This window comes from Athene noctua, chromosome 6, assembly GCF_965140245.1.
Source record: "Athene noctua chromosome 6, bAthNoc1.hap1.1, whole genome shotgun sequence".
Lineage (NCBI taxonomy): Eukaryota > Metazoa > Chordata > Aves > Strigiformes > Strigidae > Athene > Athene noctua.
In genome coordinates, this window is record NC_134042.1 from 28,004,011 (window position 1) to 28,075,000 (window position 70,990).

A 70,990-nucleotide genomic window follows, 5' to 3' on the forward strand; every position below is an offset into this window, starting at 1 on the left:
CAAGATGATGGGCTGTTTGCTTCCTTTCCCAACCCTGAAACTCCACACCCAAGCCCTCTCCAAGTTCCTTTCATCAAGAAGAGTTATAAGGACAAATTAGAAACTCCAAATAAAACAGTCCAGTTGTAAAGTTTCAATCACCATCTATAGTCCTCTCTTTGTTCCAGCAAGTCCCAACCTTTCAGCCTTCTTGAGTCCCAGTGTGTGAATCTCCACGTGTTGGATGATGAATGGCTGGTGTATCAACCATGTGACAGCCGGGACAGAGCATGCCATGCCACAATGTGCTGGGTTATGTGACAACTCCACAGGACAATGATAAAGGAAGATAAGTGCAAAAGTTTCACAAATATTTGCTGACATTTGATAACTTGATTGGATCTAAGTCTCTGCTCTACTAGATCTGACCTACGCAGGAAAAGTAATCAGTATGACTGTATCTAAACAGGAAAATGTGTGGAATCACTACATCAGTCTCTGATGAAGCAATTCTTAGCTGCCCACAGAATAGGGCTCTTCTGGCACTGCTATGCCCGTCAATCTCCCAGACAGACTAAAGGTTACCTCAGCTTTCCAATCAAATAACAGAAGCTTTGCTGTTATCTTCAGAGATAGTCCTGATTAGAACCAAGGCAAGAGCAGAATTAGGGGCAAAGGTAGAATTCCTGCTCTGGGCAAAGGTCTCCTGAAGCATATGCATACTGCTTAGTAGTATACTGATCTCATCAGGGTCTCCTGCACAGCAGAGAATTTCATCGCACATGAAGACATTTGTATGAACAGGCTAAAGGCAGTACCATTGTCAGCTGGAAAAGCTAAGCACAGATAAAGGAAACACCACAGAAACAAAAAACACCACTTAATACCTGAGTTTCAGCCCTCTAACTGAAAGCAACACCAAACACTCAAAAGAAGTAGTTTACATAATGTGTAAAAAAGATATTAGGAAGAAAACTTCCATTAAGCCAGTCTGCTCTGATGTTCCACCCTGATATATACCATTTCTCTCACTTAGGTGCAGTAACTGGAAGCCAAGAGGCTGTATGAGCAAGGATCATTAATGGAAGCGAGTTGAGCTTACTTCACCAAGAAAGCTTTTCAAATCATCAAAAGCTCTCCCCACCTTCAGTGGTCAATACTTTGGGCCACTGATTTTCAAGCACAGAAGAAACGGCTTTAGGGGATTTTAACATTCCCCCTCCTCCTAAAAGCAAGATCAACTCTAACTAAATCAGAGAATCATAAAATCAGTTAGGTTAGAAAAGACCCTTAAGATTATTGGGTTCAACTGTAATAATTCATGACTGATGGCTGATGAACACTGCTTGAAACTTTTCAATGATACCAACTCAGTATTTTGCTGAGGCCATTTCTTCCAGTCTTTCACTGTACTTACGGAAAAGTTTTTTTTAATGTATAACCTGCGTCTTTCTCATTACATTTTAAATGTATTACTTCTTGTCCTATATACCCTAGAAGTGTAAGACATGCCTTTATTCAGGTATTTTTAAAGACTGTACCTTCTCAGTCTTCTCTTCTCCTGGAGTTAACAAATTCAGCTTCCCCACTTATTTCACACAAAACCAAGGTTCATGGAAATATGTTCATCCAACATATGTAATGATTTTGCATAGAGAATTTGCAACTAAAAGCTATACAGGTTTCCTCCCCAATCCTTCACTGAACACAGCAGCTCTGCTAACCCATCAGGTCAAGGCCATCCTGGACTCCACCATGACATCCCTCCCAGCCCATTCCTCTCTGCAATGGGATTTGGCTACACACAGCAGGCCCCAAGCACAGTCAGGCTACTGCAAACTTTGCTTCCTGTCCTCAGCTCCTCAACTCCTCTCATAACTCCCACCAGTAAAGTCTGGATGAAAATCTGCGAATCTGCAGGAAGTTTCCTACAGATTTCCTACAGGTGCAAAGGAACGCTGTGATACACCAGAAAACAGCTCTCAGAAGAAGAGCCCGCACAAAGTATGTTGCAAGCTATCCAATGTGATACAGAGGCACTGGATGACTCAATTGCAAAGTTCTGAAATTTAGTTTAGACAAACTACAGCTGCCTTTTAAAGAAGCACTCCAAACACACAGAGAATTAAATTGAATTAATATGTAAAAAAACACTGAACGAAATTCAGTGGGTTTTGATAACAGCTTTGGAGCTAAATAAACTCTGGGAAACAGATTCAGAAAGATGCTTATTTGTCACATGAGGTTGACTAGCTCTTTCAGGAATACAGAAAAGGGAAGCCACTCCAAAACAGTTACAAAAAAAGGAAGTTAGTGGCACAGAGAAGCTTAGATCACAAAGAGTTAGGCCAAGATGGATAAAGACAGCACAACCCCTGCTCATGCTCTAGGCAACATTTAGTGTTATCTAGAACCATAGACTCATTCAGGTTGGAAAAGATGTTTAAGATCATTGAGTTCTTAAATGAAGGGTTCCAGTTCACACTACGAAAATGTATGTTAATGAAACTATGGAAAAAGTGGCCTAAAATTGCTGTCAAGAACTATAAATCTCTGGTAAGTGTTTTAATTGCTCCTATGCAAGTTCACAAAGACACTGCTTAAAGAACAGACTGGTGCTTTTGTAGATGTTTTTTAAACCAAAATGACAGCATAATAACAAATGACTGGCAGAAATTAAAAAATGAAATACTAATCAAAATGTACAAGACATTACAAAACAGAAAGTCAACACTATCACTCATTATCCATGTTTACAGAAACAAATTCTGGATCCCCTCCAACAGAAACAAAACTCCCAGCTCACCCAGAAGAGCAGGGGAGAGAATTTATTTTTCAAGTGCTTTCTACACCACTTGCTTAATGTGATCAGATATTTTACATCTTATGAAATAACTTCTCTATTCAAAGAAGTTCTGACTTGATTTCAGTCCTTTATCAAAGTTATTCATTCTTCCACCAACAGCAAATCTCAACTCTGTTTTAACAAACCTTCACCCGTTTAAGCCATTCTCAGGTGTGATTCACACGGTGTCTGCAAAGTCTTCCTCTACAAAGCATAGGTAAATGAAAGATTTATATTGCTATTAAAAAAAAAAAAAAAAAAAAAAAAGGTCTTCTGGTCCCTTGTCATCCTAGACACAATAATCTGCTGCCAGAAATCAGAGGCAGTGTTTAACATCCATTACACAGCCTGTGCAACACTTGCAGACAAGGAAACACTAGCTGTGCGGAAGAGGCAGAGAAGTCTCGGTCCTCTGCTGTCACCTCAGTTATGTTCAGTCCCCACCGCAGGGACTGGCTCACTCGGCACAGCCATGTTCTGTTCTTTCCCAGCTAAGCAAAGTGTAGTGCTATGCTATTGCCTTAAAATACTGATTCCTTGCTGCTGCATTGTGGCATTTCTCTCTGAAATCCTCTGCCAGACTCTGTAAAGGTTATACCCAGTTCTCAGGACCCATCAAATCCCATGGCAACCAGCCCCAGGATGGATAGCCCTTTGGAGTGCTTGGAGTGTTAAATGCCAGCATTTGAGATGCCCTTCAGAAGGTTCCTCAACAGCTGACCTGGTACTTTGTACATGTTTCTTTTACTCGGTGCTTAAGTTACAGAACGCTTTTACCTTAGACTAGTGCTTTCAAAATGGATTAATGTTACAGTGTGGCAAGAAAACAGTCAGCCGTCCTGCCCGTGCCAAAACACAGCCTGCTCTTATGGATGAGGATGCAACCATCGTGCCAGGAAGCCAGTGGAGAAGAGGCTTCCACACCTCCTGCACCGTGGGGAGAACCTCACACAGCAGCTGCGCGCTTTGCAGCACTACAGCAGGGCTGAAAGAGAGAACCAGACCACGAAGCCAGAGCAACACACCCGGTCTGCCACCTGTAGTGCGTCTCCAGACCTTACAACAAAGGTGGATTTTGTCTCTTTCCAGGCAGAAGAGTCCTGCTGGGCCCCTCACACCCCGAGATCAGCAATGCCGTTCCCTCCTGGGGAGAGCCCATCCTTCACGATCCCCTCGTGCCACTTGGTAAGTCAGGAGCACCCCGAGTGCCTCCTCCGTCGCTCACTGCTTTCTACCTGGCAATTTCATCCCAGCTCTTCTGTTCCTCAAAGCAACCTCCCCACGGAAACCTGCCCCCACTTCCAGCGGGGCCACCTCCCCGGGCCCCTCCTCCCTCACTCGCCAGCGCAGACCGCCAGCTGCCCCTCGCGGCCACCGTTAAACGGCCGCTTCGTGGCGCGGCGGCCCCGGCCCGCGGCTGCCCCCCGCCCCGCCCCCCTTATCGCCCGGCCGCAGCCGCCTCCCGCTCCTATCGCCCGCGGGCAGCCGCACGCCCCGGCCCCCGCCACCGGCCGGCCAGCTCCGGGCACGGGGGTGGGTGCCCGCCGCCACCCACGGCCTGCGGGACCCGGCGCGGAGGGGCGCGGCGCCCGGCCCGGCCCGGCCCAGCCCAGCGCCGCCCCGCCCCGCCCCGCCCCGCGCGGGGGCTTTGTTACCCCGCATGCAGCATCGGCCGGGGAGGCGGCTGTCCCCGCCCGCCCCGCGGAGCGCTCGGGAGGCGGCGCGGCGGGGGCGCCCCGGCGGCAGGCCCGCCCCGCCCCGCGCGGTGCCCGCCGTCACTGCCGCGGGCGGTTGGGCCGCCGGCGCCGCCTTCCCCCCCCCCCCCCGCCGCGGCGGCCTGATGCGGCACCCGGCGCCGCCCCGCCCGGCTTGCTCCCCGCTTTCCCCCCAGCGCCCTCCGCCTTGATCTCCCCGGGGGGCGAGGCGGGGGCGGGGACGCCCCGTGCCCGGTGCGCCGGCCATGCGGGGCGCGGCCCCCGGCGGCCCGGCGGCGGGCGGCGGGCGCTGAGCGCGGGCGGTGGCGATGCCGATGCCGGGGGGCGGCGGGGCCGCGGCCGCCGCCAGGCACCCCCCGTCCGGAGAGGCGGCGGCGGCGCCGCGGGACGAGGAGCAGCAGGAGGAGGAGGGCGAGGAGGATCTCCGCGACGGCGGCGTCCCCTTCTTCGTCAACCGCGGCGGGCTGCCCGTGGACGAGCCCACCTGGGAGCGGATGTGGCGGCATGTGGGCAGGATCCACCCCGAGGGGGAGCGGGTGGCGCAGAGGATCCGGGGCGCCGCCGACCTGCCCAAGGTGAGGACTTACCCCCCCGGCCCCGGGGCCGGTGTGGCGCGGCGGGAGGGGCCGGGCCGACCCCCACGGGGCGCACGAAGGGAAGGGAAGGTGGGAATGGTGGCGACCTGCTGGGAGCGTCCGCTCGCCCCAGCTCGGGAGCCAGCCCCCGGGGAAAGGGCCCCGGACCGCTCCTGCGGGAGGCAGAGCCACGCTCTGGCTCCGAGTGCGGGAGGGTTCGGCGGGGCTCTGCCCGGCCCTGGGGCGCCGGCAGCACCCTCTTCTTCTGAGGCCTTGCTGGAAAACAGGCTTCGGGTGGTTAATGTGCAAGCCCCCCGGGAGGGAGAGGGATTGTCCTAAAGAGGAAGACTGGATAAATGATCAAAAGATGAGGAGAGTCGGATTTAGAAGAGTCCAAATACTTGAGGTGGGAGCGCAAGTGAGACAGGCAGGGGTGAGGCTCTGAACCAGGAGAAATTAGATTTGGGTACAGTCTCCCCAGCAAAAGGCATTCTTGTACAGAACCGTGTCTGTCAGAAAAGAGACTCTTAATGCCAAGGAACTGTAAGAGGAGTTAGCGAATGCTTACAGAGCTGGTTGCTGGTGTAGTGTCAGATGTGATTTCCAAGCCCATTCCTGGCCTTGATGCAGAGAGCTCTATGAAAAGAGGAACCCATGATCATTTCACTTAAGCTTGTGCCCCTGTGCCATACTGAAATATTTCCATGTGAATTCTTGTGATTGTTGCTCTCTGTGCTGCACCTCAGCCAGAGAAAAATCTCCCCCCGTTCATTGGCATCCTGTGAACAAAAGACATAGCAAACATTTGGTGTGTCACCCCACTGGCGGGTTATGAGAGTATTCCCATCATGCCAACAGAATAAATTCAAATACAAAAAGATGAAGTTTTTTCTTCTCAGACTTTTTTAGCAAGAATTTACCTCATTGGGAAGGTAATTTGAAGTATGCGAGAACCTGCTATTGTACAGTGCACAGGCAATCCATACTGCTTTCCACGAGGAACTCTGGAGAAGCATGTGATGTAACATCCTTTGTGCAGTTAAGAGTTACAGGCATCTGTGGCAGCAACCAGAACAAATCTTGAATCCTGATTACAGTCCCTATTCTAACTCCGTTAGACTTTTCCTTCCTTTAAAGATTTCCTTCCTCTCTTCTGACTTTGTCCCGAGCCTGGGTGAAGGCTGAAAACATGTTTCAGATCAATCAGAACATGCACTACTTAAGTTCCTGAATAAAAGGGCCTGATTTGGCCAGGAGAGGTGAGGGAAATGGAAGGAAGAAGTTAAACAAGAGTCCATTGCACAAAGGGAGGGAAATACTGTATTCAATCTCTGGGTTTGGTCTTAGTGTGAAGTACTTCCACTGTTCTCACTTTATAGTCTTGGTGTCAGAGGGTTACAATTAGGGGGCACAAGTCGTATGAGCTCTTGCAATAACAGGTGAAATTGGGCTATCCACTCTCTTTTTTTTTTTTTTCTTTCTGGTGTCTGCTAGCACCCCTGGGAACCAGATCTATAAACTCTATTCAGTCGTCTGCAATCTGAGAACCCATTCCCAAGTTCACTAGGCATACAGCTGAGAGGATGCTGGAGTGCAGGAAGGAGCACGGATGGATGGGCTCTGTTTCCCTAGCTCCTTTTCCCCTTTAGGAATGTGTTTTTATCTCTGAGGGCTGCTTATATCACCACCCGCCTCCATGCCATCATGTTTCTTCAAATGGCTGATGCAACAGATGAGAATTAGGGCAATGAGTGTACTCTGCCGGGCTAGCTCCTTTGAAAGGCCAGGTACTCTCCATGTGCTGGAGGATGAACAGGCCTTTTTAGGTGTTGGGAATTGGACACTGGCTTGCCTACTCTGAAATTCTTGGCCAGTGTTGGGAGAAAAAACTCTTAAAAGAGTTGTCCATAAACTAAACTTAATACTGTAAAATGACTGCAGGAAGGCAGTGAATAAGACTTTATAAATATGTTCACAGATCAGCTGCAGGGACTGTGTCTTTCACTGGGGTGTGAGAGCTCAGAGATCTTCTCTGGCCTCTGTTTTCTTCCAGGAGATTTGGGGTGAGTGGGCACTGAGTGAGCTGTGCCAGGGTGGCAGGACATAGCTGAGTGGCCATACATGCTAGGCTTGAGAGTGCCACCCTTCTGTAAGTTGTTTCCCGTCTAGCAACAGGGTGGAGCATTGCTTTGAAGCTGCTGGGACCATCAGATGGGTGCACACTGGAAATACAAAGTGATGTGTGCTTGCTTCATTAAGAAATGATGGATTTTAAATGAGGTGGTTACGAGGGCAAAGACAGGAAGAGTTGCATCTAATGGGCTCTTATAAAGAGAGAGGTGGAAAAAATACGGTTTCTTCAGTCAGGCTAACAACTGGGATGGGTATTGCTCCCATGTTACTTGCAAAAGAAAGATTAGGCAGGTGCTTGGATACATATAAGCACCATAAAACAAACTGTTGCTAAACTAGGCTGGCCAGAAAACCTCTGTGATACGGGTAACAGTGGAGCTTTGTCTGTGCCTCACTCCCATCTGCCCTGTCTCATGCACAGCATGGCCCACTTAGTACCTGAAAATCTCTGTTGTTCTCAGGATCCCCCTTCTAAAAGCAGAATCCCAATCCCATGCATATAGCCAGCCTGCTGGGGTGCATGAATCTAGGAGTGGGGTGATGCAACCCCTCCACACAAGTGATGAGGGACCAAGGACATGTTCAGTCAGTCTGTTAAGCCTGGCAGAGGTATGTGCTCTGGGAAATCTGGGCTCTCTTCCTAGCTCTCTCTCCAGCTTTCAGAATAACTAAAGGGAAAGCAGAATAGATCTGATTTCCTATCTTTTCTGTCACAAATAAATTCTTCTCTGCTTTCCGGAGGATTGTGAAGACTGCCTAGTATTTATAGCCTTTCTGAGATGTGCAGTGGATGATGCTGGGTAAGAACAAAGTGTGAGGGTCTCCTATCCTGTCAGTGTGAGATTGAGGGATGGAGACCTTTTTCCTCTCCTCCTGCTTCTATTGCCCCATTAAAATGCTGTAGACCTGATGCAAAAGAAACTGTAGCCCAGTCTGGGCTGCAGGCCCAGATCTGAGAGAGAGAGAGAGCATGCTGTACTTTCATCAGTTTAATCACTTGAGGTGCAGAAGGCTCTTTGCATTAACTAGTCCCTTGCTGAACTGGGTGCCATTACACTGTCTCAGTGTTTCACAGTCCTTTGAGGAAAAGGGGATCTGGGGGTCTGTACTAGTGAAGGGAGGAGTAACTACCCAGAATCATTAACCTGTGCTGTCAACATGCACTTAATCATCTGTCTCCACTCAAAAAGCATGCAAGTCTCTATGCTGAAGAAATGAAACAAAGTTAAATAGTCAGCCTGTCCTGGTTGTTACCTCTTTCATTGTTTCTGCCTAAAAATGATTTCCTGTGACTCAGTGTGTCAGCTCACAGCATCCAAACTGACTCAGCTTGTGTGGTTCCAGAGACGGCTCCATCCCTGTGCCACTCTCTGGAGCCTTCCCTGTTCCTGCTGTGCTGAACAAACCCAGTTTCACATCTGCTCCTGCCATTCCTGTGCCATCTCCTGCAAGTGAGCCAGCCAGTGTCTTTGCTTGCTCCATGCAGGGTATAGAAATGAGGCACTGGACATGGCAACTGGCACCTCCAAGAGGTGGTAGAAAAATGGGTACCAGTGGCCAAATGGTGCTACATAGTTTTCAAAAAGAAAAGAAAGATCAAAACACGGGAGAAAAAATGGATAGAGACTTGAGTTTAGCTCAGTGTTTACTTGCTGATAGTGTTTCGAGCTAGACTGAGAAACACTTACAGATTATGGTTTCCCGAGGTAATAACAGCCCATCTCTCAAGGTTAAGCAGTCTTTGGCCCCTGTGCTGTGTGGGCACAAGCAGAGTGCAACCATGTGGCAAACCAGGACAGGGAACTGATCTGACTGAAAACTACCCATGCTTGCTGTCTCAGCTTTCCGCTGGTTCAGGTGCCTGACTTGGTTCACCAGTCACTTGCGCCAACCCAGGGCAAAAGGAGGAGGTATGGAAATGAGTGGCCACAGAAATACACGTGGAGGGTGATGAGTGGCTAAGCAGCACTGCTGGCTACAAAACCATGGGCAGCAGAGGCAGTTGTGCACAGTGGAGTGGAAGGCCCAAGGGAAGATCTGGTTCTGACTCACTCTTTCTTAACTGGGGATAGCCCAGCTCTGGGGCAAGTCTGAGGAGGAACTGAAATGCTAAAAACCAAACTTCTGTAAAAAACTGCAGTCTGGTACCAGAGGGGTGTGTGCAAGGCATGAGATATTCTTCAGAGGGAGAATGCTGGGCTGTTTCTCCAAGCCTGTCAGTCACACCAATTTGTGTTTTCTCCATTATATTTGTCCTGTGGACAGGACCCTTCTCTTTTCTTAGACATGTTTTCTCAGCTGCTGACAAGGCTGCAGTTATCCCCTGTGGAACAAATGGTGAGGAAAATCTGAGTGGATCTGTAAGGCCAAGGCCTCAGAATGGGACAGCAGTCCCAACAGTGAACTTTTAGAAGTCACTCTGTGACCGCATAATTCAGAACAATCGGCACTGCAGGGGGGGCAGTCATGATGCTGTCAAGTCTATATCCTAGTCAGTGCCAGCTCACCTGAGATGCCAGGAGGCAGTGAGAGACCTTCATACAGGACTGTTCCATGCTTCAGTGGCTTTGGGGAAACTCATTCTCCATTTCTGCCTCTCTCTTTCCTTCTCTTATTTTTGTTTTGTGCCTTCCAGGTTGCATACTCAAATGAGGCCAAGCTCCCTCGGGTGATAGCTTTCCTGTCTTGCATCTTGCCTTGTCAGTTAATTTTATCTAATTCTTCCAATGTAATAATGCCTAAATGCGGGACCTTTTCACACGGTTTCTCTTGCAGCTCTGTGGTAGTGCTTCCTTCTGAATCCCTTCCCAGTTGTCAGTGTGGAAACAGAGGAATATTCCTGGTGTGGTCACTTTGGGAAGCAAAAAGGGGCTTGTTTCAGAGGAACATGCTCCCTGTAGCTATGTGCTACTGAATTCAGAAAGAGGCTGGAGAGGTTTGCAAGCAGTGCTTTATGTTCTGCTCTTCATTTCAGATTCCCATACCAAGTGTGCCTGCGTTCCAGCCGTCCACCCCCATCCCTGAGCGCCTGGAAGCTGTACAGCGCTACATCAGGGAGCTTCAGTATCCTTTACTGTGACTTCAGTCCCTGGTTTGATAACCCAGGAAGAGGGAGCAAGGGGATGTTCTTTCCCTGTGAAGAACAGAAAAGCTCATTCTGTTGTAGCTGGAAGGGAACAGAAACTTGCTCCCTGAAAACAGGAAGCTGGACTTGGGATGATGGTTTGTTATGCTGCTCTGTTTCTTTTATTTTCTGCCCAAGTTACCTTCTGATCTTGTTCAATCCATGTAGCAAAATGGCATGTTGTCAAGGGCCTTTCCCCACTACCCACCTTTCTAGATCAGTGGCTTTACAGTGCCATTTCATTAAAAACATGCCTATCTGAGATCCTGACAGCTGGGTCTCAGACTACAAACTGTGCCACCTCACTGTTAAGGCATGGGTGAGCTGTGGTGGTGAGAAAACTGCCTCTCAGGTTATCCTACTTGAACACTCTTCTCTGTAGCTGCCTAAGGGACAGTCAGCCACCCTGCCTATTGATATAAAGAGCTGCCTATGTGACATGCCTTTTGTGCTGGACAGCAGATATGTGCCATGCAGGCAGGCTAATCTCACTGAGGAGACACAGAACTAACTCTGGCTTCAGCCCTAAAACAAGGTAAGAATGCAGACCTGGCACCTCTCACCCTTCTAAGGTGGTTGTGCTCTGGATTGAGTCCCGGTCAGTCTTAGAATAAGGCACCATGAATGTTTCAGTGCTCTGTGCATTCTGTGCAGACCAGAGCAGACACAGATCTGTCAAACTTCGGTTTGCCCTGGTAACTGGAAAGCTGAGCAGAGCATGTGCTGTCAGCATGGACCTTTGTAAAAATGGAGTGGAAACCTGTGTGTGGGGAGGAGAAAAATTAACAAGAAGGAAATACAGTGTAGGTAAGATGGGATTATAAACAGAAGAAAAGCAGGAGAGGGAGGTGGGGGTTTTCTTGTGTTGCTGTGATCATAACTTTTGCTGTGAGAATTGTAAGTATCATGAAAGTTCTTTAGACAGGCTTTCTTCAAACTATCATACTTTCGAAGCTGCCAAGCCCTTAACTTCTTGCCTCCAGGTACAATCACACTGGGACACAATTCTTTGAGATTAAGAAGAGCAGACCTCTGACTGGGTAAGTGCTGGCAGCTCCTACAGCATTGAATCCCTGCTTTAAGATGTTGGGGCCTTGCTATACCCACTGCTTTTTCTTCCATTCCCTGGCCAAGGTCTGTGTGGCACTCAAGTCTTTCAGTACTGCAGCTCCATCTTACTTTAGGTGAATTCATTGTCTGTTGCCTGGGCACAGCTGGGCAGAGCTGTGTCTGGTCTTTCTCAAGGACAAGAGTAGGTTTTGTTGTCACAAATCAGTAAATCCAGTAAAATAATGTATTTCAAAGATGTGCAGATTCTGCCTGCTTCCAGTTGGAATATGAACTCCTGGTGGATTCTGGAATTAGGTCCTGCCCTAAACAAGCTTTGTAAAAGCCAAGTATCTTTACAGGTCTAACTTCATAGTTGCTGTGAATACCTTTGCAAAATATAGGCTCACTAAGCTTTTGGTGTCTCATACTTCGAAGGAGAAGGGGGACTCTTCTGACTGCAGATTTTGGGAAGAGTTGTGCCCCATAAGTTCCTGGAGAAAAGCACCTGATGTTCATTGACTCTCTTGCCAGCATATTGAGTCTCCCAAGACTGGGACTGGTTTAGTTATATTATTATTGGTCTAGTCCATAGACTTACATGACTCCAAATGTCCTGTGTTGTAATCAGTGCAATGTTTCCTCCACAGTGTTTAATGAACAGAGAGTAGGCTTGATGCCACAGAAGAGGGCTTCACTGTCCTTGAACCTTGTGAGGCAAACACTGCTGACTCCTGGTCCTTTGAGGCTTCTGCTTTTGGTCACACTGGTGTCCATCCAGAACCCCCTGAGCCAAGTGCTGTGGTCTCCCTAAGAACAGAGATTGGCCTAGTAGGCAGCTTTGCAGTAACTCACTGAAGGGATTTCCTTGTAAGCAGTGATAGCATATGGTAGAGTCCTGGTTTGGATTTAATATCTTCCTAAAGAAGATATTTTCTTCTGTGTCCTCAGTGATCACCTTCTCTCCTGAAACCTACCTTACCTATATAGTGCAGAGGGGCTGAACTGGCTGTCTTGCATAGCACAAGCCCTCTAACAGTCCTTGTCTTTCCCTTGTCCCACTCTGCAGGCTGATGGACCTGGCCAAAGAAATGACCAAAGAGGCCCTGCCAATAAAATGCCTGGAAGCTGTGATCCTGGGAATGTATCCTTTCCTCTTGGAATTGTGCATGTCTGCCCATCCTTGTGTTTTCTCCTCTGCTCTCTTACGATGCTTTGAGGCTACTGATAGTATTGTCACCAAGCCCCATATCTCTCTGTCTTCCCTCCCCAGTTCTCAAAAAAAAAAAAAACAAAAACCCACCAATAAAATCTAAATCCAAGCAATTCTCTGAAATACTAGAACTAGTTCTTCAGAGTTGCTCCTCCTTCTTAAGTAGGGTGTTGCTGCTCTACAAGTGAGTAAAAGATAAAGAAAGGCTCTAAGTAACATCTAAAGAGAGGCAAAATATAGCTAGAGTTGGGGCAGGAAGTCCTTTGTGGGTAACACTGTTCCCTTACTGCAATGTTGGCTGCATGTGTTCTACATTAAAGTAAGTTAGGGATCCTCCCCAACTTCTAATCATGGTGTGTGTCAGTTTACTATTATGACTAACACTGCCTGCCAGCTTAGGCAATACCTTTAAATTCTAGACATGTGTTGTCTTTAAGTACATCTCTTTCCTAGCTATCTTCCAGGCTTAGACTATGTCACACAGGCAATAAATTCTTGATGCACACTGGCAAAGACAGCTGGAGGAGCACAGATGGCAAGTTCAGAAGGGCAGTCTGATGTGTATTTTGTCCTGAAGGTTCCTCAGTTAGTGTGTGAAATAGTAGCTAATAAAACAAATTGAAACCAAGTGAGGAACAATGCTACAGTGTTAACAGTTTGGGCACTATGGAATACAGCACGCTTGACGTGTTAGCATTACAACTTCTGCATCACAAAACTGCTTCGAAATTAACTTACCTTTGTTGACTGTCTTATTGAAGAGGCCAAGTCTGGTTTTCCCATGACCCAGAATAAAGTAGGGCAGCTTGCAATGAGCTGGAATCTTGACCTGGAGAAAAATCTTGCCTATGTGGTGCTGAATCAGTGGTGAATCTCCTGAGCAGGCTGGGAGGGTTTGGAGCAGGAAGGATCTTGTCAAGAAAATGGTATCACTGGTTGTTTCCTGAATAGTGTCTGCTGTCAGTTACCTCACCAACAACATGACCACGCTGGACCGTTTCCCCATCAGCTTCAAAACCCACTTCTCAGGGAACTACTTCCGACACATTGTGCTGGGGGTGAACTTTGGAGGCCGCTATGGGGCACTGGGCATCAGCCGACGTGAGGAGCTCATGTACAAAGCACCTGTCTTCCGCACACTGAGCGAACTCATCTTTGACTTCGAGGAGGCATATCGCCGCTGCTGGCACACTCTCAAAAAGGTGAAGCTGGGCCACTGTGTGTCCCATGACCCACACAGTGTGGAGCAGATTGAGTGGAAGCACTCCATCCTGGATCTAGACAAGTTAACCCGGGAAGACTTCCGCAAAGAGCTTGAGAGACATGCCCGTGATATGAGGCTGAAGGTAATTAGCAAGGATGGAGTAGTTGTTCACTGCTGCATCTGCCATCTTACTTGGCTGATGGTGTGCTGGGGGAATGAAGTGACAGGAGCCTGTCCTAGGTGGTGGTGGACTAGAAGGTGAATTGGAGGCTGGGGGCTCTTCTACTTTGTATACAGGCTGGTCCCTTAATGGATGCTCATGCAGTACTGCTGTTGTGATGAGCTTGGACTGTATGCAGTCCTTGGAACCATAGCTATCACTGTAGCTTGTTTTTCTGACTTTTGCATTTTTGATGCACTTGCCTTACCTTTTTGTCTTTTATTCCCATATAATTAATCATGGTTAGGCTTTGTGTTTTCTGGTTACTACTCATAATTCTTTTCTGATCATGTTGCTCTTACTTTTAATTTTTCTGGCAGATTGGCAAAGGAACTGGGCCGCCATCTCCCACCAAGGACAGAAAGAAAGATGTCTCCTCCCCACAAAGAGGTCAGGCCAGCCCCCATCGGCGCAATAGCCGTGGGGACCGACGGTGAGTAGGGTTGCTGAGCAAGGAGACCTATCTAGACCATCTCTGGTTTACTCACAGACTCCCATCTTGCTGTCTGATTTTGGATCCTTCTGATGTCTTACTGGAGTTCTTTATAACAGGGGATACTTCTCTCACCTGCAGAAGTATTCTTCCCTAGTCTGTGCCTTTGTGAGTTTATCATTGCTGGGGGAATGGGGGGACAGCTGGGGTTTATCTTGTTTTGGCAGGGAGGAGGAAGGCAGCTCAGTGATCCTGGTAGCTGGTATTTAACCTTACACAGGGGTCTGAGCGCTGGTGTCTCCTAGACCTGTGCCCCAAACAGAATCCAAAAATTACACTGCTGTCAGTGATACTGTTTTCCTGAAACTGAACTGGGGTACCAGCATGGACTTCTTACTCCTCTTAACCTGCCATCACTTCTGTGGAGATCAGTGGGAGAGCTGCTGGAGGCTGCAGAATAATCCTGCCCTCGATAGTGTAGGATAAGTCTGAAGCTTTCCTGTACCTCTTCCTTTGCTACCATCTCTATGTGCAGCCCCTCCTGACTAAAAAACCAGTTCCTGAATAGTTCTTTGTTCACAGGCCATCTGGTGAGAAAAAGCCTGCCGATTCCAAAGCCATGCCAGACCTCAATGGGTACCAGATCCGGGTGTGAAGAGAGCTGTACCTTGTGTGCCTGGCTCCACAGACTTCTTTCTGGCCACAACTGGGACCTGGATCCACCTGCAGTGATTCTGACAAAGGGGACAGGGGAGCAGGAGCGGAACAGAGTGCTGATCTTCCAGGTACTTCCTAGTGGGCCAGTCCCAGAGCTGGATCCCATGGGTCCCAGAGGATTCACCTGCCTGATTCTGGGAAAGGTGTCCATCTTAATTCACTGAAACAAGTATTTTTAAAAAAAAAAAAAATTTAAAAAGATCTGTACATTGGTGGGAGTTTGCTGCAGGAAGAATATCAAGTGTGTGGGGTCAGCAGACCTGCTATCAATTTTTTTATGTTAGCAGCAAGTAGATGAAGCATCTTGTTGACAGTACTTCTTCCCTGTCTGCACAGAAGTCTTCAGCCCATGCAAGGCCTGCAGGGCTGAGGAAGAAGTGATGCTGGAATGGGATGGCACCCACATCTTGTGCAAAAACTCAATTTTGTCATTATGAACACTCTGTTTAGCATTGGTTTTGTGAGAGACAGGGCTGAATTTGCTCAGCCTCCTGATTTATTGATCATACAAAGGCCACTCATCTGGAGAAACTGCATCTTGTGTGTTTAGTCCTGCCTATTTCAAAGCATTTCATTGTCTCTTAGGGGGTAGACAGTGGGATGATGGTCCTCTTTACCCACTGCAATACTGGTGAGCTGTTGCTCTAAGTCCTTCTGTGGTTGAGTGGGTCAGGATATGCCTATGCCATTGCCACATGAAAACAGGCACAGAGACCTCAATTGTCCCAACAGTGGCAGTGGGGGCAGGCAGGGCTGGTGGGAAGCTTAAACTTTAGAGCCATCTCTTCATCACCCTTCTCTCTATTAACTTCTAGTGAGTGCTACTGTGAAAGCTTTCAGAAGTCACTTCAGTCAGTGAGGTACAAGTTTTAAGAGTAAATAGTTAAAGAAGGATTTAATGATGTTTTACAAGCAATTTTCCTTTCCACAAGGGTCTTGCTCCTTCCTCACTGTGGTGTTAGTGCTAGAGTTACAGACACCTGTTGGTGGGAAGCCCTGCTCAAGGAGATTGCAGCTGCTTTCCTGACAGCTCAGTCTGGAGCCTCCTGAAAGTAGTTCCCCACCCCAGTCCTAGAGCTGTGCTTGTTTTCTGGCTCTTTGGATAGCTGCAGCATTTGATAGCACCACTTACGCTAGCCTTCCCCAAAGGGCTGGGCTGGGCCTTTCTACCCACTAACAGCCTTGATTCTTTCTACACTTCTTTTCAGGGGAGTGTTGTGCTACTGATGAAGCAGTGTAACACTTGTCAGAAAACCGAAGTGTTCTCAGACCTCTCTGAGACCTAGAGCCTAGTAACAGTGGGGTTCCCAGAAGTCAGAACAGCATGGCCTTAAAGTCATCTGGATGCATGGATCTAGGCCATGCAAAAACTGAGGGTTGGGAGTGGGAGTATCCTTGAGAGAAACTGAGTCTTATTTTATCACAGCACTGACAATGGAGCTAAACTTTCTGAAATACTACATATTTTTGTTAGAACTGGGTTTACTCTTTTTTGTGAATTTGTTAGAAACATGATGGAGCTTAGCTCTACCAGAATTTATGTTGCAGTATTGATGTGCCACACCCTCACATAAGCAGTGTTATTTTGATGGCAGAGAATGGATTCTTACCCCCAAACAAATCAGGTCTTTTGTCGAGTGTAAATCCTGGAAGCACCACCCACAAGTGACTGAACTCAGGCCTTACAAGTTCCTAACTGTACATCCTTAACTGTGATGTAACCTGCAAAGCACGATATCCATACTGCTGCAGTCTGTCCTTCAGAGCTCTCTTTGTAGTCTGTACTTTTCTGCTATGCTGTATGACCAGGAGGACAGTCCATGGCAAGGTCACTGAACTTGCTACTGATCCAAGATAAGGTTAATCCAGAAGAGGATGCCAGTTTTCTCAGTTCAACTGAGTTCAGTTCAACTCAGTTCAACACTGCAACATCTGTCCTTTCCTTTGCACTCCATCTACATGTAACAATTTGAAATAGGCAGCAGTAGCAAGCCAAGCATCCATCTGAATCTGTCCTCTGGTCAATTTTGTGTGGCTGTAAATTAAGATATTTAGCGTCTGGATGCTGTTGATGATGTTAGCTGTAAAGGTACCACAGTTACCTGTCAATATTATAGGTCACTTGCAAGCCACAAACTGCCTTTGCGTAATGTTTGCTATGCAGCAGACTGAAAGTTCAGGTGCCACTGTGAATCATATGATAAATACAAGCAGCAGTCAGCAAGGGAGACTGAATGTCAGGTTTTATTAAAGTGGATGAAATCCAGAAAAAAATTGTAAAAGCCCCTTAGATAAAACTAGGATGCATTCTCACCATGACTTTTTTTAATTAATTCAGAGTAACTGGAAAGCTCTTGAGAATAATTAGTAGCTTCATATAGAGCACATTCAATAACTGGACAGACTTGATGGAAAGGACGGGAAGTGTGTTGGGGGGAGGAAGACTTCAAAACAGATGGGGCAAGTGAGGGGTCAGCTGCAAGCTAATGATGCTTTCTTGAGAGCAGGGCAAAAGAGATGTTCAGCAGTGTTAGATCACCAGCACAGAATGGCTTAAAACAAAATGCTTTGTTTGACCTGGTAATTAAGCACTTTCCCGCAGGATGTGACTGAGGCCAATAGCTTAGAAACCAAAGGAAGTGGATGTTTTAAGAAATGAATGACAGGTTGAGTTCAAGGTCTCTTAATCCTCAGCTGTAGCCAGCCAGGAATATGCTCTTTCAAGATTTAGTTTCACAATTATGTACATTAGGAGGCATTTACTACTTATGTATCTAATATTGATGACTTCTCAAGATGGACACAGGAGCAGACATGAGCCCTCTACTAGGGTTACTATTTCAAGCCTTCTGTTATGTTTCTCTGGGTGGTAGAATTTCTGCCCCTTGTCTTTCTGTATCTCTAGTTTAGCAGATGCTGCAAGAAACTGGAAGAAAATGACCAAACAGTTCTCCCCTTCTTGCACTTGCTCCCCGTCTTTGTAACAAGATGAGTCACTTCAACACAAAGTTTAGCTTCCTTGCTAACAAGACAGCGTAGCAGCCCCCTGTCACAGCGAGATCAGTGCAATCCAGTTTTATGCCATAAGAAACCTGAGGGAACAATGAAAGACAAACTTTCACACTTCCAGTTCTTTCCTCCCTTATCTGCCTGCCCTGTCTTCCTTTAACCATAAGGAAGAAAAGGCTGGAGATGAGTCTCTTGCACTTCTGTGGTCTTCAGAGCTACAGAGAAGGAATGAAAATAAGGAACTAGACTGTAACTCATACTCCTTAGTGCCTGCAGAACAAAAAAGATGGATCTTGAGGAGTCCTATTAATTATTTAATGTTAAATGTTAATATGATCGCTCATGTAGCTCTGGGGTGTAAATTTCACTGTTTAATAGGTGTCACCTGATGTCTGTTCTGCAGTATAAGTCCTTGTGAACTCTGTGGAACTGCATCCATACTCTAGTATTGTTCTGTGTGAAGTCTAAGTGAGTTTTGGAAGACTTGGAACAAATGGTGACCTACTACTAGCAAAGCTATTTCAAATGTAATGCAAACCTCGAAATAAAAGTTCCTCTTTATACTTTTATGTAGGCAAGCCCCTGGCCAACTGCAATTATTTTTATATGGATTAGTGAGCAAAACTTTCTAATACCTTGTCATTCTGATACAAACCACATATACTAAGGAGTGGAGTTTGGTGTCCATCAGTCCGTGACACACTAGCCTTTTTTTAAACTCTGATACAATAAGCTAAATGAGTCTTTAGGAACATAAAGTATGTTAGCAAGTGTTTTAGCTGGGAGTGGTTTTTTTCAGTTGACTATTTTACCTGTGTGCCACTGTCTGTATGGGTCAGTACACAGTATGCTTGGATCTACCAGAATAAATTACTCCAGAACTGTGGCTGAAACATAAATTTCTCTTTATGCAGTAGCTGTATTGCTGTTATCAGATCTGCTCAATGTGAAGAATTTTTCTAAAAGTATTTCAGATGAAAGCCTTAATCAGCTGCCTGCCTATTAAGGTAGGTTCACGTGTGGTGGTGTATGGACATGACTTGTCCTTAAAATTGCAGAGTTCAAGAAACCATAATGTACAGAAGAATGCTCTGTTGCTAAAGGGCAAGAGTTTGGAGTTGATGGGCTCGACCTTGCTCTAGTGGCGCTGGCTAATCGCTTCAGGTGGTTGCTTTAGTCACTTGCTCCTTCTGAGTGAAGTATTTCAAGTGGTCCTGATGATCAGGCCCTACATATAAGCAGGAGGTGCCCTGTCCCATGTGTACAGTGTGTGCATGTCTGTCTGAAATAACACCACATATTCCAGTGGTCTTGCACTGTTGTCCTGTCAACATTAAGACCTGCATTATGAATTTATAACTTAACCCAAGAAAGCAAGTGCTATTCTGGCTTGGTGTTTGTTCTGCCAGAGCAAGGTGGAGACAGTCCCTCTACAGCCAAGCTGAACTCCTTAGGGAATTTAATATTTTTGTCTGTTTTCTGAGCAGGTGTTTACATGTATCACAACCAGTCCCCTTCAGTGGTGCCCTGGCCCCATCTGCTCAAGAGCAACTCAACTTAGGCCAAGAAGGCTACTAAATCCCCCATAATCTCTGCAAAGCAGAGTTTTCCTCCATGTCAGGGTTGAGATGGTGCTAGCAGGACCAGAGTGGTCCCCTTCCATGCACATCAGTATTCTACTCTAGCACTATTAGGGTGCTCCAAAACTATTTGCATCTTTATCACTGGTACAGCTCTGAACTAAGAAATGGAAGGTTTCTTTCTTTAAGAACAATATTATGTGTGTCTTTTTGTAATTAATCAGTGGGGTTCTGTGTTCTTACGTAGCCAACACAGAACTTGTATTTAGATTTAGTTCTTACTGCACCTCCCATAGCCCTCATGTGGATACTTCTTCTGGCTCCCTTTGACACTTAAGACAATAAAATTCCCTCTGTACTGCTCTCAGCTTGTGCAGAGAAAACAAGATGTCTGTACTGTCTTTCTTTCCATTTTAAACTTCCCCACTGTCAGTCAGCTGAGAAGTGAAAGGCACAGCCTTGAGTGATGATATCAGACAGATGATGTATAGATGCCCTGTACTTGAAACACTATGGACATGGAAGAACTCTCATTCTCCTTCAATCATCTGAACAGGTGAGTATGTCTGTACACACAGAGGCAGCTGCCAGAGAGTAAGAAGTACATATGTGGCTGTGTGGCAAAGGCTGAAACTCATCTTTGCCTCTTGAACTGCCATCAGTCAGGCTGGATCAAAAAAAAAAAAGTGTATGCAGCAACAGAAATTTTGGTTTTGAAACAATACTGTAAGGGTTAACACAAATCTCTGCTTGCACTGCTCTACAACATATGGTCCAGTCTCCCTTCCTGGCTTGAAAAGCAATTCTACTTAAGGTCTGTAGTTTAGTGGCCTTCCAGACTAATGACCTCACCAGGACTTCTCAAGACAAATGCTGGGTTAATAAAGGACAGTCAGCTGCAAGATTCAGTGCCTTTCCCCAGCAAGGGGGATCCAACTTTATTCAGACTATCATCTTTCAGGCATAACATACCCCCTCTCTCTAGGGAAATGAGTAATAGCTGGGACCAGGGCCAGGATGTAAGCAAGCCTACAGTGTGTAGAGGAAAGGAATAAATATCTCCTAACCTGTTACTCCAAAGAGAATGGTACATACAATAGTCCCTCTTAGCTAAGTTAATTATATGAACAACTTCTACCTTGAGGGGAAGTAATTGCACAGCACCTAGTAGATGGTATGAAGATACAAAAGAAAGTAGCCACTTCATAAGCCTGCATGGCCTGTGCTTAAGCCTAGGAGTTGACAGCAGACTTCAGCAGAGGTTGAAGGCTTCTTGCTCCACTATTAAATACAGAAAACATTAATAGTATTAGAAAAAAAGACTAAAATGCTGTGACTTCTGTAAACCTCTACTTTAGATGCTTGCTCAAAAATATCCTCTGCCTCATGTCTTAGATTTTACTAAAAATCAAGTCACTCCTAACCCCCTATAGACAGGTCAAGATGACTGCTAGACAATGGAGTGAGAATGGTGAAACAGTGACTTGGCCACAGCTGAGATTAAAAAAAAAACTTTCTGCTCCCTCTTCAATCAGGCTTTCCCCCTGTTACTGATAGTTCCAGCAGTTGTAGGTTTTTAAGTCAGTTACAGATTATGATACTTGGACCTTAGAGAAAAAACTTTATTGTGGAAAGGATACACAACTTAGCAAACTAGTAATTAAAAAAAAAAAAAAAAAATGGAAAAAGAAACCCAGTCAGCTACTACACTGAGAAGCTGAAGACCACAAAACTTACGGCTCTCACATGCCTAAAAGCATACAGAAATCCATTCATGAGAGAGTGAGACTGAGCCTTAAGAGCATCATTCATGCACAGACTGCAGGATTATGGAAGGCAAAGGCATATGTGGACAGCAGGCCTGGATTATATTTTTATTTTGGTAAAGAGTGACTGCCATCCTACCTCCAACCTCACACTGGGGGAGGAAAAGGAATAGCTTTAGAATGACTAACTTCTACATTCATCTACCCCCAGTTTATGAGCAGCTCCTGAATGCAGTCAATAATTGAATAAACTTAAGACTGCTGTGGGCAGCTTTCCATCCAGAAAGGAAGGACTAAAAAACTAAGTAACATTACTAAGGCTTGAAGTCAAGTCTTCTTTGTGTATAACAGGAAAGACTGGATGGAACAAATGCATCTTTTGTTGTAGCACATGCCAGTGTCTAGTCTAGTCCTTCTCCCATTTGCCACCTCAGCACCTTGAAAACTGTCGCTTGTCTAACGAAAGTTAGGAGAAATTTTCCATCTCTACTGTACAGCATTCCTATTCCCTTAGAGCACAAGAATGTGTAGCCTAGGTCTGAAATAATAAATACACTTTTAAATAAACAAAAGGAAGAACTTCAAGACTAGAATGACATTTTCAGTGGAAGTTGGAGGACAGCTTGCCTTAACAGAAGAAGCCAAACTTGTACAGCTGCCAAAAGGAAGGAGCTTGAGGCGTGAAGCCAGCTGTTAAATCACTCATCTTGGTTATCACTACAGCAAGGTGAGTTCTCTATAGAAACTTGGTATCATACTTTGAAACACAATGCAGTACATTCAATGGCAGAGATCACACAGCTTGCACATTTCAGTGTGACAGTGCTACGGAAAGCACCACAGGCCAGGCAGCTACAGTCTGGGAAGGAGCAGGTCATAGCCAGCAATTGAATTAACTTGCACAACAGGAAGCCTACTGAAAGGAGAGGGTATCCCACTAAGGCTTGTGTGCTCCTCCTTCAGATGAGCCACAAAAGGCTTCATCTGCATTTGGATGAACCATGGATATATCTGCAAATTCCTAACAGTACATCAAATAAATGTTCATTAATGAAGTGGTGGCAATGGGAAAAGAAATTGCATCCTGCTTTGCAGACTGTTTGCCAACACCACTCACAACTATCATTAGGAGCATAACACATACCTTGACCCACTCTTAAAAGATTCTCTCTGAGATGCCAAATTGTTTTTATAGCCTCTAAGAGATTCCTCAGAGAAGAGGAACTACAGTCAATTTCAGAGTTCTGTGCTTCACAAAGCGGGTGGCATACAGGGCACTTAATGATAAACTTTTTTTGGTCGTATATAACAAGAGTTATTCCCATCTAAGTATTGGTTTCAGAGCTCTCTCCCCTCCCACTTAACTCCTCAGGGATGAGGAAACCCACTATCTTATAGCTCTTGACACTATTCAAATGCTGAGTTTATAGTAAGACTTGGCCCTAAAGAATTCCACCCATAGCTTTTAACTGAAGAAATACAGCTGCAGAAAAAAATAAACATCAGTAACTCAGAAAGTTAACTGGTTATGGCAGTCGTGGGAAAACAGCTGCTGGAGAGACACCTCATAAGGAACAGGCATGGAGAAAGAAGACTTCAAGCAGCAGCCAAGTTTCATTTATTAAGAAAAGGAAAGAAACCAGTGCAATTATATTGTTTACCACTCCTCCCATCCAATGTAATTGAGAAAACTGATTATAAAGGGCATCCTCCTGAACTGATGAGCTTAAAACTCTGAGAAAGTGAAGGATGTCCAACTTCTATCTAAATACCATAACTAAATACAGCCTAGCAGCTGTGGTGCAATCTAAGCTGTTGTCTAGCAAAGATACTTTGTCAAATACGTGTTTGCCTCTACAGCTGCATGTTCCTGCAGCTTAGGAGACTGATAACAGGGTGCGTATACAAACTGCCAGTGGACTCTCACACCCCTTCCTCTAAGTACCAGTCTCCCTGAACTCTACATCACTACTAAGTTGATGTAGATAATCCTAGCTCTATGATACCTTCCCTGTCTGAGTATAGCAGCTATTCCTGTTGTTTCACTTCCATAACCATTTACAGACCCCTCTGTAATACATCAGAAAGCTGTGCTAATGGCAACTTAGGACAAGAAACAGTGTTAAGAGCTACATCTGGAATCTTAGTCCTGTGTCCCACCACAAGTTGCTCATTACCACAGCCTCTTATTGTTTCCCTGTGTGCTATTCTTAAAGAACCACAGAACATACTCTTTTCTCCCTACAACTATATACTAGTTGCTATTTTAGAGGTAGGGACTCTTTCCACCCACCCCATCTCCAATCTTCTATATTCCCCCACAATCAGAGGCATTAACAAGTCTCCAAATCCATTTGATGTTAACTCCAAATTGCTCTAGAAAACAGGATTTTTTTTCTTTCCTGAAACAGGATAAGTCTGTAGGAGTCTGTACCACAGCTTCAAGGGACCACGGTCAAAACAACCACAGCAATCAACTCTTCAACTCTGCCTCTGTGTGTCTGCATGCAGTCACTAGCAATGGTCTTGCATTTCTGCAATAGTTTCACCTAGAAATACCCAAGGAAGCATGTATGAGCCAGGGATTTGGGAACTGCAGGTCCCTCTGGGAGTTTTCTAACCTTCAGAAAGAAGGATCAGAAGACTTGCAGCATTGTCCTGGGGTTTCTCAGCACGTGACTCCATATCCTGTGTTCAACAGCTTAACCATTCCAAGTTCATACCATACTATTTCATGTATCAAAAAAGAAAGCATTAGCTTGACCTGTGGAAGATTAGATTTTCCAACAAAGTACAGCTGGAACCTTAAAACCTCCCTGAGAGATGCCTTCATGCAAATTACCTAAAAGAAAAGTTAAGTCTTTGGTTTAAATAAAATAGAAGAAGCACTTCTGATGTTGAAGCACTGCTCCTGTGCCTCGGTGCAGGAGCAACCAGTCCATCTGTGGGTGTACAGCCCATCAGACCTAGCCAGCAGTAACAACTGAAGCAGAGAGCCAAAGATGTGAATGCCAACACTGTGTGTCACAGCATTTTTTTGTCTTGCTTTTGGTTGGTTGTTTTCAAACCTTTAGTGTCTTCCAAGTTTCCTACTACAATGTTACCAGCTGGTGGGAGTTATCTGCAACCAGGCTGCTTTCTGGCAACCTATTTTCAAGCCTGACAGAAAACAAAGCTCTCAGTTCACCAATTTTCAATACAACCAATTACAAAACCAAAGAGTACTTGCAGAAATTAGTCCAACTGTCAAATAAACAGAGCCATAATAATACACAGCTCCCCATGTACAAACACTAGTGTCACACCAGAACTACCACCTGTGAAACTAAGGGTAAACAAAGCCACAGACTTATTCACCTTCAGATTGCTGTTCACTTATACAGACTCCTACATGTTATTCCAACTCGGGTAGCAAAAGCCAGCCACAGATCACCAGGCAAATACCACAACATCTGGCAGGGGCAAGAAGGGAATATACAGTCCTTAAACAATCATATGGGCGCAGAACACAATCCCCACACACACCCCCCTTGTTTCTGTACAGTTTACAGAAATGAGCTGTAAAAACATGAGCAGTACTTGCTTTCTTTGGGAGGAGAGGAAGGGTTCCTGAACAGAAACTATTTTGCAAGACAAGTCCGATGCCAAACGAACCACCTCTGGTATCTGGGGATGTGCTGGGAGACAACAGCGAGGCCCGCTTCATCCCTCTCTTCAATCTTCACTACTATCTTGTGTAGCTAATTTGTCCTCTCCTCTTTCACATCCAAGCCCTCAAAGCCTTGTTGAGCAAGTCCTCATAGGGTTCAGCTGCCAGGAGCACAAGGTGCTGCAGTTGCTTTGTGTTTTTTTCTTAGATTATAAAAATTTTATTTTTCAGTAAGAAAGTAACATTAAAAATATTAAAGTCTCCCAACAGAACCCAGGAAGAAGGAAGACTATTTCAAGTCTCCTTGTACCTTCCCACAAAAATGTGAGGTGAGACCAGATTTCCCTGCCCCATTTATGGTAATGTTTCTACCAATATTGCTCTAATTTCTCAGGGAAAAACTGAGCACCAAATGTCAAGCTGAACTGGTGAATCTGCCCTAGGAACAGGTACAGTTCTACTGTTTTTGTACTGGCCAAGCCACTGCTGACAAAGTACACTGATATGATACCAAAGGTACACTGGGTACCAACGATTGACAATCTGGCTCCAAGTTACACAGCCTTGCCCTCCCTCCCAACACCTGTCAAGAGACAGGAGTCAGTCCTACCTACCTAAACATGGTTGGCTCCAGAAGACAGTTGCAAGAACTTCTGTCTGGTGCAGGAGAATGCTATGGATTGGCTATCTGATGCCTGGCAGGCTGAATGGAATCAGAAGGGCACAGAGCAAGTGACAAGTAGCTCTTCTATCTAATGGCTCTGCTGCCTCTCACATGCCTTCAATTTTCATCTCTCTTCTGGGACCTCCCAGAGCTACAGGCTCCTGGCGTTGCCATGCCTCACAGGATCTTTCCACCTGATATTCACGGGGAGGATTGTAAATATTTTTCCTAGAAGTGCCAAACTAGGTACTGTTCTGAGACTGCTAGAAAGGAAGGGAGCCTTCCCCAAGGCCTCTAGGCTTTTGCTGCAGTTCCAGAGCTCCTGCAGGTGGCTCTTAGAAGCCCTGGCTCTATTTCTGGCAATGCCATTCCCTGGTCCATTAACCACAGCAGGCAGCTTCCTGTAGAAACCGTTCAACTACACAAACCCCTCTGCCAGCAAGGCAGCCTTTTCACATTATTAAGTAAAAGCCATTTCCAAGCAGTTAGCAGAGCCAAGACTCTCAAAGTCAACATGACTAGTCCTGGAAGGACCACACTTCATAAACTATCACTGAGAAATTAAAAGAACCACTCCTTTGGTGTGAAAGAATACTGGTGTATACATCTCCTGCTCCTCAGTAGCAATTAACTAAGCAGAAGTAGGCAGTGTTGCCCCTCTCTTTCCCAGCTCCTTGAAGATCTCACACAAGGACAAATAAACACAGGAGTTATGTTGGTTCCTGCAGCACTAAAACATCTGCTAAACAAAACAGTGGAACAAGGATCCTTTTAAGGGATGTTAATGCCTGAATGCAACTGGAAGCCCACTGGGAACACAGCTCAGGTTTGCAGAGACCCACAAAATACCAATGCACAAAGCACTCCAACTCTCCCATCCCCGCTTTTTGTGAGGGTATGAGAGGACAAAGGGACTTTTAGGGCATGAAAAGGAAAAGTTTTCTTGCAAGCAGGTTGTGCATTCCAGAGCCTCAACTGCTGTATTCAGAACAGCTTTTCTTTAAGGAAAGGGAATCAACACTAACCCTCTCTAAGGCTGGAGATCTCCAAGCCAAAGCTAGCCAGCAGGCAGAGATGATCAGATGAACAAAAAGGATTTGGTAAGCCATTTGCCAGCAACAGGACATCTTCAGAGAGAAGGGAAAGGCGGCCAAGCAGCTTCAGGGCTCCATCCTGGTACAGCCTGCGACCTGACAAAGAAAACAGAAAGAAACATCAGTCCGAGACTGGTGCTGTAGATTAACTCTATACACATACAGAAGGATGTCTGTCAATGCTTCTATTCTTCCCCTGATGAATGAAGACAGCCTGCACAAACACTTGCATGCACCTTTCAGCCTAGATATGAAAGCAGTGAGCATCCTATAATACTGCTGTTCAATGGTTTCATATACTTGCAGGCACAGGAAACAAGTACACACTAAATTCACCAGGCAGCTGCTTACACGAGCAGCTCTTTTCACAGTACTAAGTCCTAGCAATAGCTTCAGATCCTCCCCTGAGGAAGAATTAATCTCTTCATTCCTAACCTCCTCCCCAAAGTTGATTCTGACACAATCCAAACCAGCTCAGAGACAGCTCCTGGATGCATTTACATGCAGTCTTTCATCAGCATAACTCCTGTTTCAGGTAGCAGAGAGGTGATGCCATTGTAAGGTAACCAGAGTCACCATCTTCTAAGGCCACTGTGTGGTATCAGTCAGACCAGAAGTCCAAGCCTTGAACTTAGGACCCAGCACTACCTGTTATCAGGAGCACAAGATAGTTATACAAAAGAACAGAATCCTTTCTGTTCTAGCTTCCTCAAAAGCCTACATGAACCTAAGATAAACAGCTCCAGTTTTTCCACAGCAGAGGTAAACAGTGTCTTTTCATGATACCTGAGAAAATGCAGCTTCCACTTCATGCATCATTTCAGTTGAAGTCACACCCTGTAGATCCAGCCCAGCTTAACACAATGCACTGCCTGACACCAAGCTGCATTCTGGCATGCCCCACAGCCCTCTCCCAATGTTACAGGGATAAGCCCTACACTGCCACACTTACCCCCCCTGTTACCATTCTCCACAGGCTCCGCTGAGTAGAAGATATAGTCTACAGTGGCTCCAAGCCCCATGGGCATCGTTGTGACCTCTGGGCGTCCCCTCTGTGGCAGGAAGTGGCTGTAGACAGAGGTCAGGTTGAGGCCATGCTGGATAACGCCTGAGGACCTGCACATGAACAGCCACCATTTACCAAGGAAAGAAAGAGAATGATGCAGTGTTCAGTACTGCAGTCACAGCTGAAGTTGGATGTTCCCTTGCTGATGTGACTGTCCAAAGTATTTCTACTTCATGATCACATAAAAGACAGTCTTTCAGAATTATTCACTCCACTTACACCAAAGACAAAGTGGACAATGAACTTCCAGGGTCTCCAATACCCAGTCCTGTCCAAGTCCTTCATTTCCAACCTCACCAACACAATGCTGACAGAACAGTACCCAGCTGCTGAGAGAATCCTGGGTGGATCTGTCTCTTCCAGATAGCCCTCCTTACTCTCTTCCACCCTCACATTTATTTCAGTCTTTACTTCAGCCAGATTTTCAGTGCTCAGGAAAACCAAGACTGGGCTTGAAGAGTGGGGCCATGGAAGGTGCACCAAGTTACCTTGGGACAAATGGCTGGGGATCAGGGTCTTTCACCGTGGCAGCAGGCTTGGGCCAGTGTGCAGGGCGGTCTGCAAAGGAGCAAAGAGATTCCAGCCAGACCTACACAGATCCTGGAACAGGCTGCTCATCCCAAGTCTGACAAGCTTCTCCTGAGACCAAATGAATCTTTTGCCCAAGAAGAGCAGATAGCTTCCAGTCACAGGTACCTTAAAGAAAAATATTCAAAGGGAACCCCAGGAACATCTTAAGAACAGATCAGTGCAAACAACTGAGAAATCATATTCTGTCCTGCTAAGGACATGTCCTTAAAGCATTTAATATTATCAAAGCTCAGGGTACTTCAACCTTTTCTCTCAAAGAAAGTTCATCTGCCTTCATCTACAGCTTTCTCAAACAGTGTCTAGAAAGGCAGAACAGAAGTGGAGAAAGCATTATCAGCCATGTGACAAGACCCAGAGGTGAGGCAGTGTCTACTAGGTACCAGCATCTGGAGACATCTATGTTGTGGCCATTGTGACATTAAAGTCTTCAGGTTTGTTCTCTCTCACCAAAAATCTTGAAGCAGAAAAGTGTATATATACATATATAATTTCACTTTATATGAAACAGCCTCCGAAAGAGGCTGAATCTCAGTGCATCTCAAGGAACACTGTCAGTGTGTATGAGGGTGGTAAGACTAATCTTCTGAGCTCTCACAGAATCCATCAGTAATCACACAGCCATGGAAGGCAGCCTTCTACCTTCCCCTTTTCTCACCACGCATTACCTCTACCTCACGTTTTCATCAAAATCGAGCTAGGAGAGTCACAAGCTGAAAAATCTCCCATTAATACCTGGTTTAGCATCTGTCACACCTTCCAACAGGACCAGCTGTGGTGGTCGTTCACAGGCAACATCGCAAAATTGAAACTGAAGCAGGAAGTCCCGGCTGTACTTGTGTCTGCCTGCAGAGAAACATACAAGTTACAAGAAGAAAATAATTGCAACAAAGTTGCATCTACAGATAACACCTGCATCTCCATCTAAAGATGACCTTTGGACCTCTTAGAGCTCTTTAGTTCGAGAGAGGTTTTTGTGCCCAAGCACTTTGATACCATGAGAACGGGAATCACTTAATAAGAACCTAAATGTAGAACAGAACAGACGCATAAATGTAGAACAGAGCAGTTCTTGCTATCTCTTTAGGTAATGCAACAGTCACGGCCAACATCTTGATGAAACAAATTAAGAATGTCACCTCTGAGACACCACAAGTTCAAGGGACTTTTAAGCAGATCGGTTAGTGTTCAACTCAAGGAAATGTTTGCCATAAAAGAAAAAGCAACTCTGGAGATCAGGCTGAATACAAGTTCTACATTCAAGATTTCAGCAAAAGCTATTTAGTGTGGGCTTCTTTTTTTTAACCCTCTCTAAGGACAGCAGAGAACAGTCATGACTGCAACTGGGCTCTGAGGAATTATTTCCTAATAGTGGTGTGCACATACCAGCCAAAACCGCTCCCAAAAACGCCAGCAGCTGAAAGTTGTGGCTGCTGAACATGGTTTACAACTGCACAAAAGCGTAAGTCTGAGAATATGAAAGAGGTATGTAGAGCAATGATAGGGGAACATTCAGCTCATGACTACAGAAGGAAAATGGCAGAAATTGGGCTACAGCAACAGACTCCAGAAAAATTAAATTCAATTCATATACCAAGGAAATTGATAGAAGAGAATCTTTGCTTAGTGCCTCATGCAATACATGCCCAAGCTACTCAGAGAGACAGCAAGGACCACAAACTGTCCATCCTCAGCAAACTCATGTTCTCAGTGCACACTGGAGCTCACCAGGTTTCTCTGGCTGGCACAGAGTGACATACTGGCAGTTGTCTGTTACACCCAGTGAGCCTGGCCACAGCGGAGCCAGCAGTTTCCGTGAATACAATTGTTGGGAAAAGTCTTCCTGACCAGACACCTGCAAGGAGGCCAGAGACAGGAGAGGAAACATCAGCAACACAACAAAATTTCTGCAAGCTACAATGTACATATATACACTTGCAACAGCAAGACAGGAAAATACTCTCACAGAAAGGCACAAACTAAGCTATTCAGCACATGGTGCAAATACAATAAACCTTCAGCTGTGGGAGATAGATACAGTTAGCTAAAAGTCCCCTGACAAGGTATTTTGCAGGCATGTATTACTGAACTGATGATTTAGCTTGAAAGCCAATGATGCAGTTGATCATCAATACACAGTAACAGGTACCCACAAGAGACTCTACCATAGGTGCCTATTTCAAACTGTTTTCAGATCAAACATTCACATAATGCTTCAGCAAATCTTGGTGGAGTTGTATTCCCCTACACTTCCAGTCACGCAGGCACAAAAATCCCATCTCAAATAAAAACCAGGACCTGACATTAGGTGGTCTATTATCACTGGTTTGCCTCAAGAGAAACCAAAAGAGCAGTGATGGAAACAACACGCACACATTTGTCCGCTTCCTTCCCCACCAGTGCTGGAGGCATTAGGGAAGATTGATGAATAACCAAATTCAATATTTGGACTATTTCCTCATGAGAGGAAGGACACAGCCATGCATTTCTCTAGCATCATGCAATAATGAGCTACCCAATTCCAGTTCTGGCTGGCACCTACCTTCCAGGCTGGCATCCCATGGTAGGAAAGTTCACCGTTCCGGATGAACTTGTAGAGTGGAGAATCAGGTACAGAGTTCAGGTCTCCACACAAGATGACAGGATAGTAGCTGCCTTTAGTAGTTTTTGCAATCTTGTCGATCTCTGCTAGGAGCAAAGCCATCTGGGCCAGTTTGATATCTCCCCGCCGGGGATTGAACAACACATGAGTGTTGGCCACACACAAAGGACTGACTGCCTTCCGATCTAGGCCCTCCGGGAGCAGAGGCTGCAGCAGCAGCACCAAGCCCACATTATCCCGATTGAGGACATCCAAGCCAGGCCGGAAATATTCTATGGGACTGAGGCTGATCAGCTGGAACCTGCTGTGCTTATAGCATACTGCACAGCCATCTGTCTTCGTCCCAGTTCTCCGTTTATAGAAGCATGCAAAGCCTGAAAAGAAGCCATCACCTATTAAAAGGTTTATCCAGTCACTACCTCAGGGTCCCTCCATCAGCTGGGGAGTTCAGCAAGTTTATGTAGCAGATGAGATTCCTACTACATCTGGATATGGCATTATACCCAATTCTGTTCCAATAATCACAGTTTATCATTTATCATTGAGGATATTTTCTCCCTCCTTGTCCTTCTAGGACCTCTCACTTTTATTACACTGATCTGTCAACTATGAGAAAGATCAATTACAAAAGAAAGGGTGAAAGTCTAGGCAGACAGTTCAGAAGTAGGGCCAGCTGCCATGTGACAAACAGGAAGAGCTCTCTTGAGGCCACGTGCTTTGAAGATGTTAAGCAGGAAGCATTGCTTGGCCAGTTCCATGAGCTGAAGATACAGACACACAAAAGCAGGACATACCCATCTCCTTGAATCTCGGCTCCAGCTGCTCCCAGTAATGGTTCTCTTGCACCTCCTGGAGACACAGAACCTGGAAGGAAGGCAAAGACCTCACTCGCTCCACCAGTATTTGCTAATTACCTTGTATTGGGGAAGGAAGAAAGTGGAAAAATGCACTCACATACCAACCCTGCAACCAGAAAGGTCATCACTGCAACTCTGTCTTGTACTTTCCAGATAGAGAGCAATAACCTTCTGGGTCACATTAGTTTATCATTCAGTTTTCCAGTGACGAGGCAGAAGATCCTTCATCACACAAAGAGGACTCAATGAATAGAAAAAGTCATGAAGTCCTCTTCTATGCAGGTTTCCCCTTCTGTGCTGCCTTGTAAACCTGGTCCTTTCCTCCCCAAACACACATCATCTCTTCTTCCTCTACTTCTGCTGTTTAAAGAAGTTAAGCCCTCCTATCAAAGTATGACTAGTTTCTACAGTAACACAATCAAAGCAAGACAGACACCAAAAAAACATATGAATAAGGCCTCCAACACTCTAAGAGGAATCAGCGTTCAGTTACCAAGCAGGTAGTATCTTCCTAGAACTCCTCCCTCATGTTCTCTTCTTTTTTTTTTTTTTTTTTTTTTTTTTTAATTAATGCTCTTAGATCAAACAAGGAATTCAAATTCTGGTGACAATGATGTGCAAACAGCTCAGTCATACTCACATCGGGATCCCAGTGCTGGATCTCCTGCAAAAGGTTTGGAAGGCGGTAGTTCCAGTTCAGGATGTCTGGATGACAGTGTAGGTAGAGATCAAAGCCCTGCTCCACCAGGTCCTGGGCAAGGATGTTGTAAGACATGACTCGAAATTCAAAAAGAGGAGTGTTTTTTGAGACCTGCTCCAGCACATAGGGCTGGACAGAAAGATCTTCCCAGTCTCTCCATAAAATCTCTACATGTAAGAGACAAAAAGCCAAGTTACAGCCATGCTGGGTACCCTGGTGATACTTTTGCCCCCCTGGAACCCAGAAAATAGCCATTCTCATTCTCTAAGCTAGAGTGTTGTAGCCTCTGAGCAAATCCTCACCCACTCTAGTTTTCTGGTGCTCTTTTTGGATGCCTTTGGATAATTGTCAATGGGGATAACACAACAGAGGACCAGTCAAGCATACTGAAACACTTGACCAGCTTTTGCGTGCTTTTTATATTATAAAGCCAGTATTTGAGAACAGTTCCTAGGAAATAAACATTTATTGATGTTCAGACCAGATGGTCTAATAGCATAGACACTACCAGCTGTGACCAGCCCTCCCTCCGCAAAAACTGACTTCAGTTTTCACTAGCAGATCCTGTCAATTCTGCATGGACAGATACAATCAATGTCTTACTGACAGCAAGCCCAGACACAATAACCTGACCACAATCAGTACAAATGCAAATACCAAAATGAACATTAGATTCAGAGCTGTTACTACTGACCATGGTAGGGTACCCCTGCTGGAAGAGGACTAAATTGTATCGTATCCTGAATGGGCCAGGCTGGGGCTTCCGTTGGCACTGTCTCTGCATCACGTGCTAAACTCCAGGCCAGCACAGCTGGGTCTTCATTCTGCACTTCTACACCAATAGCAGCACAGCCAGCTATCTGGTGATCTGCCTGTGGCACCACAGCTGCCCAAGGGGCACTGCCTGCTACAGCCACCGTTTCCTCTGCTGCTAATTTTGCCAGTTCAGTCACTGCACGATCTTGCGGTTCTGCAGAAGCCAAGGCATGTAGCTCTGTGAGCTGCTGACCAGCACACTGGGTGACTTCTGGAGCTGAATTCAGGTCACTGAGGCTAGTCATCAATAGATCTGAACCTTCCAACCAGTCACTAGTGAGGGTAACTGATACTTTCCCCACTGCTGGAGCACTCTCGCTGGCTGGCAAATTCCCTGCTCCTTCCTCCAGCCACTGCTGAAGAAGGGCTTCTTGCTCTTCTGGGACCGACCTTCCTCTGGTCGCAGCAAAGACGCCTTCTATCTGGGTGGACGTGCTCTTCGCCAGAAGCACATTCTTTCGACAGGTAAAGAAAGCATCTGCCATTTAAAAGCAAACAAAACCAACATGATAGATGGAAATCTTTTTTCACTTTTTTCTTTTTCCTATGCATTTGCTGAAACTGTGCAATACAACCATTCAGCAGAGCAAACCAAATGACTTCTCTGAAGAAAAACAGTTACAGTCTGAATAACTTAATCTGCCTTCCCCTGAACACTAGGCCACAGTCCAATCCTAGTTACGTTAGTCAAAGTCACTGAAACTGAACAGGATGGCAATGGCTTTACCAACTCTAAGGAATGCAGTTCTAACTTATACAGCATCACAGACAAGCTAAAAGGCCTTGTGGAAATTATCAACTCTCAACAACAAATGTAAAGGCACAGTCTGTAGAAGTTAGCTGATGGGGTCCACAGGCTAAGAAGTCAAGCTCCTATAGATTAGCACTTGGAGCACATTTCTTTCCAGGGATTAAGAAAGTAGTGTTCAGCTAAGAGGATCAAACATATCGCAAGAATGTGTAATGGAAGATAAACTGTTGTTATTAAGAGATGAAAAATAAAGACACAAAGGGACCAACTTATCCAGTTAAAAGCCTTATTAGAGGGCATATATGCACACAGTAGTCTTGGTAAGAATTACAGATCACCTAATGACTGACATCTCTGGTCAAAAAATTTAAAAATCCCTGCTGTTGATATCACACTTGAATATACTAATATTGGTGGGGTAAAGCAGAAAGAAAGGGACTCTCTTCACTTGTATCTATATAAGAGATGATGGCATTTACATTTTGCTATGAATTCTGCAGACATTAGTCCCTACTGTTGACTAGCAATTTCTGTAGTCTACAAATCACTTTTACTCTGCTGTATCCCTGTGACAGTCAGTCAGCCAAAGCAATAACATACAGGAGTCAGCAAAACCTGTGTATGCTTTTACTGTATCTTTCATGTCAAAGCTTTCTGTATGTGTCAGAAAAGGAGCTTTAAGAACCATACTCCTCTCCATAGTTTTGTAATTAAGCTCATGAACATCAGAAATACCAATGCACCAAGTTAATATTCACACACCACTAGCCAGGCACAGCCGTTACGAGAGCTGGTTACTACAGGATGGGAGCTGAATTTGAGAGGAGTCAGCTAGCTCTTCACTACAACCACAGTGTGCCAGTGGCTGCTACAGGCCTGGGGACAGGTTCAGGCAGGAGGGTGGCTTTATATCAATGCAGTCACCAGGGACTCTGAAGTAGCAGCAAGATCTAAGAAAATAAGTGAAATACTGATGTATGCAAAGCAAGAGTCCGTTCATGAGCCACGCACAGGTCCCTGGAAAGCCACAGACCTCAGAGTGGCCCATCTCCACAGACCTCCCCAAACCTGCAGCGCAGATCCGGGCCGGGAGGCTCGGGCCCCCACGCAGAATGCAGCCTGCCACTGCAGCACAAGTCGGCCACTGTTCCCTCCAAAAACCCAGACCCTCAGCTGCCCCGGGGCGCGCAGCCCCGGCCCGGCACAAGTGCCCACGCCACCTCGAGCAGGTGCTGCAGGCCCCCACCCGCCCCCTCTCCTGCTGCCCAGGGCGAGGGACCCGGGGCGCTACGGGGCAGCTGGCACGACCCTGGCTCCCAGCCGCCGAGGGCCCGAGAGCCGCACCCCCCTCAGGCCGCGGGGAGAGGAGGCGAAGGCCCCCGCCACCGGCTCTCCCGGCTCCCGCCGCCGCCCGCCCGCCCGCCCGCCCGGGGCCGGGTTACCTCGGAGGGCCCGGAGGAGCCGCGCCGCCGGCAGCAGCACGTAGCAGAGCACGGTGCCGATCATACCGCCCGGCGCGGCCCGGCCTCCACCGCCTCCGGCCCGGCCCCAGCGAGGCGACGCGACGCGCCGGCCCCGCCTCAGCAACGACCTTACGGCGCGGCCTCGGCCTGAGCCCGGGCGCCGCGCCGGCACTCACCGCGCCGGGCCGCAGGACTGGAGGCCGCCTCGGGCCCAGCCCGGGCCTGGGCCTCGGCCTCCTGCGCTGCTCCGGGGCCGCCCGCCCCCCGGAGGCCGCGGCCGGCGGGTGGGACGGCCTGGGCTGGGCCGGGCCGGGGTGGGGCCGTGCCCGCCCCGCTGTGGGGCAGGGGCGCGGCCGGGGGCCGGTCTCTGTGCGGCGGGGCCAGGCAGCACGGCTGTGCCCGGGGGTCAGCAGTTGTGACCCTCAGCAGGGTGACGGCGGCTTTCTGGCCTCGTCACCCTCAAATTTGCGTTTTCGAACAAAAGTTTTCACACCCCATCACTCGTTTCTCCAGAAAAATGAAGAGAAAGGAAAATTTCCTCGATTTTTTTCCCCTGGAAAGCCACCAGGGAAATAAAGTCCCATGTGCTCCAGATAAGTTAATAATCACACAGGCTTTGCAAGCACAGTTGATGATACTCAAGGTTTTGCAGCACACAAGCTCTACGTGGATAAAAGCCATTAGGGGTGGGTGAAATACCAGTGCGGGAGCGTGCTTCCCTCAGTGTGCTACTCACAGGTCAGCACAGCTCTGCCAAATCACTCCCTCTCACATGGATGTGAGCACACTGTGGCCTTTCCATGTTGAAACCAGACAGTTTCATATGAAAAGAGAAGTCCTCGCTGAAGTCCATATTTTTAATGTTTTGCTTTGTTCCACATTTAAATGTATACAACATCTAAAAGCAAATAGATCAAACTGAGCCCTGCTATGGCTTTTTACACCAAATACACAAATGTGTGATCTTGGTAGTCTTCTTCCAAACTCTCTTTAAGATGGGCACTTGTAATGGACTCAAGCCTCATGTCATGCCTGCCTTTTGTGCTGAGGAGTGCTGCCACACTGCTCCTTCAATGGCGACCAGCTGCTGTCTCCTAGGTTACTGAAATGGAATGAAAGGGCTCAAACAAATGAATTTCTAACAATTATTAAGACTAAACTGTGATGTATGAAAGCTTTGCTTCTGTTTTGCTTCATTTGTTTCTCAAGGACTCCTGACTCCTCAACTTTTTCCTTAGGTCCCTTTGTCCGTTCAGGTAAGATTGAAGCAGTCGTTAGGCTCCCTATGTAAATCACTGATAGCAGACTCAAGGCCTTCAGTGGACACTTGGGCAGCTCCTAGAATGAGATAAGGGGGGGCTCTAACACAGAGACACGGAGACCCTATTATAGGGAAACTGATTTTGCTGACTTAGAAGGCACCTGGACTTTTACTTCACAGCGCACGCTCTGGAAAGAGGGTCAACTAGTGAACACTGTGAAGAAGACTACTTACTTCCTCCCCCAACCACCGAAGACCCTCACCCTATTTTCACTACGCATGCTCGGATTATGCAAATGAACTCTGGGAACTCATTATCATAAAACACCCCTTTCTAGGAAATCTAATGAATATGTAGGATTGTGTGTATGTAAACTGATGTCCCTTGCTAATTCTTGGGAGCCCTTATGGTGGAGAATCCCCAGGGTGATCCCAGCACTGCCAATAAAAGAATACCTGCTTAACAGTTCTATTGGATTCTGACTGTTAATTTCTTTGTTTCATTACACTTAGATGAAACACTTGTTGAGGTACAACCTGCCTCTTACCCTGTTTGTGTATGGTGATTAGCATGATGGGTGTCCATGGCTAGGATCTGACCTGATGTTATAATGTATATAAATAATAATCCCACCAGTCTCATTTTCAGATCCCCAGTTATAAAATACCACGGACCATAGACTCAATGAATTGTCTCAAATCCCACAGATGTCCCTGGCAAAGTACAGAACTGGATGTGGTCTCACATCTCCTGCTGCAGTAAGCAAACCTCTGGAAACCTCTGGGAACTATCAGAAAATGGATGGTGTTCTCCAGAGGAAGGATCTGCAACATTAAGGACTGATGACTGGGGCATTTAAAACAAGGCTCTTCTTTAAAAGTAAAGATCTAAGAAAGTCTCTTCAGACCCAACCCACATCAGGATAATCAGACTGAAATCAGAGAAGAATGTTAACTGGTACCAAAAACAAGCAAGTATCCAGACAGCCACAGTTGTTTGGCCTACACTAGAAATAATATTTACAAACTTTGGCAATAAAATCAAAGCTGACAATGGTCATCTGCTTCAGGGTCAAACCTTCCTCTGGCTTTTGTGGCATTTTGTTCTATATCCAAACATAACCCTACCATGATCTCTAATGACTGGACTACTTGAGAGGTTTATGTAGAACCTAGGGGAATAAAACCTCTAAAAATACCCTATGCTTGGGGAAACGGACTTTTTCTTCCTCTCTATATAGCCCATATTACACTGTGTAGGCTACATAAACTTCAAAATCTGTACAAGAAATTATGTTCACTGACCATCACCCATAATGGAAAGGATTTCTAAGTGTATGTTCTAGTTCTGTTCAACCTTTATCAGAAAGCCTCTTCTGTTACAGTTTTGGTTTTAGCTCCTTAGGAAAGGTCACAAAATCCTCGGTATAAATGGTGTAAAATAATAAGCACTGAACCAATTTTGGTACCAATGGTTGTTGGTGGGATGAATGAGTACTTGATTCGAGGCCCCATTAAGTGCTGACATGCTTACAAGCCACACTTTATTACTGAGCATACCTGGAATTTGGCAGTAGGAAGTCTGAATCTGTTCAAGACTTATAAGGTGAATATGCTCCTTCTATCCTCGTCTCCTTTAAGATGATAACTGCCGCAGTCTGGCTTTCTCATGAAATTCTACAAACTGGAATATGAACACAAAGGAGAGGAGAACTCTTACCAGCAGCCTGGCATGACTCTGATATGTCTGGGGGGGTTTCACAGCCAAAACCGCAGCTCTTCTCTTCTCTTCTCAGTTATCGGGAGCCAAAGGGATCCCAGAGCAACAGGGTTTCCAGCAGTGAATGTCACCCCTTGGAGCTGGAAGGTGCAGGTGAAGTCAAAGAAGGGTGGTGGTGGCAGGACAGGGCAGCCACAGCCTTCACAGTGAGCTTTCTCATGATACCTCAACAGTCCCTGCAAGCGGGAAATGGGATTCTCTTGTTCATAAGCAGTATAAATCAAGAACACAGACCTTGCATGTGGCACCATTCCTCCTCAAGATGTTTTAATCGTAGCCAAGAGGCTGTGCTTTTTCTGTGTAGGTGTGAGGAACTTACAGGGTCTAGGAGGTGGCTGTAAACTTCTCATTTACAGAAGAAAAAAATGAACCAACTGCTCGCTAATGATGACATGGAGAATGAGTCTGAGAAGAATAGAGGTGCGCTGTTTAGTTCCTAGCAAACTCACTTCAGAAATAGTCAGAAATGGCCAAAGGAAAATCGCCAGCACCCGAGAGGGATGGCTGTTACAGCAGGCCAATCACCGATGGGAAGGCTTTCCCTCCCCAGGCCAGGCAGCAGTGAGAAGAAAGGTGGAGAACAGGGATCCAGGGTGCCAGCACCCAAGGACAGAAGCTGCCATCTGGGAACAGTTTGGAAAAAACAAAATGCATCCGAAGAAGGTTTGCCAGTACCAGTTTCCAGGCAACTCCACCCAGCTGCCCCTAATGCCCACAGGTGATATCAAAGCTCAGCACCTTGTGAGACCAGATCCTGTTTTAGCCCTCCATCACCCAGAGGGACAGGCAGGGCATGAGGGGCAGAAGAGTTTTCCGAACCTGCTGCTGTTATGCTGTGCTCATTCACAACAGAGTCAGGCTCCGGGTCTGCTCACAGCATTTTGGCCTGACTTCCTAGCTTAGCATAATGGTTCCTATCAAGTTCAAAGCATCCTTTGGCCTGTCAGTCATTACAAATGCATTTCTTGTTTTCCTTCATAATGCAGTTACTGTAAGGTAGTCAGATATGTAGGACAACTCCCCTCTTTGGTTCTTGTTTTTCTGTATTTAAATAGAGTGTAATGCAATTTATGAAGTATTACATAGTAATTTTCCCTAATGGTTGCTGTAATAGATATCAGATATTTTCCATTGTTTCACAATGACATTTGTCTAAATAAACTTTCTTATTTTTCTGTTAAAGGTAGCTCTGGGGATTTTTCTGATCCAGCAATAATAATTTATTGCTTTTTTGGGATTAGCCCCTTTTAGATAGCTTTTCTGCAAACAAGGTTTCTGTTCTTGGCTATGAACTCTTGAAACTTTCACTCCTTAAGTGGGATCTGACAAAATTAATTATTTGCTATCAAGCCCAAACAATTATATTAAAATGAGTATTTCTCATGGGGTTTTGACAGCATTAACTTTAAAAATATTATCACTAGGAAATACCTGGTCAGTTAATAGTTGGTCGCCATTTTCCCTTATATATTGGATTAAGTAATTGCAGGTAAAATGCTGTCTGAACTTGACTGACAGTAACAGTGAAGAGAATGGCATAATTGTTAATCCTACCCCATTCCAGATGCAAAATGGTGTCAAAACGTTGGTTGTTTTGCTTTTTTCTTGGTCTAAATTATTTATATTAGGATGAAGAAAAAATAGGGTTTTTTTTTTCATAAATATCTAACATAGTTGATTATAATCTCTCTAGAAGTCTTTTGATATCCACAGTGGAATGACTTAAAATAGGAAATAAAGATTTTATACCCTTGACTAGATGACCAAGCTAAGGCACACACAGTTTTTTTCCAAACCACAGTAAACCCAATGTCTCAATTTTTCAATAAATGACATATTAAATCCTAAATACTTTGCTTAGATACAAAATCATGTCTCATAGCTGTTTCCTCATAAATTTCTTCAACACTTAATACTCCTATGTTGGTATAATCATAGTTTGACACATCACTGAATTAACTGATTCCTTATAGTATGTAAAAAAATGCTTATATTTGAGCATTCACATTACTATAATTTTGTCTGCAGACTGCAAAATGCTATGTTCCATTTTGTGAGTTGCCCAGCTGAGCTGTTACTCTGATGTGTTTCTTGTGCCAGACATTTAGAATGAAAGAAGTGAGGACAGCCTTGGTAGCTTCCTTTCACAGATGAAATTCCTTAGTATATATCAATTAGATTTTGTCCTGACAGAGGAGAACAATGTATTAAAATCTTCATCTGACCTTTACATCCATCACTAATGATTCCACGAGAAACCACTTCATTAGTTCAGCAGCACAAACTAGGACCTTGTTGCAATAATAGGCAAAAGATAAGAAACATTTTCTGTACTCCACAGAGCTATTAAAGTATAAACTGCTCGTGTTATTTATTGAATATTTGTACAACACCAATGAGAGGACAACATAAAGCAACACACCCAGAAAACAGGCATTGTTAACCTAGCATGAGAGAAGGTATTTACAGTTATCTGGATGCATCCCTCAAGTTGCACATCAAACCATGGAGTGAATGGCCCCCTTAGCTCCTGGTTCATGACTTACGGTACAAGCCATGCATGAGGCAGGCTGACCAGAAAGCTGCCTCTGCAGCCCCAACACCTGAGGAAAGGAGAGGGTGATAAAGGAGTCTCCAGACCCACCACTTTCTACTGCATTGTTTTTAAGACCAATAATCATGATTCAATGCTTTTCAAATTTCTGCTTAAATGGCAGTATTGTCATCTGTATCAGTGCCAACTTCTACAGCTCCACGGGGGTGCAGGGACCACTTCTGGATCTACCTCAGAAAGCTCAGTCCATAGACTGCAGGACTGACGGATGTACTGGGCACATAACAGCCATGTTATCAGGGGATGACACAGTCTGGATGGGTTTTGTATGGCATAGACAGTCTGTTTCCCAGAGTGGAAAGTTTATTTTTATCAGCATGTCCAGCATTGTAGGGCCATTAAGCAAAGAGAATCAGTGGGTACTGTCATAATGTCCCAAATCTTTGGTTCTACTTGTCTCATGAGTTCTTTACATGAGATTTAGACATATTTTTACCCTTTCTTTTGTCTTTCTCACACTAAAGTAATGCAAGTAAACCCATCATTTGAATAAATAAAGTCTGGCAGAAGGAGAAAGTCTTAATGAAGGATCTACAGCTGCAGGGCTGGTTGAAATGTGGTGATGTGTGTGCCAGCCGGCCAGTCTTTCCCTCACATAAGTCTGAATGAACAGGCAAACTGCAAGCTCTGCATCACACATCAATACTAAGTGACACCCAAGAACAGTACAAAATTACAGGTCAATAGCCTGGAGCTATAAAGGGAAATAAGAACTAAGGGAAGAAGGTAGTAAAAGCAGTGACAGGAAATGAAAAGGAAGATTCAGAGTAGGAAAAAAATATGTATTATATTATTAGCCAAAAATTATTTTGGCAGAATTACCCTTCATTATTTTTTAATGCATTTATTCCTCTTGAAAATAAATTTTCCAGATTCTCCTTCTCTCTAAAATAAATCATGAACTGTAGGCAAGAGAAGCTGTATCACTTCCAGTGTGTCTAGTTACACTCAGTCCCAATATAGAATAGCATTCAAATACCTTCTTTTCTGCCATGCTTGAAGAGTACTACAAAGCATTCCCAGTCTGATTGCAAAGTCAGCCAACAGTGTCCTGCCCATGCCTGGGGAATTCTAAGTCAGTTCAGGAGAGCTAGGAGGAACTGGCATGGGTTTAGCTTATAGGTCTGTGGGGAAATGGCATGATGGGGGGAAATTTGCTTTGCTTGGTGGTGTCAGAAATTGAGAAAGGGAGAAAGGCAGCTCATGAGGGAACAAAGACCTAAGGCAAGAGAACTGTGAGTCCCTCACACATAGGCTGCAGAATCTGGGGAGGGCTCTTTCCAAAAGCTTCCAAGCAATGGCCAGTCTGCAGATCTGCAGCCCCAGAGTGAGCCCACGCCCACACAAGGGCCAGCCCCACATGCATACAACGCGCAGGGAGCAGTGGGCATGAAGACGGACTGGGTAAGGAGTGCATCTGCAGCATGTTGAAGAGGGGCTCAGGCTTCAGTGAGAGCAGTGGGCAGTCTATCATATCCAGGGAGTCACATGTCTGCTGGGCTTGCATTGACAAAATGAATCTGTTTGGTTTCATGGCAGACCAGAATGAAGAGATGTCTGAAATCAGTGAGTCCTTAGAATCTGTGTCACTCACTGATGCCTCAGCAGAGAAGGCCACACAAGGCTCTGATGCTGACCTAGAGGTCAAAGGTGAATGTTTGCTGACATCTGCCCTCACTAGCCTTGCCCCTTACAGAGCTGTACCTACCAGCTGGTATGTACCGCAATGGAGACCAAGGACACAACCCTGCCAGGGTCCTGACAATCACAAGTAATCTGGAAATTGATAAAGGCAGGGAGTGGGGGGAATGAATTTCCCTCTAAGAGCTCTCCCTTTGATGTCAAGCATCTTCCTTCAACTGCTTTCTATACACCATGGCTATTCTTTTGTTCCTTCTTCTCTCCTCTACTCCTTAATAACCAACACTACCAGACCAGCCTGCTGCCTGGGCAGCAGGAGCAGCTAGCTGAAATCAGGGATGGGACTGAGGCCCTGTTTGTGTGTGCCTGATGAAACACTGCATAGCAATTGTGGTCTGCGTACCATAGGTTTGCTATAACTGTCCTAGACTTTTCTGGTGGCTCTCCTCTTATCTTCTGCCTAGTGAAGTCAGTCCGCTGGCTAAACAAGTCTTGCACTCATTTTTGTAACAGTAGAATTTTTCCATAATTTAGGATGAGAACTTTTTAACTTGTTAAAAATGGAAACAAAATCAAAAACCATAAGAACGCAAGAACAAAAGACTGTTTTGTTAGAGGCCTCAGCTTGAACTGGAAAATGGCTTTGATGAGAGGGGAATTTGTCTTGAGGTCAGACCATTGAATGCATATAACAACATGGAGAAATATGAGCTCTAAGTATGGGGTCTGATGAAGGAATTCCAAATGACAGGCTTTTGTGGAAATACAGCCGTCAGCTGCACTGATATGTCTCACTGCAGCTGTGTCAACAACACCCAATGGCCAAGATGAGAATGCTGGGATTCTTTCTGCTGGTTGTAAGCCAAAATGTTCTGAGCTGCCCTAGCTCTGCTGGCAATATCAGCTGTGTGCTTCAATTAAGATTTAAAAAAAAATAAAAAAATATTAAAATGTTTTTGCCTGATGTCAAGAATTCTCAGTTACACCAAGAAAGGTTTAGTCACATTGCAGACTGGTGAGAAGCTGCAGCAAATCACTGGATGCCAAATAGAGAAGAAAGGAGGATACATTAAGTCTTGGGATAAAGGGGTGGGGACAACCAGGGGATGATAAGCCTTTAAGAGTAAAACCTTACTGTTGTTGCATAGTGTTACTTAATTTTATTAAATTACTTAATTTATTTAAAGGAGGAGGGAGGACACTGAATGCACTATTCATCAATACACTTTTTCTCTGTAGATCCTAAGAAGGCCTTTGCAGACATTACGGGTGCAGAGCTGTACTTGGAAGCATGCAGGCTGATGGAGGTGGTGCCTGTCTCACACTTTATTCAGAACTTGGCCAAGCCTTATATAAACCTGAACCACCATGGTCTAGGACCCAGAGGTGTCAAAGCCATTGCTATTGCTCTCGTGGTGAGTAGCTAGTAAGAGTGGGGCCACTGTTCTCAAGCACAATTGTCATTTTAGGTCTTTCTCAGGCCTGGAAGCCATCACTGAGTACACAGTGTGGAAGAAAAAGTCATGTATCCTCCCCATACGAACTCTGAGCATCCCTAATGTTTCTAATCCCCTGCACAGCAAAGTCTTGTGTGGCAACTGCTGGCCTTTGCTGGAGTTACACTCAAGAGCAAACTGATGCTCTTCTATGGGAACACAAGTCCCCAATACTCCTAACCCCTACAGGGCCAGAGGTAAGGCTGGAGGGGTTGGTATTCCCTACTCTGGGTTCTGCATAGGGATGTGCTACACTCACCAATGGACAGGCCCAAGATGGGTTGGAGCTTTCATCTGAACCTGGGTCTCCAGGCTGGCAGAAAGCAGCAGAAAGTCCTACCCACTCAAAAACTCCCCCAAAAAACCTTCTTTGTATTCCAATTCCCACTGCCATGGTTCTGTCATGTCCCCTGATCACTCTCCTGCTCCTGACCTGCAACGCTTTCTGAGGTTTGGAGGAAATGTCCAGTGTCTGTTGAGGAAATTATCCCCTTCATTCACTTTTCAGCAGTTTTTGGTGTGTCTTTATTTACCTTTGTGTCTTCCCAATCCAACGCAACCATCACCCACCTAGAGTTGGAAGACAACTGTATTCTGGCAGAAGGAGCCGTATCCATAGCAGAGATGCTATGAGAGAATTCCTCCCTTCAAGAACTGATACCCAATCTGACATAGTTTGTAGCCAAAGTTATTGCTCACCAAGTCAAATTATCTGAAAGAAAACCAATTCATTCTATTACGATTTTAACGAAATAACCATTGTTCCCATGCAAAAACATTCATATTCTGAAAGTCATGATATTTTCTGCTCCTCTACTTGTTAAAAGTACAAGGTTCTGAAAAGCAGAAGTGTGCATGTGATAACAATCTAGCGAGTCTGGAACTGTTCTCTTCATTAGCAGATGTGACAGTAATTACCATAACTAAGTCTTTCTAATTCATAGCCAACAGAAAAAATGTTTTGGTCATGAACTTTCATTCTCCAATATGACATGGGGAAACTTTTCTAAATAGATTAAGGGAATAATGAAAAACTTTCAGATATTAACTGGTAGGAATGTTCTTTTGATCTGAAACTGGGGCATACAAAATGCATTTTGATAGGCCATGGTATCTGTGTTACACTGGAAGAAAAGATTCTTGGCCAAATGCCTCTTAGTTCACTGAAGACAAAGCCTCATGTCAAACTGATGGCTCTAGGGCTTTATTCCTGTTAGGATGGATGCAGGGTTAAACACACCTATAATGCACATGTTAATCACTGTCTGGCTGACATTTCTCATATTGGTCATCTTGCATTCCCTTGATATCTTGGGCATTAAGAAGACAATAAAGCTGATTTATTCTTTGGACTCATCCTTCTTATCCTCTCTTGTTTTCTTGAACGTCTCCAATAACCACTTAGACACAGCAGGAGCTGAAGCTTTTGCCAGTTTGCTTCTGGATAACATGTCCTACCTCCATGCTCTTCAGCTCTCAGGTGGGCTGTATCCACCCAAAGAGTGATGGCAGTGGAAGTGAAATAACATGTTTCATTCCAGTCTCTCATCCTAAAAATATTAGTCAGATTATGGGCAAAATCAATCTCTCAGCTACGTCTCTGGTAGAAACCTGAGTAACAGTGGAAATCTAGATTTATAGTGATGTGATTAAATATTTGGCCTGCTCAACCTCAGCACCTCTGAAAACCAGTCCCTTATGAGAAACTTAGATAATTGCTGGAGTGCCTCTCACATCTTGGAGTAATTCTACTCTATGGAGCAAAGTGGAATAGTGACTGATTTACAGCCAGGTATGGGCTGTGATTAACTGGAGGTTCCATGCAAAAGCACAGCTTCCTGCAGACCCCAGAACAGCACCAAGGGAGAGATCAGCGCACTGTTAACAAACTTTTCTTCCCCAGGAAACAACTTCGGAGAGGACACTGCACCATACTTTGCTGAGGCATTAATGGTGAGTTACCTGAAATCCAAGGTCATCTGCAGCTCTGGCTGTGTAACAGACTCTCCTCATCTTGAAACTACTACTCACTTGGCATGATTTCCCTTGGCAATGCCCATATGATTTCCTGGCATAATTCTGCTAAGTGCTTTTTGCTTATTTGGGAAATGAAAGAGGCTGGGAGGACACAGAGCAGGATGGACTGTGTTAACATTTTCTCAGGACAGCTGTGTGACTCTGGCTGAGAAACAAACCTTCAGGACTGTGTAACAGAACAACAGAACAACATCTGGGTGATAAAATTTTCAAGAAGCATACATAACCCAACTTCATATCATTTTGCAATTCTCCAATAAAAATAAGACACTTGAATTATCTGGTTAGTTCCTGTCTCAAAACCTCTGCATCATTTGGCACCACCAGAAGCTGCCCTGAAGCAAGGCCTCGACCTGATACCAGAAACTGCTCTTGGTCAGGGTACAATGGTGGGAGTGAAACAGGGGCAGGAACAGAATTGCAGGATGTGTTGCAGGCCAGGCATGAGCTGTGTGAGGGAAGTTTGCACTACACAGTCTCATTGCTTTTGCTGTTTTGGGAAGATAATCACTGTGATGTTATATGACCGACAAAGCTTTGTTCTGGGACATGCAGAGCCACAATCCCCATGATGATGATCTCCCATGCACTGAAGATTTCAGTGTATCTGATATCTCTGTTTCATCCACATGTGGGGCCCTTGGCATGGCATCTGGTTGCAGCTGGCTGGAAGATCTCATTGTCTCTACACATTTGTCTCTCTGCAGGGCAATTACCAAGTGAAGAAGCTGGACCTTAGCCACAATGAGTTCTCTGAGCACGGAGGACAGCTCCTGGGACTGACACTCAGTAACTTAATTTATTACTCCGACAAAGACTGGAGAACAGGCACTGGGGACTTGATGGCATCAGCACAGTGAACATATATTTCCTTCTCCAGCAAAAATGCCCCATGACCCGGTGGGCAGTACAAAAGATGGGGTGCCCAGATTTAGAGCTTCCTGTATGGTCCACAGGCTCACCCTCATCACCATAGGTGATGCAGAACACAAGTGCAGGCTGTGAAACCACAGTAACAGAGCAGTCTGTGTCAGAGAGAAGGGAGCTGAAAGAGAAGTCCATCGGGGGTATAAAGGGGAAAAATGCATTTTACTAAAATCTAAAATCTAATTAATTTGTTTTAAGCTTTTGATTTCAAAGGTCAGGAGTGATTTCAATTTTTCTTAAGTAGCCCAAACCCTAATGTTTTGATCCATTGCACAGCAAGCAACAAGGGAAACAGATTAGGAAGAAATAAAATTAAGCTGCCTTATTTATCTGTTCAGACTAAGTGAGCTCCAGAGTGTGCTAGTAGTCCTGGAGAGGGAAAGTAGACAAAACAGTTACAGTCTTTCAGTAATCTCAGGTGCTATTAGTGCATTGGGAAAGACTTGCATGAATATCTGACAGCTCTTCTTTCCACAGTATGTGCAACATACCTGCTACCATAATGGCCACAGGCACGTGCTATAAGCATCCAGTGTTCCTTGAGTATTTCAATAACACAATGCCTTCAGTTTAATTAATGCTTTCCTTCTCCTGGTTCAGTATTTCCACTGATATATATCTCTTTCTAATTACAGTCCATGTCTTTAAAAGATGGATCAGTTAAAACTGCAGTGAGGACAAGCCTGCAGGCAACACAGAGATCAGTACTAAAACTTATGACCTTCCTAGCCCAGAAAAATACCTCTCCAAAATTAAAGGTCTTACAGCTTTTCTCTCCTTCCAGCCCACTTGAGGCAGAAGCAACAGAGATTACTGCAGAATCTGTTACTTTTCTGGTTTGTTTCTTAAAGGAATATTTTTAAGTCAGTTAAACTCACCATCTGCCTCCACCCAACCTCCCATCCATGGAAAATCTGGATAGAAATTCTCTCTGAGAATGAAAAGCAAGTGTTGGCAGCAAGTTCTACCCCTCCCAGTGTCGCAGTAGACACAAATGAATTCACACATAACCCACTCTAAGTAGAACTTACACCATGAGGTGTGCTATGCATGTGAATTGGCACTGGCACACATACAGCTGGGCACAGCTACCATATGAAGCTGAATTCCTCTCTTCTGATAATTAAATGTACACAGAGTGAGTCTTGATATTTTAGATGTGGCAAGGAGAATCCAGCCATTTTTCACAGTGCGAAAACCAGTGTCTATTAATATAAGAAATCCTCCCCCTCTCTACCTTCCTCCTTCATAATTATTCTTTGATTAAGCCAGGAAAAAACCTGTGTTCCCTTTCTGCTTGTTATCAACAGCCCATTCTCTGTTCTTTGGGTGTTGTGGACAGCAAAGACTCTGTAGGTACAGGTTCCTCCTATGGCAATCAATGAAGGCTGTTGCTGAACTCCCAGCAAACTTTATCTTAGTCCCTAAGTGGGTCAGCAGCTGTGTCCAGAACACTCTTCATGAGTTAACGTCTCAGTTTGTCTCTCCTAGCCAGCAACACAACACTGGAGACTCTGGACCTCAGCTAGAACCACCTGAGGAGGAAGGGGATAGTAGCACTGGGCACAGGTCTCAGGGTAGGAAAGCCCTGTTTTGTGATACCCTTCACAGTGATTATTACCAGGAGCTGGTTGAAACACTGATCAGGATCTTGCATCCCTGAGGTCTGAGCAGGATTCAGTAGTTCTAGCAAGGCTCATTCTACTAACATGGATGTCAGCACCAGGAGAAAGACTAAAGCAGCAAGTAGGTGGGGTGACTTACATGGTGGAGAGATCCTGGTGAGATTGCAGAGATATTGGATTCATTTTGGCTGCCTGGATGTGACTTGAGGGATGCTCCTGTCTCAGCCAGGCAAGAAAGGGTGGAGTGGTACAGAAGATGGACATGCAGTAGCTAAGAGCCCTCTTCTCTGCCTAAAGGGCAATGGTGCACTGAAAATACTCAGCCTTTCTTGGAATGGCATTGGCAACAAGTGAGCACTGGCCCTAGGAGAAGCTCTCAAAGTCAACAACGCACTGGTCACCTGAACATCAGCAACACCCAGATCAGCAATGAGGGAGACAAGAAGCTCTGCAGGAGCCTTGAAGTCAATAGAAATCTCAAAATTCTGAAGGTAAAATAAAGCCAAGCAGGGCTGGAGGAATAAACAGAGGGAGTAGAAAGATCTGAGTCAGGCGAGACAGAAGACAGAGGTGAGCTGCCTGAGCTAGAACTGGAGGAAATGGGTATTGCTCTGGGTTGAAGGTGAGCAGAGCAGAAGGAAATTCTATCCCGTGCATTTCTTCCAGGACAACTAAATTGCACTGTTCCCTCAAAAAATCCCCCAGGGACCGGCTTGGCATAACCCCACACCCATTATCATCCCAAAGTGGTTGATACCTGTCATGTCTCATCTCAGTCAAGTGAGAACCTAGGCATTCAGCGTGTTTAGCAGAGAGCCTAGACATTCAACAGATCTGCATATATACATAAAATGTAGTTGTGAAGGTACATATGTACACCTAATATGCATTTCAACATAAGGCAAAAATTCACACTGAAGCTTGCAGGTGGGCAAGACTGTGCCTTTCTCAGTGTGTTAATGATTTGCTAAAAATTTATTCAAAGACGGGATCAAATGTCATTGCCATATCAGAGCAATGCCACAGCACTACCTAAAGGAGTGGGGTATTATCAAGTCCTGGAAAAAAAAAAGCCAAAACTGCCTTCTAGTAAACTAGGGATTAATAATCCTGGAAAGGGCAAAACTGAATGACCAGACAAGCTGGCTTCACAGGTTAGGCATGAGAGCTAACATGTCTTCTCAATCCAAGATCATTCTCTAGGAATTCAGCTCAGAAAAGTCAACTTGCTTATGAGCTGCATTGTCAGCTAGATCTAACATCACCATCCTGAGAGCGTTCAAATGGCAGTATGGTGATTGACATCTTTAAAGCTGTTCATGTAAGCCTGTCTTTGGACACCCCTGTCCTTGTAAACCACTGCAACTACAGAAGTCTGTGGGACTGCTTGTTTAGATGATGTAAGTAAATGCATCTGTTTGCCTTGCTCTTAACCTGGCTTGAGGTAAGGTTGCTAGCTCAGACCAAGGCATTCCTCTCTCTGTGCAGCTGCACAGATTGTTTTAGAAGCTGATAACAGAAAGGACTTAATTTGAAGAAGGACATGTCTTCTGCTGGCCAGTGTTAACTAAGAAAGTTTTTTTTCAAATGGTGGGAGTGGAAACTGCACATGAAGTCCAAGATAGGGAAGAGGTAATGTTCACACACTGAAATGCACATGACAAAGCCAACCCTGTAAGGCCAGACAGCCTTGTAGGCCAGAGGCAGCCAGTCAGTCTGAGCTCTTACCTGCTGTGCTGCCAAGAGGAGCTGAGGGTATGGGAAATGTCCCAAGGGGCATACCCCCATGCCGAGGGACCCTACTAGCAAGCACACATTCAAATGCAGCCCATTGCCTCAGCCTTTCCCCATCACATAAGTGAACATGATCCACATCACATACACCTGTGTGACAGACATAAGGGACCTGATATGTAGAATTCCACACAAGGAGACAGAAGCTAAGAAGGCAACTCCACTGAGAAGCAGCATTGCAGTTCTGTGGGACAGAGACCAGAGATGGTGAGATAGCAGACAAACCCATCAAAAAGGGCCATAGTTATTCTACAGCCCTGCTGAAGAATGGGAAGAAAGGGTCATCCCTGAGGTTACAGCATGCCTTCTGCCAGGCATGAAATCCTCATTCTCACCATGTCTGGATCTATGCCTATTCTTCCACAGATGGCAAATAATTCCCTGACCATGGAAAGTGCCACTGCACTAGTCACATCTGTCAGAAAGAACCCCAAATCCATGATGGAGGAGATCAACATCTCAGTAAGAGCTTATGTGCTGGAAAGCCTCTATGACCATACACTATACATTTTGAGGAACTGGGTGGATCACAGAGCTTCCCCCTTTCAAAACTGTTTTGAGACTTGCCATTTGTTTCAGTTATGCACAGCCAATAGTAAAAAGAGGCTACTAGTTAACAGCCTTTCTAGGAGCCTTGTGGAAATTCTAGGGCTTTGGTCTAGCTCTGGAGAGAAGTGCCTGTAGTATCACCACATTGCACTCCTTTCCATTTTGCAATAGCAGAACAAGAACAAGAAGTAAATTCCCACTGGAGGATGAATTCTTTTCAAGCCCTGAGCTGTCTGCCTCCAGGGTAGCCTAAAATGCTAGATACTGTGAAGTGCTTTGATACCCTGTTAGTATGTATGAGAAGTAGAAGATGGATGCTTCAAGGCATTGAAACAAAGCAATTTTATTTAAAACAAACAAAAAAGACCCCAAACAAAAACAAAAACAAACAAACAAACAAACATTAAAAGACTGGTGTGGAAGGAAAAAAAAATCTAAGAGGCCAAATCTTAGTATGCTACTCTGTAGCGTGTCAGGAGCAAGCCACCTATTGTTGTAACCACATGCTCTGCTTCTAAAATAGGAGCCCCAGAAATGCTTCTGAGCTCCTGAGTGAGGGAAGAGGTTGCATTGCAGATCAATGCTGTGGAGAGACCTGGGCACATATCAGTCCACTCCCAGCTCTCCCATCCATGCATTTGTGCTTCATGGGAGCAGTTACAGAAGGTGTCAGAGGCCTCAGGACCCTCCATCCACCTTTGGGAGTACTATGATTAAAGTAAAGAGCATTTTCATGAAGATTAGGTTTAGGACTTGGAACATAAATAACATGTTCACATTTGAAACAAGCTAAAAAAAAGGTCATGGACAGTTTTGGAGACTCACATAGTGAGTTGTATCTAAGTTACATCTGCATATGTTTCTTTGTCCTATGGCTATGGTATTAAAGAAAGAAACTAAAATGAAGCAGAGTAAATAATATTCACCTATGGTCTTTCCTGAGAGTATCAAGGGCTTTCAACAGAAATCATCTGAAGAACAGGCATTCCTCTAGGGCAGATAATTTTTCATGCATAAATTAATATCAAAGAGAATTATTTGCCAAGTCTGTAAGGAGTCAGGCCTCATTCTGCAAAGGAAAACTAAAATGAGCTGTGTGAGGGTAAAGGACTTCATTATAGTATACATGGTTCTGCTAGTTTTATTAGTAATAACTAATAGGTTACTAATAACCTAAGCAATTCATGAACTTGGAAAGAGTAATGTATTTTAGCTAAATTCTGAGAAATTCAATTATTTAAATGCATTTATTTAAAATGAGGCACTCAAGAGATTTTGAGACAAGGAGTTAATTAACTTTAAGGATCTTTAATATAACATAAATCTTACCATGAATTTCTGCTTTTTAGGTTAACAGATGCTCTCTTCACCTCACCCCTCAGAAAGTCTAAATTACAAGATAAATGGTCAATGGCATAAATCTACAATGACATTTCAGTAACCCAATCAAATGCTTGTAGGCAAACATCTAATCTGTCTGACAGACTTCATTCCACCTGTGATGTAGGTAGTCTTGCATTTCATTTCAAAGTATTGGCAAATATACAGCTCCAGAGATCTTACATTGTCTTAAACCTTTAAGAAATTAGTAAAGATTTAAATCTTTTATAGGAAACTTACCAGAAGACCTAAGCAAAAGCCTCTTCTGCCCCTTTTCCCAGTGATAAATGCTTATCTTGACTTTTAAAGAATGATTAATTAGTGTGTCTGTAACAGGGATTTTGAATAAGGATCATACCTAAAAACCTTTGCATGGGTTTGACAGCACTAGCAAAGGTGAAGCAATAAAAAGGCACATTTTTAGCAGTTTATTGCTTCTGATGACGTTTCTAAGCATGACTGTTTCCCACATTCTTTTCATAATCTGCTCTTCATAGGGTTTTAACTTGCAGATACTGAGAATCAAACATTTTAGAGAAGTCATGAATCAAAATAGCCAGCACATGCCCATCATCACCATCACAGTAGAAAAGAAAATATTGTTGCTTTTCAGCTGTCCGTGTTGTCTTTCTGGGCTGTGAACTGACTGTGACAAACATGCAGAAATGAACAAGCTGAGTCCCTCCAGGTGCCACCAGACCCCAGCATGGTTTGTGGTGCTTTGGCTACGCTGCTTCTGAGGCCTCACTGGCAGCCCACTGGCTTTCTCATGGGGTCAAGCCCAGGCTGGCAAGCCTTGGAGAGAGCTGGCAGCCAGCAGAGCCAGCTTAGGCTCTGCTGCGCTGTGTTCCCAGGACTAGGACACTCTGCTAATGTGCATAGTGCAAGGATGTCCGAATGGCTTCTTCAGAGAGTCACTCTGCATCCATAAAATCACAGCTGATAAACCCAGCCAGACCCAGACTCATCCAAAACTGTCTTTGAGTGCTAACAGTGAAGAATTCACTGCACAGTAGATCATAAGGTTCTAGATGGATCTTAAGCTTCTAAAAAGAATCTATAAGAATGTACCAAGAGACTTTATAAACAAACTTTATGAAAACATAAAGTGCTTGATGCCTTCCTGCAATGACAGAAAACAGAAGTTTTCATTAATTTCCTGAACTGCCTTGAAATTTCCAACATTTAATTTTATAACCAACATAATACATTAACAATTCCCCTGTCATCATGGGTATGAACAAAATCATAATCGTGTTTTTAAAAGATGAGTAAGGGTAAAGGCAAATTTGTCATAACTTAAATTCAGAATCATGGAATGATAGAATGGTCTGGGTTGAAATGGACCTTAAAGACCATCTAGTCCAACCCCCCTGCCATGGGCAGGGACACCTTCCACTAGACCAGGTTGCTCAAAGCCCCATCCAGCCTGGCCTTGAACGCTTCCAGGGATGAGGCATCCACAACCTCCCTGGGCAATCTGTTCCAGTGCCTCACCATTCTCACAGTGACGAAATTCTTCCTTACAGCTAAGCTAAATCTACCCTCTTTCAGTTTAAAGCCATTACCCCTTGTCCTATCACTACATGACCTTATAAACTACAGTGGCATTAATAATATTTGCATTGATATCTTACTTCCTAATATCTCAGAACCCTGAGTCAGGACACTGTGCTGCTGCTGCCCATTCTGTAAGTGCTAAAACAGAAAACTCACAGTGTGAGCTCTGAAATGCTGAGCTGTCACTACCCTGTTTGAAATTCTTAGGAAAAAAACAAACATCAGGTCTTATACTGCTGACTGGAGCTTTCCATTAGAGTTACACAATGAAACAGAGCTTTACCAAAATTTTTTTTTCACCTGAAGACACCCTGACCCTTCCCAGATAGATGAATCTTTCTTGTTTGAGATATAAAGCTACACTGCTGGAGATATTAATCATTTTAGGCCTTGGATGATTTTTTTTTTCTCATTTTTGCAGAACTCTGGCACATTTTGGCCATTAACTGTTCAACTTGCAGTCCACATCTAAACTGAATGGAGACCCATCTAGAACTCTCAGGGATGAAAATGAATCACTTGAATCACCTAACATAAGAGGTCTTCAGTGTAGACATTTACCTGATGAATTAAACTAATTTCTATGTAAATTGGTAGACTCTTTCATGTCTCAGACTCAGACATGGGAAAAGAGAAAGAATACTTATTTTGTGTCAGGCCTCCATGGGATTCCTGAAAGTGATGAGCAGAGATAGGAAAAGGCACCACCCTTAGGAGAGAATTGTTAATGTTGACTTTAGATGGATTGTGAATACAAACAAGTATTTGCTATTCTTTGGATGTCTACACTGACTGTGCTTTCCTTTCTCCTATGTACCAGAATGTGTTGGCAAATGAAGCTTTCATCAAGTTGCTGGATGCAGTGTGTCAAGTGCATCCTGAACTAGATGTCATCTATGGTGAGGTTGAAGGCTATATCACTACAATTCCCAAGCAGCGTCCAAATCCCATTAAAGTGATTCGGGTGAGCTACTGAATTTAGGTTCATAGATCCGCTGTACACAGTATACATGATCCAAGCACTTGGAAGGATAGAGGTTGAGGGGTAAGCTTTATTCCAAGTGGGAAATTCAGCCAATTTCCTTCAGATAAGTATATTCACAAAGCCTGTCACAATGTTCATATATCTCAGTCCACACAGACTGACTAAGCAAATCCTTTGATTTTGAGGAGAATCTAATGCCTTGGGATCTGAGAGGACTGGAAGAAAAAGGAATCTTGAATAGATGCTTGCTCGCTGTGTAAAACAAGTTGATTGATTTTAGGTCTGATCCAAATGAGTATCCATCCTCATCAGAAGTCCACCAAAACAGCTGACTTTCATAGAATCTTTCACTGACAGTTGTGCTTCAGCATCAAAATTAATGCGCTTCATAAAAGTAGGATATAGTATTACAAGCAAATACAGTCAGAAATCACATCGCTTTTCAAGTTCTGTAATTTCTACGGATAGCAGCAGATGGTGCTGTCATCCTTGCTGGAAGGCAAGGCAAGTACTTGAGCATTGCTGAGCTAAATAACACTTTGCACTACCAGCTTCACTGTGTTTCTTAGCTGCTGTGCAGATTTTCGGGTAATTGGGTGAGACTTTGCTGTAGATGTGGATTCAGATGAAGTTAAGCAAAAGCATGGGCTGTTAGCTCACATCAAACAGTGCTGCTGTGCTTCACAGCTAGTGACGCTGACACTAGCATGCTTTGCAGTTTTTAACAGACATTACAGTACTCAGATGTGTCCTCATTCAAACAGACGGGAATTCAGAGAAGACCAACTAAAGTGATCAGAGATCTGGGGAAGAGGACTGTCTCTGGATTAGACAGCCTAGCCAAGCAGTGGCTTCTGGGATGAGGACCAAATAACCAAATGCAATTATCAGAAGAAACAGGTTTACTACTGAGTTCGTTTCAAGGTAGAGGGAGAAGGAGGTATAACTGAGAAGAATGGGATTAACCTGAACAAAAGGATTTTTTTTCTGACAGTAGAGTGGCTGCACAAGGAGTTAAGGACTCATATATTTCAGTGATAGGCTGAGTAAAGGCAGGGTAACAGATAGAAGAATAAGGTGAAAGCTGGAGGCAGGTATCAGTGGCTGTTTCATGATTATGCCCATGTTTTATCTCGGCTTCTCTTAGAACTATATGAAAGAGCACAACTTAACAACTCTGGGACTTCTTTAGGAATATTGACAGGGATGGATGGAAACATGAATATCCCTATGGCAGGCTTCCAGAGAGCCATGATGCAGGTGTGCCTCTGAAAGCACAGCCAGGATGCAATTCTGGCAGGGTACTGCTCTAGAGAAACCCCTCTGCCGCAGCACAGCCACCAGCCAGCCTTGCTGGTGACACTGTTCAGGCTAAAAGGCTAAATTGCAAAAGTTGAGCCCTGAATGTGACCAACAGAAATGCTATGACATCCAGTAAATACTGCAGATGGCACTAGTGATAATGGATCAACTTTAGAATATCACAGAGGTCTGCTGTTTGTATAGGATATACAGGAACTTGATAGATACTTATGTTTCACTGCTATGGGAAAGTGAAAAACAGGCATTGCCTCTACACACTGAGTAGACAGTTCTCTTCCTGCCAAAACCACCATGGTGCTTGGGATCAATAGCAATGGTCTGCCAGCCATGATGCTTTTTTACAAAAAATGCAAAAAAATTTCTTCTTTTTATGCTAAAAGAGTGAAAATGCCTCCCCACCACCACTCTGGATTTTTTCCATTCCTTCCTCCATGCACCAGGCCATCTGCTCACCTATTAAAAGATGGCCAGGCCCCAGTCTGATATGGATGATTTTTCTGCTTAAAAATACCCAGGTTTGCTAGCATTTGTGTTCTCCTCTTAGCAACCAAACATCCCAGTGGATCAAGTCCAAATTGGGGAACTAGTGCATAAGCTAGACCGAAATCGGACAGGGGTTGTGGACTCCAGGTGAGTGATTCCACTTACTGTCATGGCTTGTCCTTCTTTTTTAATTTGACTCAACACCAAATAAACATCACCTTATTCACCTTAAGAGGTGAAGGGACATATGTTTTTGGCCAGTCCATCACCTACCTAAGTAAAAGGTAGATGAAAAAATATGCTTAGAAGCTCTGTTGAGTCAAACTAGAAGTCAGTCTTATTTTTCTGTTTGATCAACTTGCTCTGAGAGTGCAGGGATCTCAGAGCTGAATGGCAATTTCATTCATTCTCATAAGCCTGTGTGAGATAATCAGCTCAACATTGTCCTCCCCCTGAAGCCAGGGTAAGATTTGCAAAGACAGCATATCTGTGCCTTCAGACCTTTTCTTCCATCCTCAGGGACTCTCAGTTTTTTTCCTTCCCTCAGATCCCTCTTCTTAGGAGACGTAGTTTTCCCTGGAAACCCACTTTCAAACTACAGAACTTTTCATTCTCTTGAAAGTGCTTCTTCCTCAGTGCCTGTAGCAATCATGTCCAAGTTCTGAGAGCCTGAGCAGTCAGCAGCAAACTCCTCAGAGGTTGTCAATCGCTGCAGGCTAAACCGCTTGTCATTGGACCCAAAATTCCCCCTAGATTTTCAGTCATTTCTGACATGTGACTCATCAGCTGAAAGCCCTATTAATCATGCCCAAATATTCCCATCCCTCAGCACATACTGATGGATTTAAATATATACTGTAGTCTAGTTTTAAAGCTAGAAGCAATGGGACAGTTTTGCAAATCTCTTCCCTCTCAGCCTCCTAATGTTTTCAGAGAAGCGAATTATTTTGTTAGGTCCAGTCATTATTTCTTCACGTATATCAGTGCTGTGCTAAAAGCATCCATGCTCAGATGCTAGATGGGCCTTAGACTGGTTAATCTTGAATCAGAGGTTACATGGGCTTCCCATGTACTTTAGGCACAAATTACAGAACTGTGGTTAAGTAGCAAGCAGATTAGGAACTGTTGAAACCCAACAGCTGGCAAAGACTTAATTTGGTGCTATTAATGCATCTGAGTTGTTGTGTGGGAAAAAATAGATGTATTACTCCTTATCTGGCTTCTTAATTCATTTTAGCACTGTAGCACATGCGGTAGTGGTAATATTCACCTTGTACACAAGAGTGAGAATAGTTGTGACCTTTGCTGTCCTTACTATTCCCACCTTGGGCTGCTTCCTCAAGGTCCTCTCAACAGCTTTAAGATACCTGACAGGGAAGATTCAGTTTTAATACTGGTTCACCTTCTTCCTTTCAATCAGTCACTTAAAAGAACAGAAGCTCTCACAAAAGCCTGTGGAAGGGGAAATCAAGGAGCAAGAGAAGGAAGAGACATAAAAATTAAGCAAGGAGGCAGGTCAAACAGTAAAAGGTTGTATAAGAAACACTGGAAGAAAGCTCAGAGTGGCCCTGGGCTTTGGGGAAGCCCAACACTGGGGAGTTCTGACAGTTCAAGTTACTGAATGTAGAAATAAAGTTGATGTTCCACTACACAGCAGGTCCCTATACAGTCTGATCCTTTGGTTAAGGAAAGATTGGTTCTTTGGACCTGGTTACCAAATCTGTCTTACCCTGTATGCTGACAATGCTGAACTTATTTGCAAAGACTGAGACAAAAAGTGGGAACTGGGAAACTAAGACACTCATATATTGTTACTATTCCCTTTTGAAGGAGAGCACATGGACAAAGACTGAAGCAAGTGTCCTGCAGACACACCCTACCAGACTTAGCAGTTCTGACACAGGGACCTTTACAAGAGGAGAAAAATTAAATTAATGAGAAACTAATCTCATGTTGCTTAAAAACTTATGGGTAACAGGAATTTTATTTAATATGTCCATGGGAAAAAAATATGCTAGAAGTATGGAAACCTTAACAGATTTTAAGTGGCTTAGATACTGAACTGCTTTTTTAAAACCAGCATTTAAAAAAAGATATTTCAACAACTCTCAAGAAGGAATGAAAGTTTTGCATATGTGAATATTTATAAATAAATAGAATTTAGAAATGTCAACATGTACAGATGAGCAGATCCACAGGAAGTACATTTTGCCATGTCAGCAACTGTCAAAATAGACTATGCACCAAGAACCCTGGAGAACTGGGAGGGAAATGTTAGCCACTTTGGGAAGGCCAGCCTTCAGTGGAAAGGAAAAGAAGCAGCTAGTTACCATTAAGCAGCTAGTTACCTTAGTTGCTAAGGGTCTAACCCACTTGGAAAAAAATCTTTGAATTAGAGTTCAGGTGGCTCCAGTGCCTCAGCATAGGTCAGCATGACTGTTGACATTGGTATGACTGCTCATTGGTATGACTGCTGATCTTCAGGAGGCTTTACCTCATTCCTGCAGCAGGTCTGTGTCCTCTGATGCCTGTGACTCTTCCAGAATTTACTTGCAATTATGCCCCCTTCACATACTGAATATGTGGGGTTTGAAATGAAGAATCAGAGCAGCAGAGCGCATTTGAGATATTGGGTAGTTTGAACATGCAGGCGTATAACACTTGAGGGGGTTTCTGTGTTCTGTTCCTTTCCTAATCATGCCTAAAATGTAATTAGGTTTTCTTGACTGTTCCTAAGCACCAAGGTGTGTTTTCATAGCAGTGTACACCAAACCTGCCAGACCTTACACCTGAACAGTAGGGCTCAGGGAGGGTGGGGGAGCAGTCCGTGCCCATCACTGCGCAACTTGCTGACTTGCAGGACAGACCTGCTAACACACAGCTCCCAGGCAGAGGAAGGTCGCTGCTGAAGCCCAGGGCTCAGCCAAGGCCCGCAGCAGCTCCTGAGGCCACCACTGGCCAGCACTGCCTGTGCGGACCCAGTGCCACAGCACAACACGACCCACCACAACACACCATGCTACACCATGCAACGCCACGCTGGGACTGACCCACTGGCTTTGCCTGGAGCCTGCTTTCAGCTTCTCTTCCAAAAATGACTTTGTTGTTTCTTCCCTGAAAAGTACTACCAGCAGGAGCGTCACTGTCACTGCGGTAAGACACACCCCTGCCACCCTGCTCCAGGGGCTGGTGGGGTGGCGAGCAGTGGATGTGGTATGTTTGGCCTGGGCTCCCCGCATCAACAGTTGAGAGAACGGAGAAACCTGACAATCGGTCCCTACCCATGTGGCAACTCTGACATTTGTTTGCTGGCCAACATTTGTGATGTGTACAGAGAGGTATCACTGCTGCAGGACAGTTTTAGTACCTCTTGGATCCACTGAAGTTACTGCACGTGATCCATGGACCTGAGTGTAGTTACTCATAATTTCTGGAGGAGGAGGTCATCTTCTAGGATGTTCTTCAGTGGCTCCAAGTCTGTTGACCAAGTGTTCCCCATTCACTGGCTATGCTAGTGTAAAGTATCTATGCCTCTCCCCCTCAGCCCCAAGAAATTATTTTTTGAGTCTTTTTTTAGCCTAAGAGGCATACAGTGTAAATACCAACATGTGCAGTCTGAGAATTAAGGCCAGGGAGCTGGGAACACTTAATGATTTTATATTTGCACAAAAAAAAAAAAAAAAAAAGAGTAGGGGTTTTTTTTTGGCATGACTTGCAACTATTGTTACCTGACAGAGAACACAGCATCCCACATTTTCCTCAAAAATGAGCCTCTTGTCTTATCAGCAGGCAGATGCTCTATGGTCAGTTGAGCTGTATCAGGCGTGAGAAGTTTTTCACTGGTTTCCAGACTGGAAACTGTGGAAGAGAGAACAATGGGATCCTGGGGTACCTGATGGCAGAGAGTGAAGGTCATGCTTCACTGTCACTACAGCACTGTGTTCTGCAGAAAAGGATGCACTTTGAGATGAAGACTCCTGCACTTTGGATTGGAGGAGTAGCACATATATACTGTTAAGTATCTTTGTATTTTCTTCCCACAGTGTCTTAGGTTTGTGTTGCATATGTTACACATGCATCTTTATCTCATGCAGAGTGCTGTTGTGTATTAGTCACGCATTACTATTCGGCTTAGGTTTGCACAGAATCGGCTGCCCAGCTAAACTGATTTGTCCAATTATCACCCTTAAGATTCTGGATTAGCTACAGCCATCAAAAATCTTCTGTAAGAAAACAACATAATCAAATAGAGATGGGTACTTGCCTGAGGCAGGTGTGGCTTTTATTTATTTGAGTGTCCACTTAAACTCCAGACTTAACAATGATGTGGCAGCTAGATTGTACCTTTACACCAGGAAGAACCTACAAGGAGATTCGATGGTTTCTTTCAGCTGAAAAGTTTGAGCCCAAATTTTCATTCCAGAAGGGCTTGATGAATAAAAATTATCTACTTTGCCAAACACAAAATCAAAAGAGATTAGATCTCTGGGAAAGCACTAGATGCAGCCTTCTGTCCCACTATGTGGCCAGATGCAATTAAAATACTAGCATAAAACTGGGAGTGCTAGTGAAAATTTTAGTTCTCCAAATTCACATGCAAGCAATGTGGTGGAGGGATGTTGTATTGTTGCAGAGTCTCTCTGAGCACTCTCAGATCAATAAAGCTTTTTTAAGATTGGTGGCAGCATTCATGCCCTTGCTGGGAATTCAGGGATAAACTGTGGTAGATACTGAGTAAGGGCGGTCGGGAGTGGAACATGAATTGCTCTGCTGATCCTGCACCTGTGAAATGGTGCAGAAGGAAATGGTTTGGCCAGCATAAATTAAGGCAGCTCTGAGACTCATCTAACATACCTCAGGAATTCAGCCTGCCAGCACAAAATTAGACAGTGCATAAAGCTGGCTAAACATAATCTCTCTATCTTCCATGGCTTGTGAGAGTGACACAGCCGAGTGACATTCTCAGATCTCTTAAATATTAGAAAGAAAATAACAGTTTAAGTAACGCTTTTTCAAAACACAGCATACACACCAGAGTATTTAATGTGTTAGCCAGTTTAGATGAATCTTTGGATCTCTTGCAGGGGAAAGCATTTTTTTGTTGTGGATCTCATCCAGCAGAATGAGACCCAATTCAGACTGATTTCCTAGGAGCCACCACAACACTTAGGACAACATAACACTGCATTAAAAAGGACATCACTAGTCAGAATCTCTGGAAATCTCAGAGTAAGTATAAAGACTAACACTATATGCCAAACTATCTCAGCTTGTTCACAGTGAAGATCTTTGATCTGTCTAGCTGAACTGGCCTAAAGGTTTTTGGCTTTACTTTCAAAGGAGAAATCTCATGGGCTGCCGAAGTGGGTACAACTGATACTAGTTTTCATCTTTTAAACTTGCATCAATAATTCTTTGTTCCAGTGGCCTCCCATCCATATAATGAGTATATCAAAAGGTGTTCAGTGTATATCAGTGTACTATGCCTTATGCAAAGGGGCATCCTGCAGCCGTGCACAAAATCAAGCCTCATGGGACTGGGAGCATGCCATGCACCATCTACGCAGTCCAACTGAGATGCTTAAGTCCCCTGTCCATTCATTCACTGAGTAAAACCTCACCTGGGTACGTCACAGTAATGATATAGAATCTGAAGAGATGATGGAGTGTACGTTTGCAAGGACAAAATTTATTTTTTCTGCATGAGACAGTGGATTCTGGTCAGCTGACTGATGCTAACGGTTTTTACAAGACACTGGAAAAGGTCAAGATCATAGTGGACATCTCCATTCTTGAAAATGTATGTTATAGTTGTTCTTTACTTCTTATGCGAGTATATCTGTCAACAATACCAAAGCTATTTCATAGTTTCTTAATCCAGAGAGCCCAGTCAAAGGATTGCATTCTGAATTTGGCCCACCAGAAGAAGGCAATCAACCCATAGTTCATTCCTTGCCACCCTGTTTCTTGCAGGCTGCTGAGATGGCAACCAGACATATGCCACAGGCTGGACAGATTGCTCTGGTAGCCTTCTCTGTTCCAGAAACTTCATGAGAACCTTAGTTCCTCCACTGACATGCTATTTGCTGTGCATCTCTCAAGGACAAATATGCTAGCTTTCACAGCCTCACAGAAAGGAGGTATCTGATCCTGTGTCCTGCCATATAACTTTATTCACAGGATCCTCCTTCCAGGAAACTGAGTATGTGCATTCCCTGATGGTCTATGTTTGTCTTTGGGGACATAGGATAAAATGGTCATATGATGGAGAAGTCTTTCATAAGGGACTAAGACCAGATCCAATCCCGGTAAGGGAAGGTCAAGCCATTTCAACAGTCCTCTTTGCCAGCAGTTTCTCCCTACCCCATCTTTGTAGAGCTGGTATGGGAGCCAGTTATACTGGGTATGTGTGCTGAGAAGTCCAAGCAGGGCAGGTAGAATCAGCGGCTTACCGCCGTTGTACGACTTACAGCACAGCTACCAGCCCTCCCCTTGGGTCACCGTGAGGGTATTGATGTGTCCATGCACCGTGCACTGGCTTCTCTCAGTGTGCCAGTGTCTGAGGAGGATCTACACCTCAGCAGCAGGAGCAAGAAACTGCTTCTCCATCCTGGAGCTGGACCTTTGCCTGCTTTTCCTCCCTTTCCACCTAGCAGAGGGCGCTCCTCTCTCAGAAGTGGGGCCGCAGCACATTCCTGGGATGGAGCTTAACCACTGGAAGGAAAAAGTCCTGCACACACGCATACATACGTACACACCCTAGGAGACAAAAAAAACCCCAAAAACCAACCCACACCAACCAAAACAACCAAACCAAAAAAAAAAAAAAAACCAAAAAAACAAAAAAAAACAAGCTCAACACAAACGGTGCGCTGAGACAAGGTTTGTTGAAACCCGTAAAAATCCAGCCAGGCACGGGGCTGGTGAGGCGGGGGGGGTGCGGGAGGCCCAGGCTGGCAGGCACGGCTTGACCTCTGCAAGGCTGCCCCCCCCCCAAAGGGCACCCGGGGAGGCCGGGGCGGTCTGGTCCCGCTGCCACATTATTGTGCAGCGCGGTGGAAAAGCCACAATGCGAGCTGCTCTCTGGGGGGGTGGAGACAGACACAGGCGGAGTCAGGGCTCAAATTCTTGAACCTTTCACATCCTTTCTGTAATTTGAAACATATTTGTTCCCATTCCAGAAGCTTTTTTTAAAAAAAATTCCTTCCTTCAGGCTGTGGAAATACGTTCAGAGAAGAAAAAAAAAAAAAAAAAAAAAAAAAGGCGAGAAAGAAAGAAAGAAAAGAAAGGAAGGAAAAAAAGCAAGCCCACTACTTATCAGAGGCTCCAAAACAAAACAGAGAAACGTGAGAGCATGGCCCTCCCCAGCACAACTGCTTGCAGGCTCAGATTTCCCTTCAGAGGGGTCATGGCTGCTGCAGTCACGGGTTTGGAACGCAGCTGGTCCTGCCTGCAACAAGGCAAAAAAATCTCGACTCTTCTCCAAATGGCATTTACCTTCTTTTCCCTCGCAAGCTCCTGGTGCTCAGAGTGGAGGAAGCCATTTGTAAAAAGCTTGGGGCACTGCTTTGTTCCCTTACAGATCCTGGCCATTTTCAGTGGATAATTCCCCTTCCCCACTCCCAGCCCTTCCACCCACACTTCCAGTTGGCCTGGAAGGGAAGGGACATCTCCATGTCCCTCTCCTGTGCACTTCAAGTCACACACCTATAAGCACTCCAATTTACCTCCTTCCACAAGGCTGTCAGGTAGACATTTCCTATGTTTAGTGTTGGGTGTAGAGATGAAAACTGGCTAATGTGCACTGTGAAAGATTTTGAATGTCCCTAGTCTCCTAAAGACATGGAGCATTCTCTTGCATCAGCCAGGCCATTGCTACCCACTCCTGTTCCCCCGGGTAAACCACAGCAGGTGACTTTGCTGGTGCAGCAGGAACTTTTTTGTGTAAGAAAGTAACACTAGCAACACTAAATGCCACCTCAGGTCAGAAGTGACCTGAAGCTCTTGAGTTGCACACAAGCAGTTGCACAGTACCTGCCTTGCCAGCACTGGGCCAAGCAGTGCTGGAGCAGGGCTGCTAAATTGTCAGAAGAAGCACCTACCCCCCCCCATCCACTCAGGGACTCACACCCTGCTCTTTCAAACCAGAAGAACAAGGATGAGGGGAGAAGCTTTCATGTTTCATTGCCATTATCATAGGTCTCAATTGTGTTAATGTGGTATCACGCTGTTTACATGTGTATGTATATGGATGGGTGTGAGCAACCCTTAAGGAAGGCCTGAGGTTTTCCAGGAGAGAGTCAAGTGGGCACATGTGCATCACCTGAAGCAGCTGGATGACTGCCTCACCAGGAGTCACCTCTGCACATGGGGCAGAAGTCATCAAGAGGAAAGGGCAATCTGTTGGCACAAGTTTATAGCCCTTACATGCTGTACTCCCCTGTCACTGTCACTGCTCTGTACAGCTGGGGCAAGCTGGGGAACTTGGAGAGTATTTCTGTTTCCTCAGGTGTAGAGCTAGTGAAGGAGGAGGAGCAGGACTCTCTGGAAGATAGAGATAGGGTGGATACAGTTATTCATTTTTTGGAAGAGACTGTGTGACATTTCAGGGTTTTCCCATAGCCAAGTCATGCCTTTCAGTCACGTGCCCCATGTAGAACAGCAGCTAGGTTATGCCCACCAGGGAACACCTCTCCTTAACCCAGCTCCTGGAACTATAAGTCACCACACTGATACTTTGCAGATAGGCAAGGAAATGCCCATGTGTACTTAAATATTTCACATCACACAGCACATGCTATTCTGGCTGCCTGCAACACTGCAGCATTTGGTCTCCCTCCCTCTGAGGAGATAAAGCATCCTGATAGCTTAGCTGTGTTTATCCAGACATGCTCAAGACAGTCATTGTCTCTGAAGCTGGACATTTGGAGCTCACAGCATCTTTTGAATGTTGCCCTCTGATGGGAGCTATCCTGCTCAGGGCATCCCCACCATCTGTGTCCATCTTTTGCCCTCAGCATGGTTTCCTGCGTTTTAGTCAATACAACTGTAGCATGGTGACTTATCATATTTCTATCACTTTTTGCAAATAAGCCTTGGCTACAATTACAAATGCTCTGCTTTTTCTTAGGCATCAGATGCTAAAGGGTTATTAGAGCTCTTTTCAGGCCCATGTTGGCATTCCCTACCCTTCTATAGATTGTCATGCAAGCCCAGTTGGAGTTGCTATTAAATATGAGACAAGACCTCAGTTAAACATGTATTAAGTTAGTGACTTCCGGGGTGTTACCAACTTTCTAGAGATACTACATGTGACTCACTGAACTAGATGACAAAATGAATAATAAGTTGTTTCACCTGATCATATTTATCAGAGCATGTTTCTCCCGCCTTTTTTACAGGGATCCCTGTCTCACAGGTAGCAAGCAGGCCAAATGAAATCTGTTCCTACAGGCATTGCTCTCTGCAGTTTGTTTTCAATCTGTTCCAGTTACACATACTTAATTCATGCCCTGGTTAGATGAAATGAAACAGTTCAGTCCCCTCTGATTCAAAGATTTTTGGAGGAAGACACCTAGATTTCTTGGGGTCATTGTTTAATAGACAAACTCTGTAGATGGGACTCCCATCCTAATCCAAATGGTGTGTTAAGAAGTGATGAAGAAAAATCAGCACTTGTGAGTTTTCCAGAAAATAAAATATCCCAGGGCATGGTCTTCCTTCCTGTCTGCTTCCCTGTACCCATCACAACTCCAAGGCACCATCTGTAGACCTCTACACTGCTCCTGATCTAATGCAAGCAGCATGCCAAAGGTAAGTGGGCCACAGTCTTAGTCTGTAGTTTGTCACCATTGTAATGTTGGGCACCTCTGAAGGGATATGAAGTCCTTAGGAAAGGTAGCTCCTTACACAGGGAAAAAAATCCTTACACAGGGAAAATTCTCCTTACACAGGGAAATCTCTGTGAGATGCTAGCTAAGAGGCATCCTACCCATCTGGCCACACTACAGAGACAGGTAGCATTTGGGCCACAGTCCAAGAGCTCCTTAGCTGTTCAAATTGGGGACCTTTGTATCTTCAAGACTGAAGGAAAGTAAGAGAAGCTCTTACCTTTCTTTTCCCAGATCCTAGTATTAGGGGATGTGGCTGGGATAGACATGCCAATAGCTGCAGGCAGATAGAAACCTTCTGTTTTATTAATATCTGTTTGTTTCCAACTGCCTGTTACATACTAAGCTGGTTATTCATTGCTGAAGTGAGTTTGAGGAAGGGGATAGGACAGCAAGAGAAAACAGTCCACAGAGAAAGGCAGCAAAGAAGGGACTAACATGACATGGAAGAAGAGAGCTGAGGCTTGCTCTGCTGATAGAACTTTGGAGGGGTTGAGAAGAGACAGGTTATAATAGGCCGGCTGGAGTCACAGTGGTGCTGGGAGATGGAGGGGTGCAAACGTGCGAACATATGCTTTCCAGTGACTTCACTCTGTGCAAAGGAATATGCGCTGCTTCACAAGGGGTGAGTGTAAGGGACCGCCTTAGTAGCCTCATCTTCTCAGCTAACCTCTAGAAATGGGTTCCTTTGGAAGAGATAAGAGCATGTAGGCAGACTTGAAATGAGGACAAGAATCCTGAACTCAGCATGACTTCTAATTGCTTGTCCCAGACACAGGCTGGGACTCAGTTCCAGGCTCTGGAAAGCCTGAAGGAAGATTTGGCTACACAGGAGGGATCCTCCTGCATCCCTGCACAAAACAGAAACAAAGTGGTCTCTGGGTCACAGCAGGGTGCAGGGAGGCAGGGATTTCTGACCATCAGTCTCCCTTTTGACACTGATTTGCAATGAAACATTTTGCCTCGTAAGTCTATTTCTCTCTCTGATTTTATCTTCCCTTTTAGAAAATGGTGCAAATAAATCTGAGCTGCCTCATAGTTTGTGGATGTCTGTACTATACTAAACAGTCCTCCAAGGAGAGGAGTAAAAAAAGGGCGAAGGACTAATATGAGTCTTTGCAAAGACCTGCGTCCATGCCAGGAAAGGGTGTGAACCACAGTCCTGCTACAGTTCCATTCCCCAGACTGTTCCAGTCTGATGTGACTTTCGTTAATCCCTGTCCTGGGGCTAGAAGAAAGCAAGACCAACAGTTTAGTTTGCTCTGACAGGACCAAGCCCTGCTTGAAAATACTAGGAAATCTCCTGAGTCAGCAGCTTACTTGCTCCTACTCTTGGAATAGCTGAGATTCCCGGACACAGTAACTTGACTCTACTCCTGGCTCAGGGTAGCCACTAGCTGAAAGGCAAAATAAAATCCCCTCCTGGCCCATTAACGAGGCCTATTCTGGGTTCAGGAGAAACCAGTCTGACTGATGAACTCCCCTGGCTCAGGGGCTCTGGCTGGGGCTGGGAGAGTTATTCTTTCCTTATTCAGCAGACAGGAGGATGTTAATGGAGAGCATATGGGAGGGGAGGGAGTACTGTGGATATTGCTGGAGGACAGCCAGACTGCATCAAAGCCCCAAGAAGCCTATTCTCCATCCGGGCAATGCTAAAACAGGCCGTGGAGAGACAAGAAGTCCAGCTGTGATATGGGAGAGTTGGGGAAAAAAGCCCTCTGCCTTCCCCAGCTTTTTTACTCCCACTCCAAATGGGACAATGGGGCAGTATTGTCACATATTCCTGTAGGCATAGTATTCACAGTGGAAGCCTTTCTGGGGAAGAGTGTGCCTCAGCCAAGCACCCCATCCTGGGAGTCCTGCTACAGACTTCAGGGAAGCAAGAACTGCCTCTGTGCTTGCGAAGTACCGTCTAATTTATGGTACTATAGAAATGATGAATTACAGCAGTCCTACAGGCTAGAGATGGAAAAGCCCTGTTAACTCCTCCAGCCCATCTCCCAGAGCTGATGCAGGAACGCTGCCTCAAACATTTCCTGTTTCTGTCTGACCATGTTTCGAACAAGAAAGCAACTGAGGTTCACGTATTTTTCACTTCTTAATTCTACTTTAAAAATAAACCCTGATGTGATTAATGTACAATGGATTATCCATCCACTTGGATATGTCAAGCAGGATGGAACAGGGTGCATCAAAAGCAGTCCACATCTGCCTTACCTTGAAGTGGAGGACTGTCTAGTGAAGACTTGACTGCAGCTTGAACTAAGAAGCTTCCCATTAAGTCAGAGGGCAGTTAGAACCAGCGCTGGTAAAAATTAGGTGTGTTCTTTTTGACTTTTCTGTTAATGTAGCCCTGACTGAGGCAGATTTTGGGCTTCCACAATGCTTGGCCTTGCATCATTCACCAGAGCTTAATTAACTAAGGAGCCTGGCTTGTTTAGCCTAGCAAAGGGGGATTTAATTGCAATCTATAAATAAATACTTCAGGGGGTGAACACATGGGGAGGAGGAAAGAGCTATTTAAAGATAAAGGACAATGCTGGCATAAGAACAAATGGGTATAAACTAGCCATGCATACATTTAGGCTAGGGATTGTCAGGTTTCTAATGCTGAGAGCACTGACACTCTGTGAAGGCCTCCCAATGGGTTTAGTAAGGCCAAAAAACAAGCTGGTTTTAAGAGACAGTTAGACACATTTACTCAACTGATTGTATGTCATAGCTGGCTGTGCAAGCAAGGAGTTGGACTTGAGAAGCCCAGAAGGAATGCCCTGAGGTCCTCTGGGCTGCAGTAAGTACAGGATGAGTTTTGGCAAACCAGCTGCAGGGCCCAGTAGGAGCAAGGTGGGAAAGAACTAGAAGACTAATAAAACCTGAGAAATTTAAACTGCACCTTCATTGAATAGCAGGCAGATTATCAATCCAGGTAAAACTGGAACCTGAAACTAACCCATCTCAAATGACTAGGCTGGCTAACTTGGTTTAGAGACGTTTGTGGGGGCAGGAGGAGATGATCAACCACAGTCAGTAAAAAGTCTGTGATTAGTTTGTGTGAAAACATAGACAAGAGAAAGGAAGAAAAGAAATAATGATTGGTTTTCCTGTGAGCAGGTTGAGGTTGGGAAACCAACAGTTCTGTTTTGCCATCCTCAGAGGCAAAAAGATCCCATGAGCCAGAAAACCTTCAGTTATGAGAACATCTTGTCATGTTCTCCAGTGGAGTAACAGCTCAGCCTGACCTCAGGCTAAGACCAATACATGGTGCCCCTGCATGTAAGTAATCCTCCTCTGTGAAGTCATTTGCCAAACAGACAGTGGGTGTCTTTCCCTGTGGCTATCCTGCAAAACAGAGTAAGAGAGACCTTGACCCTTGACTAAGGCATGCTGGAGAGGCAGCTGTCCAAATCTTAGCTGCCTTATCCAACTGGACGCTATAACAATAAATCACATACTCCGGTTTACACCACCAGCACAAACAAGATAATGGACCTTATACCAGAGAAGGATCTGTTGTAATATAGCACTTTGTTTTATCCTGTTCCTGCTGAGAGCAGAGGGACAGCCAGCAGAGAAGAGACAGCTATACAACTGGCACAGACCTCCCTTGTATTGAGGGAATTTTCCTCTGGGAATCTCCTGCCTGTTTTAGTTCTCTCTATGCTCCATAACCAGTGCAAGGCAAATTTAGCAGAGACCAGAGAATCCATCTTAAAATGCCTTAGGGGGACAGAGAATATGGTATAAATGGAACTGCAGCGATGTCTCTTCTAATTCTTGTAATCTGTCACCTAGCTGCGGCAGCAATAGGTGCTTTAGAAAACCACAGACAGTCTAA

General features: G+C 44.9%; 3 protein-coding genes across 6 annotated transcripts; 2 read left to right on the top strand and 1 right to left on the bottom strand.

Moving 5' to 3' along the window:
- The first annotated feature begins 4,827 nt into the window (after positions 1-4,827).
- Positions 4,828-15,244, top strand: VASH1 (vasohibin 1). Its single transcript, XM_074910008.1, has 7 exons — positions 4,828-5,114; positions 10,222-10,310; positions 11,355-11,411; positions 12,488-12,562; positions 13,596-13,977; positions 14,376-14,488; positions 15,071-15,244. Exons 1-7 carry the CDS (start codon positions 4,848-4,850, stop codon positions 15,141-15,143), a joined length of 1,056 nt encoding a protein of 351 aa, XP_074766109.1. The 5' UTR covers positions 4,828-4,847; the 3' UTR covers positions 15,144-15,244.
- Positions 15,245-17,427: 2,183 nt separating this feature from the next.
- Positions 17,428-36,083, bottom strand: ANGEL1 (angel homolog 1). 4 transcript variants are annotated; one of them, XM_074910007.1, is made up of 11 exons: positions 35,987-36,083; positions 33,475-34,074; positions 32,721-32,947; positions 32,018-32,087; positions 31,164-31,597; positions 30,350-30,476; positions 29,357-29,467; positions 28,522-28,591; positions 27,920-28,083; positions 26,899-27,063; positions 17,428-22,476 (listed from the first exon to the last, which is right to left on the bottom strand). In XM_074910007.1, exons 2-11 carry the CDS (start codon positions 33,839-33,841, stop codon positions 22,313-22,315), a joined length of 1,899 nt encoding a protein of 632 aa, XP_074766108.1. In that variant the 5' UTR covers positions 33,842-34,074; positions 35,987-36,083; the 3' UTR covers positions 17,428-22,312. The 4 variants fall into 4 exon arrangements, with proteins under 4 accessions (XP_074766108.1, XP_074766107.1, XP_074766105.1 ...); XM_074910006.1 differs by lacking the exon at positions 35,987-36,083 and adding an exon at positions 35,790-35,975 and having other exon boundaries at positions 17,428-18,297; XM_074910004.1 differs by lacking the exon at positions 35,987-36,083 and adding an exon at positions 35,790-35,975.
- A 3,160-nt stretch (positions 36,084-39,243) lies between these two features.
- On the top strand, positions 39,244-58,761 carry LRRC74A (leucine rich repeat containing 74A). The gene is given in 17 exon segments (XM_074909169.1): positions 39,244-39,271; positions 43,005-43,115; positions 44,346-44,520; positions 45,151-45,254; positions 45,981-46,082; positions 46,506-46,555; positions 47,347-47,428; positions 49,058-49,143; positions 49,489-49,585; positions 49,588-49,682; positions 51,352-51,447; positions 55,295-55,438; positions 56,607-56,630; positions 56,632-56,664; positions 56,666-56,719; positions 57,327-57,412; positions 58,686-58,761. Coding segments are annotated over 17 exon segments (1,443 nt in total).
- Positions 58,762-70,990: the final 12,229 nt, after the last annotated feature.

Excerpts from the sequence above, each read along its gene's own strand:
- VASH1 (XM_074910008.1), top strand. The coding sequence starts at position 4,848 with ATGCCGATGCCGGGGGGCGGCGGGGCCGCGGCCGCCGCCAGGCACCCC. Across the intron at positions 5,115-10,221 it reads GCGCCGCCGACCTGCCCAAG|ATTCCCATACCAAGTGTGCC; the intron begins GTGAGGACTTAC and ends TCTTCATTTCAG. Across the intron at positions 11,412-12,487 it reads AAGAGCAGACCTCTGACTGG|GCTGATGGACCTGGCCAAAG; the intron begins GTAAGTGCTGGC and ends CCCACTCTGCAG.
- ANGEL1 (XM_074910004.1), bottom strand. The coding sequence starts at position 35,853 with ATGATCGGCACCGTGCTCTGCTACGTGCTGCTGCCGGCGGCGCGGCTC. Across the intron at positions 32,088-32,720 it reads TCCAGCACTGGGATCCCGAT|GTTCTGTGTCTCCAGGAGGT; the intron begins GTGAGTATGACT and ends CCTTCCTTCCAG. Across the intron at positions 28,592-29,356 it reads TGTGACAGATGCTAAACCAG|ACCGCCCTGCACACTGGCCC; the intron begins GTATTAATGGGA and ends GCTCCTTTGCAG.